This window comes from Puma concolor, chromosome E2 (assembly GCF_028749965.1).
Source record: "Puma concolor isolate L17-30 chromosome E2, mPumCon1.1.hap2, whole genome shotgun sequence".
Lineage (NCBI taxonomy): Eukaryota > Metazoa > Chordata > Mammalia > Carnivora > Felidae > Puma > Puma concolor.
This window is the reverse complement of record NC_141681.1, coordinates 55,484,486-55,550,963: the sequence shown is the minus strand read 5'-3', so window position 1 is coordinate 55,550,963 and position 66,478 is coordinate 55,484,486. Positions and strand designations below refer to the sequence as shown.

The following is a 66,478-nucleotide window of genomic DNA, read 5'->3' as shown; positions in this document are numbered from 1 at the left end:
CATCCGACTTCGGCTCAGGTCATGATCTCACAGTCTGTGAGTTCGAGCCCCGCGTCTGGCTCTGTGCTGACAGCTCGGAGCTTGGAGCCTGCTTCGGATTCTATGTCTCCCTCTCTCTCTGCCCCTCCCCTGCTCATGTTCTGTCTCTCTCTGTCTCAAAAAAAAAAATACACACACATTAAAACAAAACAAAACAAAAAGAACCCAGGAGTCTGGGTTCCTTCCCCACTCAAACCCAAGATTTTTGATCTCTAACCACACCACCTCAGGATCCTGAGCCTTGCCCTCATCCCCAATTTGACAGTGTGCTGCAAAAAGCACAGTGTGGGGAAAGCATCTCAGTTCAAGTGTCTGTGTTTGCATGTGGCCAGACCAATCTCTGACATGTTCAGGAACTAGATGGGAGATGAGAGAACCAGGTTAGGCAGGGGGAACCAGCGAGTGGTAGATAGTGTTTACCAATGGAATGATGTGGCTGTCCTGAGGCTGACCAGTGTTGACAGACAATTCTCTGTGGGCCTTTCAGGGCCTTTCAGGTGTTTGCACATCTTCTTGGCAAAGGTATTCACACTTTTTTTTTTTTCTGGACTGTCTTTTCAAGGATGTTTGGATAGAGGCAGGCTTGTGAGATAGTATCTCCTTGAGAGCAGGTTGTCTTATTGTCCTAGATAATGAAGATAAGGTCTCCCTTACAACAGATTTGTTTGCTGTCAGAATAGCAAATATGTTCCTCCAGAGCAAGTCTGTTTGTGGTCCAGGGTGATAAAAAGAATGTCTCTCTCCAGGGCAAAGGTCAGGCAGGTTTGCTGGCAATCCCTTATATTAGGTTTAAAAAAAAAAAAAAAAAAAAAAAAGCTCACATTCTGGAAATGGGTAAGCATATTATTTATTAACTATTCAGTTAAACATAAATCAGAAAAGGAATTTTGAAATTCCTAGAAACGAATGACAATAAAATAGGTAAAAATTTGTGGGAAACAGTGGAAGTAACAATTAGAAGGAAGTCTTAAAAGAAATGAGCTGAGGGGCGCCTGGGTGGCTCAGTCGGTTAAGCGTCCGACTTCGGCTCAGGTCATGATCTCACAGTCCGTGAGTTCGAGCCCCACGTCGGGCTCTGTGCTGACAGCTCAGAGCCTGGAGCCTGCTTCAGATTCTGTGTCTCCCTCTCTCTCTGCCCCTCCCCGCATTCATGCTCTGTCTCTCTCTGTCTCAAAAATAAATAAACATTAAAAAAAATTAAAAAAAAAAAAGAAATGAGCTGAGTGTTCATAAGACAGCATAGAAAAAAACCCAAAGAACCAATAGGTTAGCAAATAATCGAAAGAGGGGTGGAAATCAAGGAGGATACGGAGAACAACAGCAAAAATGTTGAGATAATTCTCTCAACCAAATATTAGCTCTCTTAAAAAGATTAATGAAAGGCAAATAATAAAGACAAAGACACAAAAACATTAATTTTAAAAGGCAGAAACAGGGCGCCTGCGTGGCTAGTCGGTTAAGCATCAGACTCCTGATTTCAGCTCATGATTGCAGCTCAGGTCATGATCTCACGGTTCGCAAGTTCAAGCTCTACTTGATCAGAATGTATCATTTTGTTTTTTATTTATTTTTTTAAGCTTATTCATTCATTTTGAGAGAGAGAGAAAGAGACAGAACTAGCAGGGGAGGGACAGAGAGAAGGGGGTCAGAGGATCCTAAGCAGGCTCTGTGCTGGGAGCAGAGAGCTCGATGTGGGGCTTGAACCCACAAACCTCGAGATCATGACCTGAGCAGAAGTTGGGCACTTAACCAACTGAGCCACCCACGCGCCCCAGGATGTATCATTTTAAGACACACGGTTGGATTTGGTTAGCTTATATTTAATTTTTTTTCTCATCTATATGCAAATTGAAACCAGTCTATAGTTGTCATATTCTATCATTATCCAGACTTCAAAAAATAAATCGAACTTCAAAAATAAATTGCAGCTTCCTGCCTTTCTCCTTCTTTCTAGAAGAATTTGTATAAGCAAGAATTATCTGTTGCTTGAGAGTTTCGTCACAACATTTTTCAGATTCTTATTTAAGTATCTTTAATGATTGTAATCCATTCAAATTTTGTGTTTCATGTAGCGACCTTATGTATGTTTTCCCATTTATTGGATACATTTGTTTTACTATTTTTACGATTAAAAAGAATTCTATTATAGTTGTTTGCTCTTTTATTTCTGTATTTTTTTTAATTTTATTTTAATGTTTGTTTATTTTGAGAGAGGGAACATGTGCACATGAGAAGGAAGGGCAGAGGGAGAGGGAGAGAAGAATCCAAGCATGACTTTTTAGTCTTCCACGTCCCAAGCTCAGAATTCCAGACTTTAGATTCCAGACCCCATGATTACAGACTCAGATCTCTGACTCCAGGCCTCACAATTCTGCCTTGGGATTGCAGACACCAGGCTTCTGATCACAGGCTCTAGAAAGCAGAACCCAGAATAGATACACTCAGCTAGAGATAACAGAATTCAGACCAGACCACAGACTCCAGATTCCAGACCCTTTGAGGCCAGATTCCAGAACTCCAGGCACACAGCAAGCCTCAAAGCACAGACCCAGCATGTCAGATCTGTGTTCCAGAATCCAGCCCCACAGCACTGAAGCCAAGCCTCACAGCTTAACTCCAAATCCCAGATTCTGGACTCCAGAATCCAAGCTTTGGGTCTAGAACTCTCACACTCTAGGCTTCAGGTGAGGTTTGCAAACATGTTCATCTTAGAACACCTTAACACACTTAAAATTTTTGTTTATGTGGATTGTATGTACCAATATTTATCATATTAGGAATTAAAATGGAGACATCTTTAAAATATTTATTCATTTAGAAAAATTTTTCAATGTTTATTTATTTTTGAGAGACAGAGCATGAGTGGGGGAGGGGCAGAGAGAGAGGGAGACACAGAATCCGAAGCAGGCTCCGGGCTCTGAGCTGTCAGCACAGAGCCCGACGCAGGGCTCGAACTCACGGACCGTGAGATCATGACCTGAGCCGAACCAGGTCAGACGCTTAACCGACTGAGCCACCCAAATGCCCTTCACTGATTCATTTTAAAACAATAACAGGGGCGCCTGCGTGGCTCAGTCGGTTAAGCGTCTGACTTCCGCTCAGGTCATGATCTCACGGTCGGTGAGTTCGAGCCCCGCGTCAGGCTCTGTGCTGACAGCTCAGAGCCCGGAGCCTGCTTCGATTCTGTGTCTCCCTCTCTCTCTGCCCCTCCCTGCATTCATGCTCTGTCTCTCTCTGTCTCAAAAATAAATAAACATTAAAAATTTTTTTAATAAAAATTAAAAAATAACACAATAACAAATATATGTCAATATAAATAATGTATCTTAATGGAAAATAACTCTATTTTCTGAGACAAAAAAACTATTGAGAAGATAACAATGTTTTTACATTTTTGCAAGTTTCTTTAAAATGTGGCAACAGAAGACAGCTGGGTTGATTCTATCTGCTTCTGCATTTAATTTGCTGTGCTATTACTTGTCATGTAGGCTCCAGAAAATTTCACTATACACTCATGAAAGTCAGAGCAAGAAAGGTAAATAGTGCATTAGGATTAACAGGAAACTACTTTTTGACCTCACAAGACCCCCTATAACAGTCTCAGGAACCCCTTCAAGTTTCCACTAACTACACTTTGAGAACCACTACTCTGGAATACAGATTTCAGGCCCAAGACTCATACCTTAGCCTCTGGAGAACACAGTCCATTTCCACAGCCCTATTTTCTTTTCTTTTTTAAAGTTTTATCTATTTAAGTAATCTCTACGCCTACTGTGAGGCTCGAACTCAGGACCCCGCGATCAAGAGTCGCATGCTCTTCTGACTGAGCCAGCCAGAGCCAGGCACCCCCTTTGTCCTATTTTCTGAGTTCAGATTCCAATAGCAAATTCCAGAATCCACTTCCCACACTCAGACCCCAGGCCCAGATCCTGGACTCCAGACTTGATGTTACAAACTCCAGAATCCAGGTTACAAACCCAAGATTGTTGGTCCCAAGTTTCTGGCTCCAGACTTCAGTGGCAAGCGCCCAGCTGCTGTTTCTGGATGTTGGTCACTCTGACCCATCCACCGTGATTCCCAACTTCTTCCTTCGGAACTCTGCCTCTCTCAATACTGCCTTTTGACTTCCAGGTGTGCAAAACAGCAGGATGTCGGGGCCTGGCCCCTCATCACCACCAAGTCCTTGGGCTCTTTGTCAGCCTCTCCTGTTGGTGCCAGGGCACGAGGGAGGGGGTGGGTAAGGCAGGTCTGTTAATATGCAAAGGGGTGGAGACATGGGTGGAAAATCAAACAGAGAGATGGACAAAGGAAGAGTCAGAAAGGAAGTGGAACCAGAAAGACAGAGAGAGAGATCTAACTGAAACAGAGCTGGGCAGAGGGAGGAAGACCGAGGAAAGAAAGGAACAGACATAGAAAGGCAGAGGGGCAACTGGGTGACTCAGCCAGTTAAGCATCCGACTTTGGCCAAGGGCATGATCTCACTGCTCATGAGTTCAAGCCCCGCTTTGGGTGAGCTCAAGCCCCACTCCAGGCTCCGAACTCTCTTTCTCCCTCTCTGTCTCTCTGCACCTCATGGGATTCTCTCTCTCTGTCTCTGTCTCTCTCTGCCTCTCTCTCACTTATGCTCTCTCTCAAAAAATAAATAAAATAAAGTTATTAAAAGAAAAAAAAAAAGAGACAGAGAGGAACCCAGAGAAAGGAGGAGGGAGGAGGAGGGAGGGGAGGAAGGGATGGAGGCAGAGAGGAGGGAGGGAGGGACGGAGTCTGAAATGGCCAGAGAGCACCCCCTCCGACTCCCTGCGGGACAGGTGGACAAGATTTTGTAGGTCTTCAGCTTCTAAGGAATACAAAAATACAAGATTACCAGTGTAAACTTATATATGAACTTGATTATTCTAATGAGAAAAGAAATAAAAAATATAAATAGCAAATCTATGGGATAAAAAGAGTAACAGCAAGTGACATGTTTCAAATCATCTCGAGGCGCCTGAGTGGCTCAGCCGGTTAGACGTCCGACTTCCGCTCAGGTCATGATCTGGAGGTTCATGGGTTCGAGCCCCGCATCCGGGTATGTGCTGACAGCTCGGAGCTGGATTCTGTGTCTCCCTCTCTCTCTCTGCCCCTCCCCCGCTCGTGCTCTCAAAAATAAATAAACGTTAAAATTTTTAAATACAAAACAATAAATTAAAAAATCATTTAAAAAATTTTTAAACTATTCCTAGTAAAAGAAAATAGTGTATCAGGAAGCTATTATGAACCCAGGCACGAACTGTGCGCTTCCCTCATTTGCCCACAGGGGCGCTGCCTGCGGCCCACTGCCGTTACGGTATAAAAGGCTCCCGCGTCCCAAGGCGGTAGGGCTAGGACGCCAAAACGCTCGGACCGGGGACCTGAGGGAATGGGGGGCTGGAGGGTTTGCCCTCTTGGATCTCGTGGGAAGTGACGGACGGGGTTCTGGATTCCTGGTCGGAGAGGGGAAGAAAACGGCGGGTCTGACTGCCGCTCGAGCCATCGTGAGCGGTTTGGGACTTTTAGGTAGCTGAGAGGCAGAGTCAGGGATGGCGCCCCGGGGTCTGGGGAGAGGTAATGGGATCTCCAGATTCCCGAAGGGTCAGAGGGCCCCAGGTCGCCCCCTGGTTGATCGTTCTGTCCTCTCTCCTCACTCGGTGTGCGGGTAACCACGCGGGCGCACGCCTCCATGCCGGTGCCCCTGGACAAGCATCATCAGCGCAAAGGCAATACTGAAAGCACCAGTGGGGGGCTCCAGGCGTCGGCCACAACCGCGCTGAGGTGCGCGCACGGCGTCCCTCGCAGCCACTAGCCTGACCGCGCTGCTCCTTCTTTGGTGCCCTCCGGCGTGCTGCTCACGCCTGCCCCCTTGTGGACGCCCGCCGCGTGGCAGCTGGCTGAGCCCTGGTGTCTGACGAAGAGCCCGGGGCCACAGGGAACCCTGAGTTGGAAGACGTGGAGAAGAGCCAGATGCCCACAGTGTATGAAGCCTAGACTCCTCGGCTTCTGGGCGGAGGGACCCGAACTTAATGGGTCCACTGCAAGTCCACCGGCCTCCCCAGCGACTCTCTTCCGTGGTGCATTGTGCCAACCCGTATCACGGGCTGGGGGCATCATCGACCCAAATGATACATGCCAGGGCGACCTCGCCGACTGCATCCAGGACACCTGAGTCTGAAGGAGGAGGAGGCTGGAAACTGACGCCTCTCGGTCCTCGGGAGGAGGGGCTGAGGAGCCAGATGATGTCGCCCGCACCCCTGTCCCTCCATTGCCCGTAGCCAGAAAGCCAAATGATCTCCACTGTGTGGACCTTAAACCTGTCTAACGACTTGTGTGCCAGATACCTCGCCCAGAGGGTGACAGACTTCATGCCGTGTGGCGGGGAGTAAGAGGATAGTAAGGACACCTGCCTGGAAAAATGGTTAAAATAAAAGGAGTCAAGATGGCGGAGAAGTCGGGGGGCGCGAATTTCCCTCCTCCCTCAAACTCGGCAGTATTGAGGTCAGAGCACTTGGAATTCCAGGAATCCGGGCTACAGAGTGACAGAAACGTCTCCAGGGGTCCACGGAGACAGCTTGGCGGGACAGAGGATTTCTTCAATGAACAAATCAAAGCACACCTAGTGGAAGGTCCAAACCACCACTCTGAGTAGTGACATAAAGCAACCAGAGACACAACAACAGAGAGCACACAACACTGCAAAGACACCTGCCTGCTGGCCACCTGGGCTGGGGGAGGGGACCAGATTCAGAGCTGGGGTGGAGGGTTCACCAGGCCCAGCTGTAGCCCCGCCCCCCAGGGCCTCCGCGCCTGCCCTACCCTATCCCACGCCCCATCCGGCACTACCCGCACCTCCGTCCACACCACAGTCCACCCCCTTCTCCGTGCAGCACGTATCAGCTCAGCATCCATCACGTGCCCAACACCAACCTAGCCCCTGAGAAGCCCGCAGTGACCAGACAGAGAGCAGCGCCCCTCCTGGGGCCCCACTGTGCCAGGGGGCACAGGCAGAAACAGTGAACCTGACCCAGAAGGGATAGTGCATGTCAGGAGGTGACCCAGTGGAGCTGGGGGAGACAGCAGGTGTGAGGGGGAGGAGAAGGCGTGCAGAAGGGGAGACAAGGAGGAAACACCTGCAGCAGGTGAGGGTGAGCCGTGCGGAACGTGGGGGAAGAGGAGGCCGGGAAGGCGAGCCTGGTGTGTGTGAGGGTGTCGGCGGGGCCAGTGTGGATGGAGCCCAGGGAGCAAGGGGAGGGGGGAAGGTGACGCCAGAGGGAAGAAAGGGGCCTCACCTGGCACCACGGGGAGGACGCGGCCGTTCCTCTGAGGGACTCAGGGGCCGTGGGCGATGTTGAGCAGAAGCAGGACAGGGCCTCACCTCACGGGTCCCTCGGGCATCTGTGCGGGGGTCAGACCACAGGGCTGAGGAGAGGCGGAGTGAGGACTGGGCTAGCGGGGGTGCAGGCAGGGAGGGAGAAGGGGTCCACTCCTGATACCTCTAAAGGGAGCCCTCAGGGTGTGCTGAGCGAGTGCGAGTGAGGAGAGGGGCAGACGGGACTCAGGATGCTCTGAGCTCTGGCCCCAGTCTCTTAGCTGAGCAGCTCCAAGGACACATCTACACTCACGACGTCCCCCCCTCACAACACGCAGGTGGGAGCCCAGCCTCTCACCTCCTCAAGCCCCACTTGAGCCCAGCATTTTCCACCAAGAGCCCTGCTTTTCCTCTTCCACCCCCTGGGTCTGTGAGTCCCCCAGTCTCTGGGGCACACCCCTAACTTCCCCTCCCTCGACCCATCCCTCCCCAAGCCTGGTCCCTCCTGCCTCCCGGCTCTCACTGACTGTCCCCTTCTCTGTTCCTACGCCCCAGCCCAGATCAGGCCTTTTAGCACCTCCAGACTTCTTCACCCGCCTCTGTCCCTCATTCTCCCCCTCTATCCCATCCCCATCCTGTCCCAGTAGGTCATTCTAAACTCAGAACTGACCTTGCCCTTGCGTGCTCACTTCAGGGCAGTGCTACAAGCAGTGAGCCCCTTGCTCTAGGAACTTGAGCTCACTCTAGGAGCTGCCCTCCAAGAGTTGGACACGGCCAGGATTTGGGGCGTGGTCTCCCTGCTCCTTGGGGGGGCGGGGGAGGGAACTGGATGGGGGCGTGGCCTCACCTCCGGGGGGCGGGGCGGGGCCTAGGCCGGATGTTATCTGGGCAGGCCTAGGAGAGGGCCGTGAAATTAAGTTAAAATCTCTATTCGGGAGAGGGCTGGTCGCCCGGCTATGGAGACTTAGCATGGAGGGATGATTAGAAGCTGGACAAGAGGACCTAAAGGGTACGGCAGAGAGTGGAGTCTGTTGTGATGGGAGATTCCTTCAGCTCTGGATCCGAATCCCAAATCAGCCTCTCAGGCAGTGCGTGAGATCGGGAAGGTTGTCTTTGAGCCCGGGTCCTCATCCTGGGGGTCCAGGATGGAGAGGCAATTGAAGGTGAGTCTGGGATTGAGGGCGGAGCCAGATTAGCAATGGGGACGGACGGACGTGATGAAGCAGTTGCCCAGAAGCTGACCTGCCCACTGGTCCTTCTTTGTGCCACACCAGAGAAAGCCGTTCCAGCAGTAACAGCCTCACGCTACTCAAGCTGAAAGCACCAGCCAGCAACTCCGACGCCACCAGCTCCACCGGCAGCGCCCCAAGTGTGCCAGCCCAGGTAACCCTGCCTCATCTCCAGCTGGGTCTGGAGGAGGCAAAATGAGCCGTATCTTTAAGTGTCGCTGTGTCTCCATCCTTGACTGTCTCTGCTCTCGTCGTGTGTCCCAAGCCAGTCCTCCAGTGCTGTGGCGTGGCAATGTGCAGGAGGTGACGGAGGAGGTCAGCAAAGCCACCTGCTGGTTGCCGTACCCTCCCCGCACGCACATTCTGTTCCAGTGGGGCCCGAGGCGCAAAGAGAACAAGATGGGAGCCAGCGGGCCATGCAGAAAGGAGGGAAGGTGACAGAAAAGGAGGAAGGAGATGCCCAAATTGAGACGAAGACGGGGGAGGAAGGGAAGCACTCAGAAAGGCAAGAAAAAGAGTAAAGAAAACAAAGAAATAGAGGGAACCAGAGGGGAAGAGAGAGGAAGAGGGATAGATGGAGAGACAGGCAGGCTGGGGGACACCCAGAAGGGCAAAAATTAGGGAGGAGCAAGGACAAGCACAAAGAGGGTGGAACAGCACCAGGGATGTGGCAAGGAAAGGCAGCAAGGGGCGCCCGGGTGACTCAATCGATTGAGCCGAGCATCTGACTTGGGCTCAGGTCATGATCTCACAGTTTGGTTCGTGAGTTCGAGTCCTGCGTCGGGCTCTGTGCTGACAGCTCCGAGCCTGGAGCCTGCTTCAGATTCTGTGTCTCCCTCTCTCTCTGCCCCTATCCCGTTTGCGCTCTGTCTCTCTCTCTCTCTCTCAACAGTGAATAAACGTTAAAGAAAAGAAAGAAAGAAAGAAAGAAAGAAAGAAAGAAAGAAAGAAAGAAAGAAAGAAAGAAAGAAAGAGGGGCACCTAAGTGCCTCAGGCAGTTAAGCATCTGACTTTGGGTCAGGTCACAATCTTGCAGTTCATGAATTCGAGCCCCATGTCAGGCTCTATGCCGACAGCTCAGAGCCTGGAGCCTTCTTCCAATTCTGTGTCTCCTTCTCTGTCTACCCCTCCCTTGCTCTCACTCTGTCCTTCTCTCCCTCTCAGGAAAGGAATAAATATGGAAGAAATAAACAAACATTTTTAAAAAGTGAAAAGACAAGGCAGCAGGGCGGGGGGGGGGTGGGGGGCAAAGCTCTGACACAGGTGTTGCTGGGGGCAGATGGGAAGGAGGTGGGTTTGGGGAAAAGGTCTGTCCCGCCTTCCTTTGTCTTTTGTCCTGTTCTCTCTCTCTCTCTCTCCCTTCTTCTCCCTGCCATATTCTCTCTCTCCCCCACCATCCCCACCACCTTTGATGTTCTGCTGGACTGGATGTTGGTCCCTCCCCCTCTGTCCATGAAGGACGGTGGGAGCTCTCTGGTCTGGGTGGAGGGACACGGCCTTGCGTCCACCGACCACGGCAGTCCACCCCTGTGGGAAACCAAATGCCTACACAAACCCGTCCCATCACTGATTGGATCCCAAAACTCCTGTAGACCAATTAGGGACAAATCCCGGGACAGGTCTCCACCCCCCACCCACCTCCATACCTGCCCCTGCAGCCGCCAAGATTCACCTCGTTCTTCAGTCAGAGTTCCAAGATTCTGGGTCCTTCACCCAAACCCTCCTCCCTCAGACCCAAGAGCAAACCCTCCGGCGGACAAGTGCACATTGGCGCCACCTAGCGGCGGGAGCCTCCCAGGACAAGAAGAAAAGAGGCAACGTTTTCAAAAGTCGCCAGGCACGGGTTTCAGGCATTCATGCCTCAAAACACTCCTGTGAGGCAGAAGCAATTATTCTCGTCTTACAGATAAGGAAACCGAGGCACAGAGAGGCCAAGCGACTTTCCCAAGGATGTGTTATGTGTTCGAGGCAAGATTCCAACCCAGGCCCCCTGGTTCTGGAGTCCACATCTGAATCACACCCTGTGTTAACCAGTCTTTCAAACGCCAACTTAATTTTGTGATTTCACACCTGCTGCATGCGTATTCCTCCAACCCAGAGACCATCCCATCCCTTTTCTACTCCTACCCCACACTAAGACCCTGATAACCAGAGAAGTGACGCTTTGCACCCAAGAGGTAACAGGGTCCCTTGGACCATTCTCTGGCCCCCCTCCCAACTTCTACAGCCTGGGTGATCTTGAACCAGTGGGCCCCCCCCTTCCCCCTATCTGTTCCTGTGTGAAATGGGGCGAAATGAACAGTCATGGTTTGCTATGTGCTCTTAGCTCCTCACATGCACTAGCTCTTAGATACTCCTTGGAAAACTCTATGATGGGGTCCTCTGATGACCTGATTTTAAGGATGAGACTCAGAAGCACAAAGAAGCGAAAATACGTAACAGGATCTCCCAGATTAGCAAATGGGGGAGCAGGGGCCTGAGCCCAGGCTGTCTGACTTTAGGGCCAGCACCCTGAAACACCACCTTCGAGTGGTCCCATAATGAAGGGGAAGGGGGAGCTTCCAGCACCAGGAATCCAGGCTTATTCCAGGGTGGTCAGCACACAGGGACTGTCTCCCGAGGGGAGGGATTCAAGGTGAGTCTTGTTCAGACAAGGGGGTCCCAGCCTCGAACGTCCCACTGAGGGCAGGAACCTTGTCCAGCGGGATGCGGAGTCACCACAGAAGGGCTTGTGAGCAGGAGGAGAAAGGGGTCAACTCTGAGTGTTAAAGAGACCTTCAGTGTAGTGAGACCTTCTGAGGCCACCTGGAGATGGATGGGAGGGAGGCTGGAGGCAAGGATCTAGAAGCTGCACCCAGGCCAAGGAAATAGAGAGAAGGGGTGGGGCTGGGGACCGCGGAGCTGCCGGGCCTAAGGGAGAGGGAGGGGCTGGGACAGTGCCTGGGGGGTACTGGGTGGTGGGTGGAGGTGTCCCTGAGATGGGAAACAAGGGAGGAGGAGTTTGGGGAGAGAAAGGAGTTAGGACGCGAGTGAGAAGGGCCTGGGGACACTGGGGGGGGGGGGGGGGGGGGAAGGAAGCCCAGGAGCATGTGCCTCCAGAGGCTGGAGTTCAGGGTCAGATGAAAGAGACCTGGATGGTTGGCGGTTGATCCACAGGAGTCGAGGAAAGAAAGGCTCCGGGGAGTGTTCGCAGGAGGAGGAGGAGGAGGAGCAAGGCAGAGGGCGGGACTCGGCCTGCCTTTGGAGGTGAAGGACAACTGGAAAGATGCCCAGGAGGACTACGATCGATAGCCCAGGTCTGCCGCGGTCAGAGTGGGCGGGAGGAGGGGCGCAGACGTCACCGCGTCGGAGGCGGAGCCAGGCGCCCTCCCAGTGAGCCCGCGAGCACGGGCTGAGCTAGGTGTCAGTTCCCTCGGGGTCCCCATCTGTGTCACACGCCTGCGTGACTTAGTGGGAGGAACACATGCGATCACGATGGAGAGCGCTTAGCCTGGCACCAGGGAAGTTCTCATGATGATTAAAATCCCCAGGGGTTCGCCTTCTTTCCCTCGCCACCACCCACTCAGGTTCCACCAAGGAAGGTGGCTCAAGGCCTCAAGTCTTAGATTCCAAACACCAAATTCCAGATTCCTAGTCTGGACTCCAGATTCAAAGGCTTCTAGGATCCAAGACTAAGACCTGTCACTCAAAGACCAGACTCTAGGATCCAGATTCCAGACCCAAACTCCAGAATGCAGACTCTAAAATCCACACTCTATACTTCAAGTCATAAATGCCTGACTCTAGACCTCCAAACTCAGAGTCCAGAGTTGGAGAGCCACAGCAAAAACTGCAAAACCCAAGATGCAGAATCTAATATCCAGAATCCAGAGTTAGGAGGCCCAGGCACCAAGGTCCAGAATCAGAGATCTGACTCCAGAATTCAAGATCAGGAAGTGGGGATCCAGATCCAGAATCCACTGGCCAGAATCAGAGATCCCAGGTTCAGAATCCAAAACCAGGGATCCAGATCAACATCCAGAATCCAAGATCCAGAACCCAACTCCAGGCACAAGAAGCATGACTCTAGAATCCAGTTTCCACACTCTAGACCCCAAATTCCAGGTTGCAGACTCCTGGTCCTATGTGTTGATCTCTGATTTGGGGCTCTTGCCCTCCTACTTCCTCTCCCTTGAGGAACTGTCCCTGGCAGGGAATTCTTCCTTACAGACTCAGACAAAAACTTCAATCTAATAAATGCTCATTAGGCCTTGTCCCCCACCCCACTAGCCACCTAGGCATCCCGGCCTGTAAACCTGAATCTCAACCACCTCCCACCCCACCCTACCCCCTAGACCCGGGTGGGGCTGGGGACTTAGAAATTCAAGTATTCAGATGCCTGCTCCCCTTCCTCCGGCATCCAAGCTGCCCCAGATGAAGCTGGGGGATCTGGAGGGGGTGAGCTCTTTTGAGACAAAAGTCAGGGTTGGGGGGAGGTGAGAGACACTAGAGGAGACACAGGTCTGCCCTGATCTAGAAGAGACACTGGGTGCCCTATCCCCGGGAACAGACATGGACTGCCCTGAGGGAGCTGAGTTTCAAGGGCACCTGTGTAATTTCATGTGTCCTTTACTGAGGCTCCAAGTTGAACCTGAACCAAGAAAATGTCCCGGAGATGAAAGAAGGAGCTGCGGGGGGGGGGGGGGGGGGGGGACGGAGAAGGGGTGGGGGTGGAGTGAATCAGGAGGATGTCCCCCAAAACACTTGTATCAGAGCCAAGAACAAAGTCAGGAGTCATCAGGGGTTCAGGTCACCTCAGCTCAACCTCCCCAAGGTGTCCCGTGTGACAGGCTCCAGGCTGGGCAGTGCTGGGGACACAGAGAAGACCTTGCCTGAGCATGTCTGGGGATCTGTGATGTGATGGAGGCAGAACCAGGGCTGAGCGGCCCAGAAAGGACACCTGTTAGGTCCCAGGGCCTCCCGGAAGAGGTGGGGGCTGAGCCTTGGGGGCGGAATATGAATTTGGAAGATGAGAGGAAGGCTTTCCTCCACTCCCTAAGCTTGCTGGGGCCTCCCATGGACTAGACCCTTCACTGGGCAGTGCTGGGGATCCAGAGTCCAGTCAGGCCAGGCCTGCCCTCAGTAAGTTCCCAGTCTGGGGGGTAAGGTAGACACCATGGACCAGAGAAGGTCAGAAAAGGCCTCAGGGAGGAAGTGGACCTTGAAGGGAATGGCATACCTGCCAGGAGGAACAGCCTGAGCAAAGGCAGGGAGGCATGAAATCGCAGCAAGGAAAATGGGAGAAAGGCAAGGTCATGAGACACCTGGTCAGAGGGGCTGGAGAGGGAGAAACCCCCATGTCCTCAAAAGTGAGGCTGGGGAGCGAGGACTTGATCCTGAGGGCGCTGGGGAACCTATGAGGGCTATAGGCAGGAGTCGGACAGGGTCAACTCTGGGCATGGAAAGACCCTGAGGGGGCATGTAGGGGAACGAGCTAGGGGAGTGGGAACTTGACTGGAGGGACAAATGGGGGGAAGACACACCCCCAGGAGGCCAGACAGGAGGCTGGGATTAGGGTCTGGGGGAGAATGTATCCTGAACCAGAGCCTCAGGGTTGGAGAGAGATCCAGGGGCAAGTGGGATGGTGCTGGGGGCTGACGGGCTGTGGGGCACCTGAGGGCCTGTTCTGGTGCCTGGAGAAACAACAGGAACCCTCAGAGATGGAGAACCCGGGCGGGGCGGGGGGGAAGAACAGTCTGGGGTGGGGGTAGGGGGGACCAAGATGGTGAAAGAAGTTTCTCAAGCAGCAGGTGGGATGGATGTGTTTGTGTCTGGAGGGATTCAGGGGAGGGCGGAAGTGTCCAGGCTCAACTCCATTCACTCTCTCCCCTCCCCAGACTTCAGCAGAACCCTCATCCCTTCCCCATAATGTGGCTTCTCACCTTCTCCTTCCTGCTGACGCCTGCAGGTGAGGTGGGCCCAGGTCAGGTCTGGGTCTCTGGGGGTGCGGTACCTCTCCGCTCCATCAGGAGCAAAGCCAGGGCCTACGATCTGCCAGCACCCCCAGCCCTGCTCCACCCCACCCCACCCAGCCACCCGATGCTCCTGAGTGCTCACCCTACCCCAAGAACTTTCAGAAGCCTGGGGCTGCTCTGGAGTCCCCAAGCCAACTGGGTCTCTCGCTGCTCCCGACAGCAAATCAGCTCTGGGGATGACACAGACCTGAGTTCAAGGTCTGGGGCTGCCCCTTCCTTGCTGTGTGACCTTGAGGAAATGACTTCACCTCTCTCCACCTAGAGTGCCTTCTCTAGAAGACAGCACCTACCCATGACCACCACGGTGAGGTTTCAATAGCACAATGTAGATAAAGCTCATAATAAGCATTCAACAAGTGTTAGCAAGGTCAAGAGCACAGACTCCAGGTTTGAATTCCAGCTCACCATTTTGCAGTTACTGAACATCTCTGCGACTCGAGATCCCCAACTGTACCGTGGACATAGGAACCGATGCCCCCAGGGCAGGATTGAATGTGGTCCTGTGTGTAGGGCACGAGAAGGGACTTAGCCCAGGGCAGTACCCCGTGAGGGTGTTGTTAGCACTGCTGAGTCCTGGGTACATGCTACAGCTCATCTAATTCTCAAAACATCTCTGTAGGGTGGGCTCTACCGGCCTCACTTGACAGGGAAGAGGGCTGAGGCTGGAGAGGGGTGGCCACAATGTCAAGGTGACCCTGGGTAGCAGGAAAACTCCAAACCATGTTCAGCTACCACCCATGGAGAACTTACCTGTAACCTGACGCCTCTACCTGGAGAAGTTGAGGGTGGACTTTCATTATGTCCCCACGTGACCCTCGCCTCTGGGGGCCCCTTGAAGCTCCCCCCTGCTGCCAGCCTCCCCTCAGGCTTTCTCTGTGCTCTCTCCTCCCTGCCTCTCGCCTGCCGCTGCACCCAGCCAGGGCCTCCACCCTCCTCCGGCTTGGACTGGCCAGATGCAGCCTCGATGCCCAGCTGTTCAGCCCGCACCCTCTGTCCTTCTTTGCAGGACAACCCCACCCTTCCCTTGTTAAGCCCCCTGTCTACCACATCCGCATTCCCCCAACCTTGCCAGGGCCCTTGGCCCAGTTCTTGACCCTGGCAGGCAGAATGTGGGTATTTTGTCTAGCTGTGCAAATTCCTGCCCCAGTGTGGGTGTCTGTGTGTTTGGCTGTGATCTTGAGGGATCATATCCCCATTGCCCAGTAGCGGGTCACGGTTTTGTGACTTTGAAACATCGCTGTTTATGTCCTTGTGCATGGTACAATGCTGCAGTGTCCTGCGTGTGTGTGTGGTGGGTTTGCAAGGCCCTGTGTGTCCACATCCTGCCCACATGTGTGAACCAGGTCCCCTATGTGAAACACAATGAGTGACCTTGAACACCAAGTGACTGACAGGCAACAGGTCTAGAGATGGGAAAACATGTCCTGTCTTGTGTCTCTGGCTATGTCTTTGACCTTGGATGCCTAGCCCTGTGTCCTTTGTTTCCCTGGGGTGTGATCTAGTGGGGCCACATCTAAGTGTTGGCCCTCTGGGTCAGTGTCTATTACTCTGAATCCCCACAAAGTGACTTGAGGATGAATCATAGTTTTGACCTTGATTATCTTCATTTGAGCCTGGTCATATGGCTGACTTACTTTGGCTAAATTTCTGTCCACAACCTGAACATCCACATGCATATCTGCATAAATAAGTCTACGTGTCCTTTGTTTAAAATAAGTAGTATTTATTAAGCAGCTATAATAAGCCAGACATCTCTCTCTCTCTCTCCCTCTCTCTCTGTCTCTGTCTCTTATTCATTCCTTACAACAATCCCATCTTACAGATGAGGAAATGTAGGCTCAGAAAGGTCAAATAATTTGCTCAAAGGCTCACAGATAACAAGGACACAGGGGTTTTACTCTAACATTCCGATATAACCACTATACTCAGACTCACGTCTGTGCACAAGTCTTTGGGGGACCGAGTGCATATCCATGTTTCTCCCCATGTACCCTTATTAAGGACCCCACCTTGTTGTCCAGCCCCTGGGTGCTAGTGTGCAAGTCTGTGACCTAGTACGTTCAGACCCACACAGGACACTGTAAATTTAGATGTGAGCTTGTATGTCCAAATCAGTGTCTGTGCATGTGCGTGCGTGTGTGTGTGTGTGTGTGTGTGTGTGTGTATCCACATGCACACCCACACTGGAACTGTCCAGACTCATATATACCTATGAATCTCTGTGCTGTGATCCTTGAAGCTGCAGCTGCAGCTGTATGTTTGCCCATGACCTTGTGTGGCCACATCTGCATTTGGCTGAGATGTCCGGACTCTGGAGCCAAGACTGGGTGTCATACACTGAGTGGCCACATCCCATCCATCTGATGCCTGTGGCAGCGTGGCGACCTCGAATGGCTGGTCCCAAGTGACCGTCTTTCTGGATCTTTATCCAGTGTCCCTGTCTCCACTTCTAATCTCAGAGGACTTCTTGCCTTCTGGTCCTTCCCCACATACCCGCTCTCCCAGAATCCTGTAATAAACGGGTGAGGGCGAAGGGCAAGGGGCCAGTCCTGGAGAAAACAAGCAGCAGTTGTCGAAGCCTGAGAGAAGACAGTACTTGAAATTCAAGGACGGGGACGTCCTAAGACATTGGGGGGAAAGCACAGGTGAAAAATACATACTATGGGCAGGGTGTAGGCAAGGTGCGACAAGGGAAAAGACTGTGTTGTGAGGGATCCTCCTCTGCTTCCTCTCCCAGCGGCCCAGCACCACTCCGCCAAGAGGCTGAAAGGTGAGGCGTGTGAGCCCCACTCCCAGCCGAGGCAAGCGGCCCTCTTGGAGCGTGGACGCTTTAACTGCGGTGTTTCCCTCACTCTGCACGCCGGATGCTGTCTGCTGCCCACAGCCACACCGGGTATGAAGGCAGGGCTCAGGGTCCTGAGGGGCAGGATGCCAAGGGCCTAAGGGTCTGAGAATCTTGGATTCTGAGGAGGAGAGAGCTGGAGCCTGGGGGCTGAGTTCCAAGTGTGCGCACCTCCGTGGCCCCGGAGGGGCAGGGGCTAGAACTATTGGCTTCAGCGCCTCGGACACAGAGGGTAATGGCATCTCCAGATTCCCCGCGTGGTGAAGGACCCCAGCTAGCCGGCTCTTTGGTCTTTCTGTCCGCTCCTCACTGCCCTTGCGGATAATCACCCGCGCACGCGCACAGCTTCATGAGCGTGCACCTAGGCGAGCACAATCTGCGCAAGCGCGATGGCCCGGAAGTGCTGTGGACTTGTGGCTCGCCTCGTCCCACACCCGTGCCACGAAGCGCGCAGCCATCGCCACGACGTCATGTTGCCACGTCTAACCCGGCCCACGTGCCTCTCCCCGCAAGTGCGTCCCGTGGCGCTGCCCACGCGTTGTCCCCAACCAGGCGAGGCCTGCGTGGTGTCCGGCTGGGGCGTGGTGGCTGATGACAAGCCTGGGACCAAAGGGAGCGCAAGGTCACAAGGTGCGTGAAAGGATGGCGCTGGGTGTCAGGCCTCCAGGGACCCTATTCTCCAGGGTTCGTGGGCGAAGGACACAAGGGCCTGAAAGTATGGATTCACTCCAAGCCCACTGTCCTCCCCAGTGAGTCTCCCAGATCCGCTGCATTGTGCCAACATCAGTGTTATCCCGGCCACATCTTGTAGCAAGGACTACCCAGGGCGCCTTATGAGCACTACGGTGTGTGCAGGAGTAGAAGGCGGAGGCACGGACTCCTGTGAGGTCAGAGCCATGGGTTTAGGGGAACAGGCTTGGGTGTTGGGATGGGGTCGGGTTGTGCTTGCTTTGGGCCAGAGAAGATGCTAGGGATAGATGGGGGGGTGGAGAAGGAAGAGCAGTTAGAACGGGGGTGGAGTTGGAGATGGGGTTGGAGATGCGGGTAGGGGTGCGTTGTATTTGGGGCGGATGATGTGGTGGTTGGTGTGGAATGGCCTGGCTTTGATTTGAGAATAGGAATGGGCTTGGTTTGCTTTTAGAAGGAAAATACGTTGGGTTGAAATGCGGATGGGGTAAGTTTTGTCTGGGATGTGAAAGCCGTAACAGCTGGGGTTGGCTGTGTTGGCAGTAAGGATGGACATAGATAGGCCTGGTTTGGGTTTGAATGGGGACGACGTGGGGGTTGGGTTGGGTTGGCGCTACATGGAGGGGATTGAACTTGGATTGGCTGAGTTGTATTGACTTGTGTTAGGTTGCGGTTGAGTTGGATTAGATTGGGTTAAACTGGGTTGTATTGAGTTGAGTTGGAGAGGGATTGCATGGGGTGGGGTCGGATTGGGTTTTGACTGAGATCGTGCCCGGTGATTAGGCTAAGGATGGGCGCACTGGATCCAGAAGTTTCCCATTCAAACTTTCTCTTCCCCACACAGGGTGACTCTGGGGAACCCCACACAGCGTGGCTGGTCTGTGGGGGAGTCCTGCAGGGAATCGTGTCCTGGGGTGACGTCCCCTGTGACACTACGAACAAGCCTGGTGTTTATACCAAAGTCTGCAGCTACTTGGGGTGGATCAGGGACACCATGAAGAGGAACTGACTGTTTTGGTCTACCACCTGTGTCTCTGACTGAGCAGAAACTCCTGTAGCTGGCCAGCCACCCCACCCTGACCTGGGACAGAACTGAGCCATCCCTTAACACCCCATCTGTCCAAGACGCACATGTTGGCCAAGGATTTGTCCCATGTCAAGCCAGAGCTGGTGCTCAAGGTCACCTGTTTAAACACTGAGATAACAGTGCTGATGCAAGTTTCTCTGTAGGAGTTGCTGTGACTTTCTTCTGGGGATGAAGGGAAGTGGGAGACAGAGACTGGGTGGGGAACCCAAGGCCACTGTACGTTGCTCCATTTCACTCGCTGCCCCGATGCCTAGGTGAAAAGAAATAGCTTGAAGCAGGGCTCTTCATTCACATACACACAGGATTAGCTGTGCAGTCTTGAGGAAAAGACTCGATGCCACTCAGCTTCGGTTCCCCCAGGTGTGAAACAGAGATCTTCATGTTGCTTACCTCACAGCGTTGTAAGGATTAAATGAGGAAGGTTATATGAACTCATTCCAATAGTGCCTGGCACAGGGCAAATATATCTCTGGACCCCAGCGGAAAAGACCCCCAGCACACGCTAGATGATCAAGAATGACTTCATTTTCTTCGAGATTCAGTTGTGGGCCTCCTGGCAGCCAGGCAAAAAGGCAAATGCTCTCCTTTTCCTTAGGCAGTCTCCCGACATGCAGCAGAGGCTGGGCTACCCTGTGGCCTACTTTGATTTTGCTGAAGAGCTCAGAGAATGTGCCAGAAGCCCATGAGTTTACCATTGAGGTTGCGGAAATCTCGTTCCTGATTCTCAACAGAGATTCCTCCCAAAATGTGGTCTTCAAGGTCACTGAATGTTGAACCACATAAACCTGGCTCTTGAGATCTAAATATCCTACCGGGGGAAGGGGAATTACAGTTTGTAGAGAGGCCTCTCTTGACCTTGGGAGGCAGATAATCTGGAATTCCTGGGACTTTAAAGGACCTAAACTTGAGCGTCCAGGCTTGGACGCTCAAGGAGTAGTGGTGGGGTGTGATGAGATCCCAATGTTGTTCTGGGGGGGGGGGGGGACATTGGATTTTGGAATGCTAGGGGACTTATTTAGGGAGACCACTGACACCTCGTTTCTGGATCTGGGGGCACTAGGCTGGTGGTGGTAGGTACCCTGAGATTTTATTCGGAGAGAAACAATAAATGGATTTGGACCTAGATCCTGAGTCTGGGAGTGCAAGAATCAGGGTGTTCTGAAAGCCTTACATTTCGGAGGCAACTGAAGCTGGGAAACTGGCGTGTTGGCTCCAAGTGGTGCGGGGAGAAGGGAATCGGAGCCCCTCAGCTGGTGTTTGAGGATACCCTGGGTCTTCAGGTGTGTGACCTTCCTTGGGGTTCAGGTATATATCGGACTTTGTATTGGAGGTCATTGATTCCTCCGTGCTCCTGTTTCTTCTCACCCCCCCCCCAACTCCCCTCACCGGCTCTGTCTCCAAGAGCAGGGGCCCAGGAGCTCCAGGCCCTGCCCTGTCTGGCCTCAGGCCCCAGGAATGCTTCCAGCACAATCAGGGCCCGCAGAACAACAGGTGCTTGCTCTCCCGCCCCTTCCACAGCTCTGGGGTGGGAGGAGGTGTCCAGCCCCCAGGAGGCAGCGGGGGCAGGGCCTTGGCCAGCATCTGGATGCCAGCAGGGCAGGGGCGGGTCCTCAGGGTGGGGAGGGGGTGGATGAAGGCTTTAAAATGCTCCTTGGGGAGGCTCCTGAGCTCCAAGCTCACCACCTGCCTGCCTGTGGTCACCATGTGGTTCCTGGTTCTGTGCCTTGCCCTGTCCCTGGCGGGGGCTGGTGAGACAGAGGGATGGGAGGGGGAGGGGGAGAGTGGACCCCACTTTCATGCTGCCCTCACCCCCAATAACTTCTTCCTCTCCCACAGTCCATCCCAGGCCGGGTCCCAGGCTCTCTCCCAGCCCCTCTTCTGTGGTCACAGTTCCCACTATTGTGCTAGGTCCTGCTCCCTCCCAGGAACCCCCCAAATTTTCTCCTCCTCCCCACTCCGACCCCTGCCCTGAGCCACTTTACCAAAAGGGCAGAGGCTGGGCCATCTGTCTCTCTCTTTGGGGGACTCCTGCTCTTGCAAGGAGTGCCCCCAGTCCCAGCAGATCCTGGGACCCCGACAGCCCCCTTCTAGTCCTTAGTGGTTCTCTGTCTGTAGCTCCTGAGTCCCCACATCCTTCCATACCCTGGTGACTTTTCCCTTCCAGCTGTCAGTTCTCAGCTAGGTCCTCCAGTCCCTAGCATCTGGTTTCCCTCAAATCTTCCCGAGACTCCCTAAATTCCATCAGACACCTGTACTTCTCCCCAAACAGACTCCATGACTCCAGGTGGACCCGCTTCCCCTCCTGGTGTGAGGATTCTACAGATGTCTCTTCCTTCCCCACCTCTTTGCCGCTGAACCCCGGTCCAGCACCCCCAGCCTTCTCCCTGAGGAAGAACACCCAGAACCCCCAACCACACACTCCTTTCCTTGTGGAATTTCCTTCCCCCGCCCACGCTCCAGCCCTCCCCAAATGCACCCCTCCTGTGAAGCTCTGTTTTTCTAGACTTCCCTCCAGAATCCCAAGTACCTTCAGAGCCCAGCTGTCTTCCCCGACCTCCTGCAGGACCCCAACATGTGATTCTAAAACCCCACACCAAGTGGGAACGCAGGGAGGACCCACAGCTGCTTGGCCCCAACACATCTCCACCTTCCTTCCTCTCCGACACCACCCCCAGAAGAACCCCAGATCCCTCCAACACCCTCAGACCGTGACCCTAATCTCCATGAGAATCACCCAATCCCAGAAGAACTATCATCTGGCTCTCCCTCCTCCTGAGCCCCATCCCAGTCCTGACCCCAACCCTAGTCCAGGACCCCAGACCCCCAGAGGACCCTCTCCCAGTCCCAGTCAAGAGGCACCAAATCACCCCTGAATCACCTGACCCCCACACCACATGCTGCCCCAGACGCTGCCTTCTTGTCTCCTGCCTTATCCCTGTGGTTGGCTCTGCCCTCAGCAGTCTCCCCCGCCAGGACCCGCCACCAACCCACAATCCCAGGGCAGGCTCCAGACTTCCAGGCCCTTCCCATACCCCTTGCCCGTCTCCCCAGACCTCCAGCCCTGCTCCTCTGGACCCATGTCCCCCCAACCCCACCGCACAGCCCTCTCTCCTAGCCCAGGCCTTCCTGGTGCCACCTCCCCACCTGCTCTGACCTGGCACCCTCTCTACAGGTGCTGCGCCCCCCATCCAGTCCCGGATCATAGGAGGCTGGGACTGTAAGAAGAATTCCCAGCCCTGGCAGGCAGCTCTGTACCATTATAGCAAATTCCAGTGCGGGGGCGTCCTGGTGCACCCCCAGTGGGTGCTCACAGCTGCCCACTGCATAAATGAGTGAGTGGGGGCAGGGGGTCTGGGGGGGGGCGGTCTGTGCTCCCACAGGAATAAACAGTGGGCACTGTCCCGGGTTAACCTCAGGGGAGGCTGGAGGACTGAGAGAAAGAAAGACATTCCTGGTCTAGGTCATGGAGAGTGGCAGGGACAACCCCAAGAAAGCCCTCCACTGGTACCTGTGTCTTTTCATCTCTCCTTGTAAATGTCTTCCTGTGTCTCCCCCTCCTGCCTCCCTGTGTCTCTCCATAACTGGCTCTGTTGTGTGTCTGTCTGTATGACTAAGATTCTTCTCGGTCTCCTTCTCTTTGGTCTCAGCGCCTCCGTGTCTCTCCAGGTCTCTGTCCATCTCTGGGTCCCTCTGCTGCATCCCTGTCACTGTATGTCTCACTCTCCACCTCTGCCCCTGGGTCTCTGCCTCACTCCCAGTGCTGCTGAGCACCCCCCAGGATGGGACCCCAGAAAAAGGAAGGGATTATCCCCATATGTCTCTGTGTGAGGGGTCTTCTCACGTGCTCAGCCCCTCCCTCCAGGACAATGATCCACTCCAGGGGGACACGGGGAAGGGCTGGTTTCAGCTAGAGCCTAATGGGAGCCCTGGAGGAAGGAGGAGGAGAAAGAGGAGGAGGAGGGGGAGGAGGAGGAGGAAAGGGTGGGAAGGTCTGGGGAGGGAGGGGGACGCCGTCCTTGGGCTGGGGGCCAGGCCACCCGCTCCTGGGGAGCCAGCCCCACAGCCCCTGCTGCAGCTGAGCAGGTCCCAGGCCCTCCCCGCCCCCATGCTCCCTTCCTGTTCTCTCTCGTTCCCGCCCCCCCCTCCACTGCCTGTGTTCCTCACTCTCTCCCTTTGCTTCCTCTTCCCTCAGTCACGTTGCGTGCTGCCCCGGCTCCTTCCAAGTCTGTTCCTTCACTTCTTCTTCTTCCCCAGGACCCTTCCTTCTGTCTCTGTCTCCTTTGGGCTCTGTTTCTGTCTTCCCTCTGCCTCTCATTCCCTCTCTCCTTTTCTGCTCTCTCCTTTTCACTCTGTCTTTGTCTCTGGCTTTGATCTTGTCACATCCTTCTGTCTTTCACTCACTGTCTTTTCTTCAAAGCTCTTTACCTTCCCAACTGTCTCTCTCTCTCCATGGTTACTCCTTGTTTCTCTCTCTCTCTCCCCGCGACACACACCCCCAGGCTCCCCATCGCCCTTTCCCCCTCCTCTCTCCTCATTCCCTGGGGCCCCCTCTGTCCCCAGCAATTATCAGCTGTGGCTGGGTCGCTACAACCTGTTTGAGCACGAAGACACAGCCCAGTTTGTCCAGGTCAGTGGTAGCTTCCCACACCCTGGATTCAACCTGAGTCTCCTGGAGAACCACACCCGCCTCCCGGGAGAGGACTACAGCCACGACCTCATGCTGCTCCGCCTGGCAGAGCCCGCCCAGATAACCGATGCTGTCAGGGTCCTGGACCTGCCCACCCAGGAACCCCAAGTGGGGAGCACCTGCTACGCCTCCGGCTGGGGCAGCATCGAACCAGATAAGTGTATGCCGGGGCCAGACCCTGCAGCCTGGAGCCCAGACCCTTGGGTGTAGGGAGGAGGGGCTGGGGGCCCGGACTCCAGGGTCTGAGGGAGGAGGGGCCAAGGAGCCACTTGGGGTCTTTTCGTCTCTGTTCTGTAGTCACATACCCAGACGATCTCCAGTGCGTGGACCTCAAACTCCTGTCCAACGATGTGTGTGCCAAAGCCCACTCCCAGAAGGTGACAGAGTTCATGCTGTGTGCTGGATACTTGGAGGGCGGCAAGGACACCTGTGTGGTGAGCCAGTCTGTCCCCCCTTCCCCTCCCTCCTGGGCCTCAAGGTGCTGGGGGAGGGGACTCGGGCTCTGGACTGCTGCTGAGAGCTAACTGGGCATCTGTCTCTGCGGCTTCCAGACTGTATCTCCCCCCAACCAAGCCTCAGCGCCCTCTCCCTGCCCCCTTTCCTTCCCACACCCCCATCCTAGTATCACGGGCACCTCCCTCCACCACATCAGAGTTCACCTGTCCCTCCCTCATATTTACTGTCTAGTCAGAGATAGCTGTTTGGGAGAGGTGACATCAGAGGGGAGTCCTGAAGGCAGAAGGGTCCGGTAGATGGATTCCGCTCCTCTCCCACTGACCTGTCGGCTGGGACGGTTCTGGACCCTGCACCCTGTGCAGAAACTGAACCCTGAAGTCCCATCCCCGCTGGCCATGACTCCAGCCGCTGTCTTCTCTGTTGGAATCCCGCCGGCCCTCTGGCAGTGGACTGTGGAGAGAACCGTGTCCTCTCCCGGGGCTGGGGAGTCACCGTCTCGAGCTCTGTGAGCCCAGGTGTGAGAGCTGGGGCTCCACAGGCAGAACCCCGCCGCCATGGCTGACCTTTGTCATTCTCTCCCCCTTGTGCTGCAGGGGGACTCCGGGGGGCCACTGATCTGCAATGGCATGTTTCAAGGAATCACGTCCTGGGGCCACATCCCATGTGGCAGCCCCAATATGCCTGCTGTCTTCACCAAAGTGATTTCGCACCTGGAGTGGATCAGAGAAACCATGACAGCCAACCCTTGAATGCCCCCATCGTGTTTCCTACCCCAGTAAACTCAATACGCATCAGATTCACCTCACGTTTGCTGTCCTCTGGCCTTCCAGGCCCTGCGCACCTGGAAGCTGGGGACCCACCCCGCCCAGTCTAGAGCCCGGTCCTCTCAGTCTCTCGCCAGGAAGCTTATGAGCTGGGGGAAAGGAAGGAGTAAAGACAGGTGTAGACAAACCGGCACAGAGAGAGGCTCAGACCCTAAAGGGCCAGGCAGGGACTCAAGACCGGTTCGCACGCCGGTTCACACACGCTGGGCCCGACCCTGCCCCGGGGAGAGAGGACGCCACGGAGGGTCACACGTGGAGGTTGTGAGGCACCCAGGTTTTATTGTGGCAGAGAAGTCCGGAAGTGGGGGGGGGGGGGGGGAAATGTGTTTGCAGGCCACGCCTTTCTGGGGAGGGGCCAGTTCCGCAGAAGGGCGGAGCTACATCCAGAGGCGGTGAGCGTTGTGACCGGCCCGGGGTCCCGACCGCGTATCCAGGGGCGGGGCTCCCCCTCTAAGGGGTAGGTGTCGAGACCGTGGAGTGCAACTTCGGGGCGTGGCCTAAGAGGGCCAACCATCCGGGGGCGGGCCCTAGCTAGGCCCAGGGGCGGGGCCACACCAGCCGGTTGCGCTGCACGCAGCGCACAGAACTGGAGGGGGCGGTGTCGCGCTGTAGGAGGGAAGGCAGGTTGAGGACTCCGTGGGCGGGAACAGAGCCGAAAAGGGAAACCCCAAGCTCGAGGGGTGGGGGTTTGTCGCCTGTGCTCAGAAGGCACGGCCTGTTCTTTGGCAGCGGGGCCACGACGGAAGGGACGGGCCCGGTATGTTGGCTGCGGTTACCGGTCAGTTTCCTGCGAAGCTCGGGTGCAACTGTTTAGAGAGGCTCGAGGGGGCGCCCCTCGGGGGTGAGTGCACTGGACAGGTCCCGGCTGAGCTTGCGGTCCGCGTCGGACTGCAGTTCGGACGCGCGTCTCCGAGCTTTCTGCTGCGAGACCCACCGACGGCAGCTCAGACGCCGCTCCATGAAGGGCGAACTTCTGCCCCACATGCCCAAGTGGTTTAAGTAGTTCAGCACTCCTGGGGGCCGGGGGCTGGTGAGCGGCTGAACTCCGAGCCCCGCCGCAGGCCCCGCGCCACCCCTCGAGGCGGCCTCCCCTCCGGTCCGCCCCTATCCGGCCCCAGGCCCTGCCCCGAGTCCTCTCCCGGGCCCCGCCCCCTGCCCTACCGAGGCACCGCCCCTTTCTCCCGAGGTCCCGCCCTCACCGGCCAACAGCATCAAGGCGCCGGCGCCCCAGCACAGGTAGGTGGTCACCAGGTAGGATACCTGTGGCGTCGGGTGTAGCGTCTCACAGTTGACTACAAAGAGCGTCAGACTGAGAACGATCAGGAACCCTGCACTGGGGTGGGGCCGGAGAGACGGACACAAAGGCTGGACAGGAACCCCAGGATACCCCCATAAAGAGAAGAGAGACAGAGACAGCCTCTCCCCTCCCACCCTCCGTGACAAGCAGGTGTGTGTGCATACACAGGCACACAAACTCCTGTGCAGACACAAAGACACCCGGAGAGAAGCAGAAAGAAAAAGAGGGAAGCAGGAAGGGGAGACAGATGCCCCCGACACTCACCCCGACTGAGAAATTTAAAAATAGAGCTGAAAGAGTGGGGCAGAGATCCCAAGAGACGTTCAAAGACAGAGTCAGCAGGACAGAAATCTTGAGATACACCTCCCCAAAGCCAAAAAGAGAGTCCTGGGGCAAGACACTGGGGGTATCTTCCCTTCCCCCAGGCCAACACTTACCAGTGCTGAAGCTGAGAAAACTGAAGACAAGGTCGATCTTAGTAAGGCGTCGGAAGACTGGCCGGAAGGAGAGGCACATGAAGGGGAGGAGGATGAGACACAGGGTCAGGGCCAGCATCATGAAGCCCATGCTCATATGGATGAGAACTGGAGGGAGAGGAAATGCTGCAGTCATCCCCAGATGCTCTCCAAGGTCACCCTCCAAACTCACCCTACCGACAGCCCATGGGCAGCCCAACAGACACCCCCAAAGTTTGGCTGCAGACAACCTCAACATCACCCCACTTCCACCACCAAAGTCCCTTCTAAGAAATCCTAAAATCTCTCTCTCTCAGAGTCACCCCCAGGCACCTGTAAAGTCAAAATCATCCCTAATGGTACCCTCAAAGTTGTCCCAATCACCCCCACCTACTCCAAAGTCCACCCTCGTAATCAACCCCACCCATACTTCCAAGGTGACCCCACAGATGACCCTTAAGCCATCCCCACTCACATCCTCAAAGTCACCCCACAGAATCATCTCAATCTTTTCTAGAGTCATCCCCACAGACACCTCCAAAGTCATCCCACTCATACTCCCAGAAGGCATCCCACAGCATCTCACAGTAATGCCCTCAGTATCACACCCAGACACCCCCAATGGCACCCTCAAAATTGTCCAAGACACTTTAGTTCCCCTAGTCTCCAAAGACACCCTGCTTCTGCTCAGGCGTCTCCCATTCACATCCCAAGGTCCTCTAGTGATCCCATTTTTACACCCAGAACCTCCCCCCATTATCACCCCCATTCACACCGCAGAGCCCTCCCACAGACATTCTCCAAATCACCCACCTCGATCCCCAGAGCGTACACACTCTGATGTACACACAAGAAAAACTTCCAGATACTTGAAAACCACAGAACCACACTCAGTTTCAGTGAATATTTATCCAATGTACATTTCAGAACAAGAGTTTTGGCCCCTTCTGAGAATTACATCTCTTTTTAGCCCTTCTCTACATTGCCTACTTTTGAACAGTGCAAGACTGTCTCAGCCAAATGAGCTAAGACTCCATCCGCTTTGTTTCTGGCAAACTGCGTATCTCTAACACATAATCAGAAAGCAAAAGCTGGGACATATATACAGAATAGCAATAGTGCTCTGGGGATCAATCAATCACATAATCCTGGTTGAGGGATTCTCATGACATACCCTGCTTTCTGGGGGCCACCAAAATAGTCATATGACTCCACCTGAGTCAATCACAGTGCCCCATACCCCAGACCACGGTGATTGGCCCAAAGATGGGCATATGACCAAAATCAACCAGTCAAGCTCTGCCCTGGGACTTTCTCTGACTGAAGCTGCCAAGAGCTCTCGTTCCTCTAGTCAGGAGGTTTATGAGCTTGGAGCTTCCTGGCCTTGGACCTAGCCTCATGGGGGATAGGAGATCTGATAGGGTAAAACTAAGAAAGGAAAGCAGACGAGAGGAGAAAGAGAGTTGAGATGACATGCAAGTCCCTGGCTCTTGTCAACCCAGAGATGAGCCCACTTTGTGGTTTGGTCAGAAGTAGACATTTGTGGCTTACCTCTCCGACTCACCCTCCTGCCTGTTCCCCACTCTCAGCCCCAGTTATAAGCTAATCAGTGCATTGCATCGCTCTGGCCGCTATACTTGGTTTGAGGTGCTCATGTGACCCAGCCACACAAGACTTTTGCAGGAACGTTTTGTGTTCTTTTTCCTGCCGGGCTTGAGCCCACATTGTTAGCGGTTCTGCCAGCTGCTTGTCTTCTCTCAGATCCATTGCCCATGCCTCCCTATTCTGTGTTGCAAAGACTACATTTCCCAACCTCCTTTGATCACTGGCTTATCAGTACGTTTGGCTAATGGGAGGCATTGGCAGAAGACTGGCTCTGGAAGACGAGAACAACCCAGTGTATTTATTTCCCTCCCCCCAACCCCCACCTCAGCTGGTGTCTTTAGCAGTAGGTTCATTTTTTTTTTTTTTTCTGTGATTCTAGCCACCTCTAAGCAAATAGCACTACGAGTCTATGCCTTCCCGATGGCTCCAGCTTCCAGGCTCTGGTAATACTACCTCTCTTCTTTGTTCTTCTGGGCTAAAGGGTGTAGCAGCTTCTTGAGTTGCTAATCTCTGCTTTGCCTCACCATTACCTAGTCAGCTTCTCAGCTATTCTGTTACCCATGAAATCAATCCCCTATATTTACTACCCTCTAAAGCACCTAGAATGATTTATTTTCCTAACTAGATCCTGACCTGCCACTAGGGGGAGCCTTGAGAATGAAGCCAATCCAAGTAGCCAAGAAACAGACAGATAGTAATGTGTCTGATACTATCACTTGGACTCTTGAATTCAGCCATGCCTGAAAGCATTCCTACTCCCACTCCTTTTCATTTGGGTGAGACCATAAGTTCCTTCACTCAAGCTACTTCACGTTAGAGCTTCTGTTACTTGTGATCCAAAGACTCCTGACTAATTCAAATCCCTTCCATAAGTTGGCAAGGAGTGCAGGATTCAATGCTGCCTACATACCACCCACTAAAATCACAAACTCTAACACACACACACACACACACACACACACACACACACACAACCAGAATTGAATGTTCATCAACAATCTAGAGGGAGAAGGACTCCTCAAGCTGAGAAGCAATTGGTAAAGTCACAGAGGCAAAGCTGGATAAATAAGAACATAAAAATTCTAAATTTCTACACCTTAACAAAAGACCCTCATAACCTGTATGTTGTGTCTTTATGCCAACCATAAAGGATTGTACATTCTGAGAATTCAGTAAATGCTGTTTTACTTTAAAAAAGAGAACTATAATACTGCCTTGTGTGCTTTTAAAGTGATAAACATACACAGTATATACAGAGACATGCTTCTGTGTGTGTGTATATGTATGTGTTTGTATATGTTTATATGGTCATACCATTTAAGAATAGCCATTTTCTCATATGTGTAGAAAATATAACTGGAGGAACACATAAGAGCTTAAAAATTGCTTAGTAGCAGGGCCCTGGGTGGCTCAGTAGATTAAGTGACCGACTTTGTCTCAGATCATGACCTCGAGGTTCCTCTGTTCAAGCTCTGTGTCAGGGTCTGTGCTGACAGCTTGGAGCCTGGAGCCTGCTTGGGATTATGTGTCTCCCTCTCTCTCTCATCCCCTCCCCTGCTCACACTCTGTCATTCTCTCTAAATAAGCGTTTAAAAAAATTTTTTTTTAATGGCTTAGTAGCATCAGTCACCCCCCAGGAAGGGGAATGGGTGGGATGGGAGACAGAAATGTAAGGGAGACTCTTGCACTTGTTAAAGTGCTGAACCATATAAATATATTCCTCGTTCAAATAAAATAAAAGTAACTTAAATCTTAAAATAAAGAAAAAATTTTAAATCACACGAAGTTAACATTTAGGAACAAATGGGAAATGTAATGAACGTTCACCTCTCTTTTTTGTCTTCCCAGCACCTTTGGAAACCAGTCCACGTTTGGGGAATTTCCCCCAATGTATGCATCCACACTTTCCAGTAAGGAAACCAGCCTCCCTTAAGGCGAAGACCTCGGCACGTGACCAGGATCCACCAATAAAGAAGAGCCACGCTAGGCTTGGCATTCACAGCCAGAGGTAGGCATGGACTCTCTTCTGGTAGGTGTGGCCACTGCTACCTCCAGAGTCCCAGGGAACCTCCAGAGGTTCCCCAGTGGAGTCCAGATCTAGAGAGCAAGCTGTAGTATGAATGCCCAGCCAGCCAGTCCTCCAGGGAATTTTTGGGGCATGCTCCCGATCCCTTGGCCCCTGGAGCCCAATTCTCTGGCCACACAGAGATTCTTCAAACTCCCGCAACATTGTTTGTAAATCCATTTCCTGCTTACACCAGGTTTAATTGGCTTCTGTTGCTTGTCATGAGAATCCTGACATATCAAAGCCTTACAAAGTCTCCTCAGCCCTTCAGAAACCCTGCTATTCCAGTCTTGGGCGTCTACCCCAGGATAAGTTTGCTCCATTGATGTATCATAAATATGGAAGAAAGTTGTCCACCCGGCATCCATTCCCATTCTGTCAACAGCAACTTGACTTTCCTCAGAGGAACTCTGTGCCCACCCTCTGTCGTTGTGCTTTCGGACAGAAATGACCCCTCCATTGACTCTGAAGAAAAGTGTGTGATCCAGACCCAGCCAATCGCAGCATGACATCTTCCTGTTCAGTGCGGGTGGGTGCAGGAGGAGGGAGAATCCCAGGGAAGTAAATCTGATCCCATCAGAGCTCATCCTGAGATCTTTGCTTGAGGGCTACAGAAGACAACTTGCTCTCCTTTTCCCATGGTCGTTCACAGAAAGGACAGAATCTGGGTGCTGCTGATGCCCCATCACCACAGCTTGCCTGAGGGCCCCACACAGAGGAAGCCTTCATAGACAGATTCCCTATTGACAGGCTTTGAGCACCTGGATCCAGCAGTACCTGAACTCGATAGATCTATGCCTCTGGACTTTACCATAACTTGAAACCATATTTGTCTTGCTTACACCGACTTGAGTTTGGGAGGTATACAAGAAAGAGATATTGAAAATAAATAAATAAGATTAATACCACACAGTGTTCTGGAAGTTTCATAAACTTATTTGAGATCTGAAGCGAAGATAGGTGCATTGGCTGAAAAACGAATTCCCTAGGAGAATAATAGCCCACCCTGGTGTAGCACTTAATATGTGCCAGGCGCTGTTCTAATTCCCCTACATGTTTTAACTTGCTAATTCTCCCAACAGCCCGTGAATAGGGATTACTACCACTACCATTTTATTTTATTTTTTTAATTTTTTTAACGTTTATTTATTTTTGAGACAGAGAGAGACAGAGCATGAACAGGGGAGGGGCAGGGAGAGAGGGAGACACAGAATCTGAAACGGGCTTCAGGCTCTGAGCTGTCAGCACAGAGCCCGACGCGGGGCTCAAACCCACGAACCGTGAGACCATGACCTGAGCTGAAGTCGGACGCTTAACCAACTGAGCCACCCAGGTACCCCACCACTACCATTTTAGAAATGAGGAAACTGAGGCACAGAGAGGTGAGAGAATGTGCCTAAGATCACCCAGCAACCAAAGGGTTGAGCCAGGATCCAAACCCAGGCATTCTGGCTCCAGGTTCTGGACTGCCTCCTGTTGCAATGCTCAAAAGCACTGGAAACACACACAGAGACATAAGATAAAGCAAAATGTTTCCGAAGGAGCTGGAAATTTCCTTTTTTTAAAAAAATCATCTTTTTGGGGCAGCTGGGTGGCTCAGTCGGTTAAGCGTCTGACTTCGGCTCAGGTCATGATCTCGCAGTTCGTGAGTTCGAGTCCCACGTCGGGCTCTGCGCTGACCGCTCAGAGCCTGGAGCCTGTTTCCGATTCTGTGTCTCCCTCTCTCTCTGCCCCTCCCCCGTTCATGCTCTGTCTCTCTCTGTCTCAAAAATAAATAAATGTTAAAAAAAAATTTTTTTTTAAATCATCTTTTTAAAGGAACTATTTTCGGGGCATCTGGGTGGCTCAGTGGTTGAGTGTCTGACTTCAGCTCAGGTCATGTTCTCGTGGTTTGTGAGTTCGAGCCCCACATCAGGTTCACTGCTGTTAGCACGGAGCCCACTTCGGATCCTCTGTCCCCCACGCTCTCTCTGCCCCTCCCCCACTTGCGCTCCCTCTCTCAAAAGTTAACAATACATTTTAAAAAACCTATTTTAGGGGCGCCAGGGTGGCGCAGTCGGTTAAGCGTCCGACTTCAGCCAGGTCACGATCTCGCGGTCCGTGAGTTTGAGCCCCGCGTCAGGCTCTGGGCTGATGGCTCAGAGCCTGGAGCCTGTTTCCGATTCTGTGTCTCCCTCTCTCTCTGCCCCTCCCCTGTTCATGCTCTGTCTCTCTCTGTCCCAAAAATAAATAAACGTTGAAAAAAAAATTAAAAAAAAAAACAAACCTATTTTAAAAAGCGAGGGAGAAAATGATGGTGACTTTAACATCTAATCGTGAGGCAGATTGGTTTCCGGTGAATTGTAATGCTCTTCTCATGAGCTGTGACAGTCCTGTTTCCCTGTCTCCTCAAAAGCCATGTATAACTCCAGGAGACTTCTCCACAAGTCCCTTCAGAGAATCTCCAGAGACCCTCCTGAGAATTCTAAACATTTATCCCCAAGAACATGCAAAGAACTTCCCCCAGAGATTCCCACCCCTGATAATTTCCCAAGATGCCCCACTTCGAGTGCCCCATAGTCTGTCCAGCCTCCTACTGACCGGTGACTTGGCCCAGGCTGACACACTTGTACTTCTTGCAGTCTGTCCAGAAGCCCAGGTAGCCAGTGTAAGAGCCCTGCAAGTACGCCAAACGTCCATCCACCACGCTGAGCATCATCAGGGCTGCGAGGATGCTGAAGACCAGAGACCAGCCCCGCAGGATGAACTTGCGGTCCTCCTCCCAGGAAGAGACCATGTCCGCTGGGAAAGAGTAGAGTTCTCGGGTCCACATCCACCTGCACCACACTGCAGCCAGCCACAGCCACGTCTCCACCTCCACCCAGACCCCAGTCCCAACCCCGTCCCCATCTCTGATCCCAAATGCACCCTCACTCCCATCTCTAACCCTGACGTCCAGCCCAGCCTTCGCCCACAACCCCATTCGGAGCCCAAACCTACTTGTTTTGTCTCCACCCCCATCCTCCAGTCCCTGTTCCCCAAACCCCAGCTCCATCTCTGCCCTCGACCTCAACTGCTTCTCTAGACCCCTGTCACAAATCCCCACCCGGGACACGGACAGCTGCGACGTGGGTTCCACAGTGTGCTCATGAGGCCAAGACCCATGGTGCCAGCAGAACGAAATGCCAGTGGCGTGCCCTGCGTTCACCAAGCCCCCTGTGATCCTACCAGACTTCCCAACTGGCAGGGAAATCCTGTCCCTCCCACTACTCACCTCCAGCCACACGAGACTTCACAGGGTTCCTCTCACACCGCGAGCTTTCCTACCTCAGCAATTCAAGAAGCAGCCCAGGCTGCTCCTTCTGCCTGGGGCACCCTTCTCCCACCTGTGCCCAGACTGCCTTGGCCACCCTTTAGATCTCACCTCCCACGTCACTCCACCCACATCTCCCATCCTGAGCCTCCCAGCCCAGCCCAACTTCAGTTCTTGGCAAGGTCGCCCACCAAGTGCTCCCTTATCAGTGCAACACGCAAGTCTCCTTCACTGGCATCCCTTATCTCACTACTTTTTCCCTACCCATCTTACCGAACAGACCCCCTTGAGGGTAGAGAACAGATCTCTTCTTTTTCCCACTGCACCTCCATCACCTGGTACAGAGCCTTTGCTGGTTGTTAAAGTAAAAAGGTAACAATTGAGGGGCACCTGGGTGACTCGGTTGGTTAAGCGTCCCACTCGTTTTTTTTTTTTTAATTTTTTATTTGAACGTTTATTATTTTTGAAGGAGACAGAGAGACAGAGCATGAGCAGGGGAGGAGCACAAAGGGAGACACAGAATCCAAAGTGGGTTCCAGGCTCTGAGCTGTAAGCACAGAGCCTGACGCGGGACTCAAACTCACAAAGCAGGAGATCGTGACCTGAACCGAAGTCGGACGCTTAACCGACCGAACCACCCAGGTGCCCCAAGCATCCCACTCTTGATTTCAGCTCAGGTCATGATCACTGTTCGTGGGTTCAAGCCCCGCATCAGGCTCAGCGCTGCTGGTGCGGAGCCTGCTTGGGATTCTCTCTCTCTCCCTCTCTCTCTGCCCCTCCCCCTCCTCAAAAATGAAAATAAATCAACATTTTTTAAAATGGTAATGATTGAATGCATGGGTGTATGAACTGGTAGACACATCCATGGTTATCTATGTATAGTAATTCCTTCCTGTCCTGTGGCATGTCTCAATTTGGGTTTCAGAGAAGGTTGGGTCTAGGACTCAGGCACGAGCTTTGGAGGATGAAGAAAGTGTCTTTGAGAGTCAAAACCAGTATCTGTGAAGTGCAAAAAATTCAACAGCTTTCTATTACAATGGGTTCTCGATGCTTTTACACTTCGTCTTTATGACAATCCTGTGAATTATCATTATCTCCTTTGACAGTTGAGGAGTTAGATGGATATTTGTGGAATTAAAGACATAAAAGTTTGCTGGTTTCCTTTTTTCTTTTTTCTTTTCTTTTCCTTTCTTTCTTTTTTATTTGTTTGCTTGTTTGTTTGTTTCTCAAAAGTCTACCACACGAGCCAAAAGAAAGGATGGAGAGAACGCAAGCCTGGATTGGAGGTCTTTGAGGTCAGAGAAGAGGTCCCTGAGGTCTCAGGAAAAGGTGAAGAAAGACAGAGACAGTGGAGAGAGATACTGAACTTGAAAAGGGAATAAAAGGAGGAAATCAATTCAGGAAAGGCCCTGGGAGTGGGGTGGGGTAGGGGCAGGTAGAAGGAGGGAATTATAAATTCAGATCTCAGGCCTTCCAGAAACTGTAAGAACTGATCTCAGAAATGCTGGTGCCCCAGTGCTGGTTCAGCCCCGCCCAACCCTGGCCCTATTCTGGCCCCTCTCTGACCCTGCGCTTTCTCTACCCTTATCATTCTCTCCCCCTCTCCCCCACCTTTGCCCAGTCCTGACATCTCTCAGACCCAGCCATGACCTCTTCTTGACCCAATCCTGACCCTGCCCATACCTCACATGGAACCCACTCTGACCCAGCCCCAGCCCCCATGTCACTCACACAGGGTAGAGCATGAGTCCATGGGCAATGTCCCAACCGCCTGGAATCTCTCCAACTGTCATGGAACCTCCGCCCCAACCCCAGATGCAGGCCAGACTGAAGCCCTGAGGCCTGCCTGTGGACAGCAGGAGAGACCAGAGAACACAGAAGAAGGGTCAGAGAGACCCAAACCGCCAAGGGCCAAGCCTGAACCTGGGAGGGAGACCAACAGACTTCTAGGTGGCCATGGAGGTGCCTGGAAAGAGGGGCTAAAAGCAGTTGGTGACTGTTTAGTGCATCTGGGGACTGGTCTTACGCTGCATCCCCACATGTCCCAGAGGCCCCAGTCTGGACCCCAGAGCACCCAGCCAGGTTTCCTTCCAGGAGCTCCCAGTAATACTCGAAATGAGACCGAAGTCTCTCCACCAATTACTTACAGGCCCCAGGTCAGAATCCAAGACTCTCAGCCCATTATCAACAGTGGCCGGGTCAGCATCCAAGAGCCCCCGCCCATTATCCATAATCGCCGGGTCAGCATCCAAGAGCCCCCGCTCATTATCCATAATCGCCGGGCCAGCATCCAAGGGCCCCCACCCATTATCAACAGTCACCGGGTCAGCATCCAAGAACCCTTGTCCATTATCCACAATCGCCGGGTCAGCATCCAAGACCCTCCAGTAGTCCACAGTCGCTGGGCCAGTATCCAAGATGCGCCACCCATTATCAACAGTTGCTGGGTCAGTACTGAGGACACGCCATCCACTGTGAGCGGTCATCGGCTCAGCATCCAAGATACACCGTCAGTTACCTACAGTCACCGTTTGAAGACCCAAGATGTTCCACCAATTTTCCAAACTCGCCACTTCAGCATCCAAAACTCTCTATTACTTCCTCACGTCTCCCTGAACAATGTAGAGTCCCTTAACTACAATAGTAGTCAAGTCCGTAGCCAAGACCACCTTCCAACAAGTCAGAGTCCTTGTTTGAGTACTCAATGCCTCACATTGCCAATCCGGGCCAAAGTCGATGTCCCCCCTTCAATTACTCACAGCCCCACGGCCAGTGTCAAAAGCACTGATTCAATCATCTGGACCACCCAGGAGAGTTCCAAAGACTCTATGGACAGCTCCCTATACAACCTAAGTGCTCTAGACAACAATATCCAGAGCATACGATCAAGCAGATCTGCTGAGATGGATTCTGGCGGGTGAGAGGCAGGGGTCCAGGCAGTGGGCCAGGTTCTGGGCTAGGATTCTGGGGGAGGGGCAGTAGTCAAAGGTCAGCGACCAGAAGCAAAGCCAGTCTACTGGAAACTAGAGGTTGGACCCAAGTGAGGCTGACCCTGGGTAGGGCATAACATAAAGACTGCACCTATAATTCAACCTAAGAACTGAACTTGGGGGTGGCAGGGTCTGGAAGTTAGATCTGGAGGCAAGGGAGCCTAGAGGCTAAACATCTAGAGGCAGGACCTGAAGGAAACAGGCCAGGGAGAATGGACGTAGAGAAGATAGTCTGAAAGCTACACTGGGTGGGTCATGGTCTGGTCTGGCAGTTGGACTGGGGTGGCTGGGCTGGGTGGCTGGACTCAGTGCTGACCCTGGTGGTGGGTGATCTGCTACAGGTGTCAGAGAAGGAGTAAATGCAGCTATTCACAGCTGCCCATGGGCTGGCGGCTGCTGCATGGAGCCAAGAAGATCAGCCGTCAGGTGAGCCTGGCACTGAGCCTGGCTGGCATGGTGATCATCGGTCTCATCACCCTGGGCCAGCCCTGGATCCACTTCCAGGTTCCATTGACACCCCCTGGGGATCCTGATGGCCCCTCGACCATCCCCATCAACACCATCTTCTTTGTGCAGTGCCCTGACATCTCCTGCCTTCATGAGTACGACCAGAATGCTTGTAAGGCCTGCCCTATACTCACCCTTCCTGGGACTCATCTCTCTTCTTTGTCCCTGGGACCCTTCTCTGCCTTCTCTAGGATGGTCTTCACTGCCCAGGGTTAGTCTTCCCTTCTCTGGGATAGTTCTCACTACCCCCAGATAGTCATCCCTTCCTCCAGATGGTCCTCATTGCCCCAGGATCATCCCCACTGCCCTATGCTCACCTTCAATTACATGATACCCATCCCCAGAGTCCTCTTAACCCTAGGATCTTACACATTATCCTGAGACTTTTTCACCCCAAGGAATCTTTCCTCATCACACAGAACTGGTTCCTCAATTCCCACCCTCCTTCTCACTGCCCAAGACACTGTTCTCACTGACCCAGAGGTGTGCCCTCAATGCTAAAGGCATCTGCCTTAATATCCCTTCTCTACAGCCCAATTTCAATTTTCTTAAAATGAGAAAGAAAAATTTGCAAGGGAGAGGGTTCAGGAATACTCCCAGCCTCATGGGGGACCCTGTCCCCCATGCTCAGTCGGAAGGCCTCTTGGTGCTCTGATTTTCTTCCTTCCCCAGACTTGTTGGACTTTGCCTGGGCCTTTCTCATCCTTGCCAGTATTGCCGGCTTCTGCCTCTGCATCATGCTCATAAACATCATCTTCTTCACCAGCTCCAACTTACCTGTGCTGGACTTCTCCAACGTCATCATCAGCATCCTGACAGGCATGGCAGAGAGATTTATCCCTCAGGAACCAAGGCGAGGAGTACCTTGCCCAGTGCCCATGATGATTTCCAACCCCCTCCCCACCACATTCCAACACCATCCTCATCCTCACGTACATTGCCCATCCCAGCTCTATCTCCCTCCAAATCTCTGATCAATCCCAATAAAAAATATGAACTTCCAACAACACAACCTCATCTCCAGCCCCAATACCAGCCTCCAGTTCACCTGTCACCTCTCCACATCCCCACCCCCCGTTCCCATTTTATCTCTTTCCCATCTCCAAACCATCCCCACTACCATCCCCAACCCCTTTCCAAATCTCAGCACTCATTCCAAATCCAACCCAACTCTATCACCTGTGAACCTCACTTTCAAACTCAACCAAAACCCGTCCCCCACCTCACCTTCTGTCCTCACCACTCAAACTTCAACCTCTACCCAATACCCATTTCCAGTTCTGACCCAGCCCAAATCCTTTCTCCCCCCCCCACCCCCTGCCCCCTGTCCCCGGCTCTGTGATTTTGTTCAAGTTACTTAATCTTTCTGAGCCTACAGTTTTCTGTAGGGTGGGGGTGAAATTTCCTATCACGTGGAGATGTAGTGAGGGTTGGATTAGAAAATGTTGGCACCTGATGGAGCTATTTAACCTTGCACAATTCCTTACCACGATAATCCTTCCACTTGACCCAAATGTCTCAAAATTGATATGCTAATTCTAATTGATTAGAATTAGTCTAGTTTTCAATTTGCATTGCCAAATCACACTTTTTAGAAAAGGAGCTGGGTTGGCACATTAATTTGGAAATGAAGGATATTACGTTCCTATCATTTGTAATGATTGACCACAGCTTTTAGTTTTATCAGGAAAACATTTTTGGACAATGATAGCAAAGTCAAGAGTAGGAAACATTCAACTTCCTATTTCCTTGTTTGCAAATAGTATTTATCCAATTTGTCTGGTAGCTCTTCCCAATTGTTTACATATAAGGTACAAAGGGTAGAAAACACCTCAGTTTTATGTCATCTAATATAAGACATTTTTCTACAAAAAAAAAATCTGCTCAGTCTTTTTAATTAAATGAGAAACACCTCTTATATTATTTTTCAACCACATAAAGAAAAAATGACCCAGGTCTTCACTACCTGAATTTTTTTTAGGTTGAAATATGCAGAATGAGTGGGTTCCTAGTCTACTTCTTCAGAAGCCCAAAATTAAAGACCCAATACAATAATAATCATCATCATCATCTCAATTCTTGTGGGCTCACTGTGTGCCAGGAATTGTGCCAATCTCAACAACTCCTCAGGACAGCCCAAGGAGATGAGGGATAATCATAAGATTATGCCCATTCTACATATGAAGGAAGTGAGGCTCAGAGAGATGAGTAGTTACCCTAAGGTGGGAGGGAGAGGCAGGACAAGAGCTCTGTTCTGGTTGGCCGCAAAGCCTATGGTTTTAGACACAACCCAATGGTCCCAACGTGCTCTACCATGACATTATCAAGAGCCTGTTTTCGTGCCTGCACACAGAGGTACAGGGTGGCAAAAGAAACTGGGAGAATATTGAGCAAGAGCCAGGCAGCCATACAACTACGGGCAGGGGTCTGCACACACCTGATGCCCAGCTTCCTAACACCTGTACTCATGCAGGGGCCAGCATGATACTGGGCATCCTGTTCTACCTGATGCAGGCCCATGAGTACCTGCAGGAAGGCATGACCTACACTCTGGGGCTCAGCTTCTACCTGGCGTGGACCGGCATCTTTCTCTTCCTGATGAGTGGTCTGGGCTGGGCTGGGGTTGGGCTTGGGCATGGGTCTTCAGGGATATGGCTAGGGACTGAGTGGGACAGAGTTTGGGATGAGGATGGGTTGTGGACAGGGCTGGACAAGCTGGGATTGAGGTGGGAGAGGAGGGTGGGGTTGGGCATAGGGCTGGATGAGGGGATGGGGTTGGGTTTGGGTTGGGAAACGGATTGGGGACAGGGCAGGGGTGTGATTGGGCTTGGGAAAAGAATCAGGATCTGGAGTAGGCTATGAATGCTGCACCTCACCCCCTCTGCTCTCTTCCTTCCTTCTTCAGGTTTCCTTTCCTATCTGAACTACATGAAATTCTGGTCCATCCTGGCGCTCCAGGCCATCTGGACTTGATGGCGCTCCAGGACGCAGGAATGACCCCACCGCTGGCCTGCTCCCACAGCTCCCTGCCAAGCACTTGACAACCCTACTCTCTGGTCCCCCACCCCCACTGAGAGTCTTGCCCTTTTCGGTCCCCTCTTAATCCCCCCCACTCAGATTAATAATTTAAATAATCTGTACCTTTTGCCCAGAATATTCTCTTAGCTCAGTACCTTCTAAGTGTTCTGTGGAAATGCCAACTCTCACGGGGGCCATCCCTTGGGCCCTCTGGGGTAGAGGGACAGGTGAGGGAAGCGATTCAGAGGAAAGAGAGGCAAGGCACAAGGTCAACAAAGAGGCTGTGCCAACGGTTCCTGGCATACATACAAATGGTGTCAATCAATATTTGTTGAATAGCTGATTCTCTCCAAGCCCTTAGGGCTTCATCTTTTACTTCCCAGACCCCCAATAATGTGCCCCTCCTGAGGTAAATTCTCCCTGCACCCACACCTCACCTCCTGCCCTTACCAGCAGCCCGTCATCACTTCCTCTTTCTTCTCGCCAAACTCCTCCAACACAGGGCTGTTCTTTTTAAAAATTGTCTGTCTGTCTATCTATCCATCCATTTTTAAGGCTGTTCCATGTAGCATATTTTTGCTATCAGAGTCATTTGTTGAACAGGGCACGGTTGAAACTCAAGTACAAATTTATCTCACTACCTGGGTCCCCCTACAGGCCCTTGACCTGGGGGGTCCCCTCTACCTCCCTTTCACACAGTGGTTAAGCTGGAAGGATTGAGTCTAGGCTCTGCCACCTACTAGCTCCGTGACCTGTGTCCAGGCATTGACCCGTCTGGGTCTCAGTTTCCTCATCTGTAAAATGGGGGTAATGATAGTACTTCAATCTAGATAGAGCTTAACATAACACCTAGTTTGTGCTCTTGAAGGGTTGCTAAAATAATCCGCTTCTCTCCCACAAAAGGCTCTCAAATTTGTTCCTCTTTAATGAAAATAAGCTGCAACTATATGCCAGAGACTGGATCTATAGCAGTGATCAAACTAGACACACATCCTTGTTTTTATGGCTTCACATTTCCGCAGGGAGGCAAAACAGATATGTTAGGGGTAAGTGCCATGAGGAAAAACAAAGGAGGGGAATAGAGATGGGTCTGGGAAGGGGCAGGGGCTCTATGCCAAGGTAATATCTGAGCAGAGACATGATTGAAGAGAGGAGAGCCATGGGGATAGGTTGGGGGAAAGGATTCCCGGCAGAGGGAACAGCAAAAGTTCTGAGGTACAAACGTCTTTGGCAGGTTCCAGAAAGATTAGGGAAGCCAATTACTAGTGTACCCTGAGCAAGGGAGAGGGAGACAGGGACAGAGGGGGAACAGTGGCGAGGTCCCTCTGGGCCTTGTGGGCCACAGTGAAGACTTTGCTTTTTACTCTGGGTGAGGCAAAAGCCAGTGAAGAAAGGTCTCCTTTTCTTAATATAAGGATATGTTCCTTTTACATCAGACTATAAGCTTCGTGGGAGGTGTCTCCTCACCGGAAGAAGACAACCCAATGTTGTGTTGTCTTCTAAACAATGTGTGTTCCACTCACAGAAGGGAATATTTGGCCCCCGTTTAAGGAATGAGGTCACTCTGTACTGATCCGGGGGAGACTATTTAGGGGACAAACTGGAATGAAAAAAAAAAAAAATCGCTACCCATAACATGTGTGCGTATACAGCCATAAAATAAAAAGTCCACACCACACTGTTCATAGTGGCGACTCTGGTGAGTAGGTTTGAAGTAGAGGAGTTTCCTTTTTTATCTCTGAAAAGAATGTTTCCAATCAAGTCAGCTGAAAGACACTCCTTAGAGCTTGAACCCTCCCTACCAAGGATCCAAGCCCCCAGGTCTTAAACCATCTAAACTGGGGGGTGGAGGGAGCACTTCCGGCCCTCACACAGCCCAGGAGTCCTGGCCCCCATCCTCCTCCTCCCTTAGATCCAGAAGCCCAGCCTTTCGCCCGGGCGTCCAGGCACCGACCCCTCCTCTTGCTGCGCGGAACGAGCCTCTCATTCTGCGCCACGCTAGCGCTACCCCAGAACGTCCCCCGTCGATCTCGGCACCGGCCCCGCCTCCCATTCCTGCCTGCGGACTCAGTCTGGGTCGGCCCCGCCCCTTCCAGCCAAAGCTCGCGCCACTGCCGCGCTGGCAATTCCAGGGGCCTCCCTTTCTGGCTCTGTCCCGGCTCGGGGTCCTTCCCCTTTGCCGCCCGCCTTTGGTGCTGTCCTCAGAGTTGCCTGACGCTCATGAGAGGACAACGGGCCCTGATATTCCCCTGCTTTTTTTCTCCGCCTCTAGGGACAACATTGTATCGTCTGTTTAGGAAGATTTTTGGAGGGAACAGGCATTATTCGCTTCCCCAAGCACCAAAGCTGGATTTCCGGCCCCGGCGCGTGTGTTGGACGCCTCGGGGCGGAGCCCGGGCAGGGGCTTGTGGCGGGCCTTGCGAGCGGCGCGCACTATAAAGCGGGACGCGAGGTCGCCCGCGCACGCTTTGAAGAGAGTGAGGGTCGGGTGAGCTGTTTTTGCCTTATGGCTCTTTTCCGTCTGCGCGGCCGGGCGTTGGGGTCTGGGTCGCTCCTGTCGTGAGGTGCCCGGGGCTGCGGCGGGGCGGCCACGTCGTCGCGTGGAAGGGGTCAGGCCCTTGTGAGACCCCAGCGCGCGCTCCGAGGCGAGCCTGGGGATCTTGGCGGGGTGGGCAGTGGCGTCCGAAGAGGCTGGCGGCCCTTTAGGGGTCCTCAGGGTGGGGAGGACTCCTGCCCCCGGAGCGAATGAGGGTTTTCAAGGCCAGCGCTCCTTGGCCCCGCAGCCGGGCTGCGCCATTTCTGTTTCCCACGTCGCAGAATTCCGCCATTTTGTCCGTTTTTCTTGGGGGCGGGAGGGGGGGGAGCGCGTGTGACCCTGAGTTTTTCTTGCTGAGGTTTTCCACTTCTGTGCTGGCTACATGAGCTTCCCTTAGGAAGTCGCTGTTTTTTTCCATTCCACGTGGCTGGCATTTTATGCAACCTGCAATAAAGATATGGGGGAGGTAGAGGCAGGATCTCAGGGTTTACCAAGAGCTAAAGGGAGTGTGGAGTCTCTAGATGAATTACGGGGTTTCTGAGAGCCACATGGGTGCGGTCTTAGGAGACAGCAAGTGGGGCCTTTAGCCTCAGGAATCATTCGGACACTGTCCCTCCAAATACCAGAGTTTTGTGTTCACCCCATGCACGAGTTTCGGGAAACGTTACTTCTGAGCTAATTGGTCCTTAATTCAGGTCTTGGACTTCCGTTTCCCCATCGCCGAGGAAGCCCGGCCCCGGGGCAGCTAGCTGATTTTCTATGTCCCTATCGAGACCCAGCAAAAATCCTCCCTGAGTTTCCCACTTCAGGCAGCCACCTGAAAATCTGTCGAACTTCATCCCAAGTGTTGCCCTGTCACAAGTGGAAGGATTTTTTTTTTTTCCTCCATCACTGGCGCGCCCTCTTTGTGCCATTTTCCAATGTATTCCTTTCTCATTCCCCTTTTTTTTTTTACTTGTTAAAATCCTCACACGTGCGGGGAAATACACATAAGTTTAGCATTTTGCCATGCTTGCTTTATTTCTGCCTGGTGTTCTGAAAGCACGTTTTTAATTTCATCAGAAATAATGGGGTCTCCTGTGTGCTTTGTGTCTGTGGTTCCTGAGCCCTCTCCAAAATGTCTTCCTCTGGTCTGTTCCAAAATGGTTGCAGAAAAGGGTCTCTGCTCATCGAGAGTGCTGCTTCTATGTTAGGGTTGGGTTTTTTTCCCCCTAGGAGAGCTCCCTCCTGCCACCCCGGTAGGTTCTTCAAGGGATTTGCACCTTAGCAGCTTTCACTGTCAAGGGTTAGTAGCAGGTGTAGCCAGTGCCAAAAGTCTGTAAAATTAGGCAAGAGGAGGTAGACACTGGGTTTTCTCCATGTAGGGGGTTTGACGACGGTCCCCTTGTGGACCGGTGACACTGGGGAGGTGGGGTCGCCTGGGGTCTGCACAGGAAGAATTGTGGACTTCGATACCCTCCTGGTGGATTTTGTGCTTCCCAGGCTCTAAGTGCAGTTAGTTGGGCCTCTCTGTTCCTGAAGGTGAGTGGCCTTGGGGACCTGGGCTCCTGTGATGTCCGGCACTGGGCTCTGATCACCCCTGAGGATTCAGTGCGCCACAGGACCTTTGACACCTGGGGATCTGAGGAGCCCTGGTTTTGATGTCTCTGGACCCTCCCAGACTGTCTGTTCAAGTCCTTCCTGTGTTACAGGTGCGTCTTCAAGCAGGGGGACCGGCCACTAACATCCCCTCTCAGTGACAACTCTTGCTTCCGCCCGCCCCCCCCTCATCTAAAATAACCTTACCCTCTTTGGGATGACTTCACATCAGATAGCTCTGGGACCTAATTTATGTGCCAGCATTTGTGCTGGAGATTTACATGCAAATCCCTGTTCATTTATAGCAGTGGAAATCCAGCCAGAATGGGGCCGGGTCCAAATCCCAGCTCTGCTGTTCATGGGCTCAGAGAGCTGGTCTCCTGAGCCTCAGTTTCTATATCCGTAGAGCAGGCACAGCACAGCCAGCAGCATATGGGCCCGAATCCTCTGCACGGTTGGGGGTGGGTGGTGGTGATACTTCCTACCTAAAGGTAAGGGTTGGACAAGATGGAGAATACACGGATTGTGGCAGGAAAAACTGAACATGTATTTGGGTTTCAAGGAAACGGACCAATTAAAGCTGATTTTCAAAGTCAGCAGAAGAAAAGAAACAAGCTGTCAGCACTTCTCACTGTTCACACTGAGGGGTTTGTAGATTGAACTTGGACTGCCCTCCTTGGATGGATACACTGATACAGTTAGTAAAGTTACCCTCCACTTTACACACTAACCATTGTTTAAAGTGACCCTTTATCTAGAGAATGTTGCACAAATGTTGCAAAGAGCCCAGTCATAAAATGGGCACGGGACCTGTTGTCTGAAGAGAAGCCAGTGTTCTCTGGTCTGGGGCGATTTGTCCCTGGTCCTTGGATGTCGGGAGTGGACAGAACGATGGCCGTGGTGCAGTAGGATGCAGGCATGTTCTCTGGGAGAGCTCAGGGGTGTCCGCTCTCGCCGGCACTTTGGGGGGAGAAGCTCCTTTCCATGTTTGGTGGGGGGGGTGCTCAGTCTGAGGGCCTGTGCTCTTCTCCTGAGGCGTCCTCTGCGGAGCTCTGAATGTTTGCTGCAGCGGAGAGGGCGTTTCCGGGAAGATGGGGTAGGAAGTTGCCGTTTGTGGAGGGACGTGTGAGGGGAGAGCAGAGCTGGAGGCTCTGGGAGGCAGCTAGGGAAGACAGACCTGGGGTGCAGGCTGAGCAGGTGTGGGGGTGTCTTCAGTGGAGCACTGCTTTGAGCTGGGCGGGGTGGGGGTTGGTGGTGCCGAAGTCAGTTGTGGCGGATCATTACGAGGTGACGGCCAAGGATAAGCCACAGTGAGGCTTGGTCAAGGGGCATCAAAAGACACGTGATCAGGGCTTCTTGGCACCCCAGTGGCCGGGTATTGTGGTCATTTGTCCTGCCTGGGTGAGCTCTCGTCTGTCCTCCCCCTTAGAACTGGAGCCAAGTGGCTCTGTGACCTGAGTGAGGAGGGCAAGGGCACCAGGGCCCCCATGATGTCCAGCACTGGGCTCTGACCTCCCTTGAGGACATGGTGCCCCCCCCCCCCCCCCGGGACCTTTGACACCCAGGGGGTCTGAGGGGCCCCACTCTGGGGACAGAGGGCTGGGGGCCGTGGTTGCCTGTGTCCTGCTGACCAGCTCTTCCCCTCCGGCTCCTTCCTGTCTGCAGGTGGTTCCTCCAGAGTCAAACAGTGCCGCTGTCCCTGTCCTTGGTAAGAACAGAAGAGGCTCCTTACTGGCCGTACCATAGCAATAAATCTATCGTGAAATATGTAGATTATGGTAATAATACAAAAGCAAATGCCGAGTGGTTGCCCAGAGCTGGGCCCCGTGCTAAGCACTGGATGAAGTGTGGGGCGGTAAGGGGGAGGACACAGGAGAGATTGCAGCGACCCTGTCAGCGCTCCTGAAGGGGCTGGCTTGGGACCCCCATGATGTCTAGCACTGGGCTCTGACCTCCCCTGAGGACATGGTGCCCCCCCGGGACCTTTGACACCCGGGGATCTGAGGGGTCCCGGTAGGGGGGAGGTGCTGGGGGGTGTGGCTCTTTCCCCACCTGACGGCCTCTCCCCTTCCCTGAAGCTCCTGCCCAGCAGCACCCCTCCTGGCTTCCTGCTGCTCCTTGCAGGGGACAGCCATCGTCATGGCCGAGCGAGCACTGGCCCCCACCCAGATGGGGCGGGGGGACCGTTACTACACGTACACCGAGCTCCTGGCCATCTCGCGGCGCTTCAAGCAGAACCCCAACGAGCTCATGATCACCTGGATCCTGCGAGTGTATGACCAGGGGGGCCCGGCCCTGTCCTTGAACTCTGGAGAGCTGGCGCTCCTGGGTGACCTGACCGGCGATGCCATCTTCAACTACCACTGCAAGACGCTGCGGGGTGGCTGCCAGACGCTGCTCACCTGGCTGCTGCTGGCCTGGCGCCAGCGCTGGGAGTCCTTCCTGCACTTTGAGGCCACCGAGCTCCCCTTCCGCCCCTGGACCACCATGGAGGAGGGCATCCAGCTGGTGCGTGAGCTGGGCATGCTCGAATGGATCTACCGCGAGCCGCCCTCACCCCCCGCGCCCGAGCAGGGGCCCTGGCCGGCGCCCGAGGACGTGCCCTTCACGCAGGGCCTCCAGCGGCGCCTGCTGACGGCCGCGCCCTCCGAGCTGCGGCTCTCGCTGGTCAGCCTGCTGGTCAAGGGCATGACGGTGCTGGAGGCGGTGATGGAGATCCAGACCATCGCCGACGTGGGCCTGCTGTGGCGCCAGAGCCAGCCGGGCCGCGCCAAGCTCATGTTGGGGCCCAACCCGACGCGCAAGGACCTCACGGGCTGGCTGCTGAGCCATGGCGTCCCCAAGGAGAGGGTGGACAAGCAGCCCACCAAGGTCCTCCTGGAGCTCTACATCAAGGAGGCCAAGCGCAGCCGCGGCCACCCTGCCTACGTGCTGGGGGACGAGCAGCCCCCGCCTCCCCCCTACTCAGACCAGGCCTGTGGGGAGGAGCCGCCTGCACCCGTGCGCCATGACTAGGCCCCCCCGGGCACAGTCTCCCCGCTGCTACTCTGTGGGGTGGGGTGGTGCTGGGTTCCAGGAGAGACAGAGTCCATGCCTCCTGAGCACCCCCAGGGGGGACTGAGGGGTGGTCCGTTTGCCCTTCTCCAGACTCGTGGGCCTCTCTGAGTGCTTGAGGTACCCTTGCCCCCTGGCACCCTATCGGCGTCACCAGCCAGAGTGGTGGAGGGGAGCGAGCCGGCCAGTAGCCCTTGGGTGCCTGTGCCCCCATCCGCAGGGGCACATCCCATTACATTTCAGTCTGTTACACTTCAGGCCCATTGGCATGGTGGGCGGGCACCCCCACCCTGCCCCACCGGCCCCCAAAGCACTACAGGCCAAGTGGGATCTCCGCACAGCCCACAACTTGAAAGCACCTTGAAGTTTGTACCCTTTTTCTTAAGCTATTTTTAAATGCAATGTTTTTACCTAATAATTTAAGCATGTACAACACTTTGGTTTTCCGGGTGCTTCTTTCTGACTTGGAATGATTTTCTCTTGAGTGTGTGTGCGTGTGCGCATGCAATGCCTGCCTTCTAAAGTGGACTTTTGCTGTTGGCTCACCTCTGCTTTCTAGTTGGATGTGTGGCATCTGGGCCGGGTCTGTCACACCTGGGTTGAAAGTGTTGGGGCCAAGAATCACAGCTCCATGGGGACAGACCACCCGGATGGTCAGCACTAGGCACAGGGCACTCATTGAATATGCGTGTCGCTGTGTCTGAGCTGTCCTAACGGACAGGGTTTGTGGTGTGGTCCTGGTGTGAGATTGCATCCGGAACCGTCTCGGGGCAAGGGCAGGGGTCACGCAGAGGAGCCCCCATCTTTCCACAGGCCATCTCAGTATGCTGAAGGCTGGGCTCCTGTCATCCTGCTGGAGCCACTTAAAGAACCTGTGAGTTCTTTGGGTCAATGTAAGCAAGAAAGTGCCCGCCTCTCCAGGGATACATGAAGACCTTCTGAGGTGTCCTTATGGATGGGTCTGTTGGTGGTCTCAACGTAAAGGACAGGGGGTTCTCCGGCTTTTCCAAGCTGTGCAGGCAGGGCTGCTGACCCCAGTCCAACCTTGCCCAGCCCTTTCTGCACCCTCCGCCCAAGGTCGAGGGGCTTGCACCTTATTCCCCCTGGGGGGGGGAGGTTTGGGGTCCCGTGGCTAGGAGTAGCTTCTTGCTATGAGCACCCGCCTCCCACCTGTAATCACCTGCATCCCAGGCTCCCCACTGGTGGTGCTGGTGGGTTCACACAGACCACCTGATGTAGGCATGCTCATCAGTGTGACACGTGGGTTATGGCCTTTGAGGGGATTGGTGTCTGGGCCCAGGCCACCCAGGGGGAGGCAGCCCCCAGATTTGGCCACCCAGTGCTTGCCACGTGGTGGAGAGAGTGATGTCTCCCCTCCCGGGTTGAGAGGTTCAAGTGCAGGGGCACCGGAACGGGCCTGGAACCAGGTGCCCCCACAGGGCCTGCTGTTTTATTAGTAGGTCTGCAGGAGCATTTTTTAGTCTTCAGTGCCATCCGGTGCTACATTTGCGAGGATGGAAACGGCCGTCTGCCCAGTACGGCAGCGGCCAGCCACGTGTGGCCGGTGCAGCTGGGACCTGAATTTTCCACTTTATTTAAATAGCCCCATGGGAGCCAGTGGGCACACAGGCAGGTCCCACCCCCTGCAAACTTGCAGTCCCCAGAATGAGAACGTCACCGGCCCTGCCTGCTCTGCTGGCCTCCAGTTTAATGGCAAGGGATGTGGGGTCTGAGTCTCACCTCTGCCAAAGGAGATGGGAGCACGGAGGCCAGTCACGTGCCGGGAGTCACAGAGCCTCAGGTTTGCCGGTGGCTTTGGCCCTTGCACCTCCTTGTGAGCTGTCCCTCTGCGCCCACGCTTGAACCCCCGCCCCCCCCCCCCCCCCGGCGGCGGTGGAGAAGACTAAAGGTGACAGGCCAAAGCCAGGTTGGGTGACTGCCGGGAACCAGTTCTCAAGGGAGTGTGTGACCCACGGAGGGGCTCACTGAGCAGGCGCGGCTCTGGTGCCCGCCAGGTGCGCGCATCACGTGCTGCACCTACAAATGCATGTTCCCGCAGGCACTCACCTACCGTCCGCTCCCATGCACCCGCATAAATACACCCGCACATGCAGGCACGCCCACACGCGTACAACATGCACAAATGGAGGCTGCGCACGCACCGCACGCACGCGCAGAGGCCTGTCACACGGACACGCGCATTCTTGTGCCAACACGTATATGCAGACCCCTCACAGGCACCCAAATAAGCGCAGAAACATTCGCACAAGTGTCTGTACGCACGTGCACGCACGTGCCATATACGTGTGCACAAGCCGCCCTTCACGCAGGCCCCCCCACACAGGTAACAGCACGCGCGTGCGTGCGCACGCAGACCCGCCCGTGCCTCCGGGAGCCCTCCCCTCGGTTCCCACGGGGCCGGGCGCACACAGTAAGTCACGGGAGCCAGAGCAGCGGGTGAGCAGACATGTTGGGATGCAATGGCAGCGCGGGAAAGGGGGCGCCCGGTTTCCCAGCTCACACGGGGCCCCCCCAGGCCCGCAGGCAGCCGGGTCTCCAGGCCAGCAGGCCCAGCCCCATGCTGAGCCCCGCCAGCACCGCCACGGCCCCGGCCAGCAGGGGCACCACCGTGGCTGCGGGGAGAACACGGGAGTGTGAGTCGTGGGACTCGGGCCCCCCCACGCTCCCAACCCAACGCCCGTGGCCGTCACCTGCAGGGGTGGCAGGCTCGCGGGAGCCGTGGCAGGGGACCCCGTGAGCCGGAGGCCGGGCGGGGGCGGTGAGCTGGCGGAAGCGGCCTAGTGGGCAGGAGCCCGGGCACCCGGGGAGGTTGAGGGGCAGGGGCAGGCCGGAGGAGTCGTTGCGGTAGAAAAGGGAGATGGTGACGTTCCTGGAGGGAGACAGGAGGTGGTGGCACCCGAGCCCCTCCCCACCGCCCCCCTGCCACTGACTTAAATCTGGAGAAGAGGAGCCGAATGGGGAGACTGGGCTCCTGACTCCCACCTGTCAACCTCCAAGTGCCATCCGGGGCAAATACCCCTCCGGGCCCGGGCCACGCCCACTGCCCGGGACCCCACGTCTCTTCCCGCGACAGTTCTGTCCTGCCCCTTCCTGGGCGCCACCCCCTCCTTACCCAGCATCCTCGTCCGGGTCCCCGAGGTGCCTGCGGAATTCAAAGCCGAGGCAGGCGGCATACGGCGGGGTGTGACCGTCATAGAGACCCAGGGCTCCCTGGAGGGCCAGCAGAGTGCTGTCGTGCTGCGGGTGGATCCCAGGGCTGAGACAGGGCTCCTCTCTCCACGTCTTGTCTCTCCTGAACTCTAGGCTGGTGCATCCAGCTGCCTCCCAGATGTCCCCCGGTTCCCTTTAGCGCCACCCCCCAAATCTGCTCACCTTGGAGGCAATCCCACTAATTGCAGGTAATCATTTAATAAAGATCGGTCAAGTAGACGCAAAAATATGATCGGGCAGTTCAGTTAAACAGCCTGTCCTTCCAGAAGAGCTAAACTCTCTTACAACACCATCACCTCCCTCCTTCCAGACTGTGTACCTCTAGTGAAACGGTCTGAGAGTATGGTTTGGAGATAAGCTACCCAAGGCAGCGAGTGGAGGTTCCATTGGGACCACCCCACCGGCTTTTCCTCCCTCATCCCTGTGCCCACATGGCACTGCCCCCCCTTCCCAAAGACTCACAGCTGAGTACATAACCATCTTGAGGGGCAGCCCTAGGCGCTGGACCCGAGAGAAGTTGGCAAGAATAGCATCCAGCAGGATCCCTGAGGGGGCAAGAACAGAGCGCTGGAGAAGCCCCCAGAGGAAGGCGCTTTGGCCTCCCGGCATCCCAGCCCCAACGGCCTCACCCCCTGTCAGCTGGGCCTTCTCGGCTGCCCGGGGTGGACCCACATGGGCCCCAATATCCAAAGCTGAGATCTGCGCTAGCGTCCGTAGGACATTCGGGGAGGCCCAGGATGGGAGGGGAAGACCGTGGGCTTGCTGGAGAGAGACAGGGAGAGGAGACAAAGTGACCAGGACATCCTGAGCTCTCCATGCTCCCCTCAGACCACCCCCCCCCCCCCCGCAGTGCCTGTGCTGTCCCGTTAGCTGCAGCCCTCTCCCCCACCTCCCTCATCGGAACCCCTCATGGGCCGGATCTGGTCAAAAAGCTATGGTGCGGCCGATAACAATCATGAATTAACAACGACCATCACCGTCCAGGAGCCCTCACCCACGGACCCAGAGGTGTCTCAAACTTCAGACGTCTGGGACTTTAGAAGGGTCCGATGGTGGCGTCACCATCTACACCAGAGCACCTCCAGTGCAACTATCCCCACCGTGCAACTAGGATGATTTTCACAGCATGTTGGTTTCGGGCGCTTCTCCCCTGGCAAGGAAACTAACAGGAGGAATGACAAACACACAGCCTCCGGCCTCCCTGCGGGCCTCACTGTACGCCCGGCACTGCTCTAAGCACATGGCATGGATCTCGATCGTTACAGAAACCCCAGGAGGTGTTGATATGTGCGTTGCTGTCCCCACTGTGCAGATGCGCAAACTGAGGCAGTCAGGTTAGGGGACTTGCCCGAGGGAACACAGGGAGTGAGCAGCAAAGCTGGGATTTGAATCCGGGTGTCCTTGCTGCCTTGGCTGGGTGGGTGGGGCGAGGGCTCACCTGGCACATCAGCGTGTCCAGAACCTTCCACGCCCTGCGGAGCGGCTCTCCGACCAACGAGAGCCCCGTGTAGTTCTCCAGGTGAGTTAGGAAGTCCTAGGTGCACCGGGCTGGGTGAGTCTAACGGACCTCCTCACCCCTCCCTGCCCCGCCCTCCCAGCCACACCCCTCCGGGCCCCGCCCCGCCGGCCCCGCTCACTGTCCAGCCCTCCAGGGCGGTCTGGTACTCCGCTGCCTCCGTGGCCTCCCTGAGCAGCTCATGGTATCGGGGACAGCTGCGCGTGGGGAACCTCAGCAGCTGGGGGAAACTGAGGCTCAGAGAGGACAGCTTGACTGGGACCCCAGTCACAGCAGAGGGCGCGGAGAATTGGGGCTGTGGAGGCCTTGTCTCTGGTCCAAATCTCTTTTCAAACTACGCGGTCCCTCCCAGATCTGGCCGCGCCACACGGGGATGGCAGGTCACCTCACCTAGACAGCTCTCCCCGGGGGAAGGGCTCACTGCCCCAAGACAGCACACGCCCCCAGGAGCCGCTCAGCTGGGCCAAACTGCCTCTCCCAGCCACTGGCTCCCTCCACACAGAAGTGTCTGTCTCTCTCCATCCCTCCCACCCCCCTGCACCTGCCCAGCCCCCTGACCTTGTCCTCGGTGACTGGCACTGTATGTACAGGGATGGGCCTCCAGGCAGCCTCTGGGCGCCCCGGAGCAGCCTCGGGGAACAGCCCTGCGAGGTTGGCCTGAGCGCTCTCCAACGTGCGGTCAAAGTCAGTGCTGCGAACATACACCTGGGGTGGCAGGGAGACAACAGGCAAGGGGACCAAGGTCGGGTCACAGGTCAGCTGCAGCAGCAAACCAAAAGCTTCAGATTCGGTTCGGGGTCAAAGATTAGGGGTTGGGAGTCAAAACCCAGGGCAAATTGGAGCGTCTGGTTGTCAGTGTTGGAAGTTGGGATCAAGGGTCAGAGGTCAGTGTCAGGAGCAGCCAGGTTGGAGGTCAGAGGTTGGGTGAACATGTGGGACCAGAGGGGTCAGTGGCCTCATTGAAAGAAAGGAAGATCAGAATTGCTGGTGGCTGGAAGTTGGAGTTCAAGGTTAGGGGGGGAGGTTGAAGGACATGGGACCAGAATTCAGTACATGTCTATCAGGGATCAGAGGTCAGAGGTCAGGAGGAATGCTCCTATTGGGGGGTGTCAAAAGACAGGGAGGAAGTTCAGATTTGCTGAAGGGCAGAGATCAAAGATGGGAAGTTGGGAGGGCAAATTGAACCTGTAAGGGTCAAAGTCACAACCAGCAAGTTTTGGCATCAGAAACCAGAGGTCAGAAAATCTGGACAGAGTTGGTGGGAGTCAGAAGAGAGAGGTGAGGGCAGGAAAATAAGGTCAGGGTTGGGGCGCCTGGGTGGCTCATTCGGTTAAATGCCAGACTCCTGGTTTCAGCTCAGGTCATGATCTCACGGCTCATGGGTTCGAGCCCCGTGTCAGGCTCCGTGCTGATGATGCGGAGTCTGCTTGGGATTCTCTCTCTCTCCCCCTCTCTCTGCCCCTGCCGCTCCCCTGATTGCGTGCGCTCTCTCCCAAAATAAATAAATAAACTTAAAAAAGAAAAAGTCAGGGTTGACGGAGGTCAGAGGTGAAGCATATTCATGCTGAGGTGGGGTCAGAGGTCAGTATGAGTAAGTCAATGGTTTGGAGGTGAGCGATCAGAACTGGGGTGCAGGTTGGGTTATGGGGGAGGTCAAAGGCCAGAGGCAGAGGCCCATGGTGAGTGTTGGGGTCAGTGGAGGTCAGAGGGTCAGGAGGCAGGTGAGGGTCATCGTGGGCAGTACCTCCTCCCGCCGGTACTCGGGGCTCAGAAAGGCCTCATAGCGGTTCCTCAGGAAGCGGCCCAGCTCCAGCTGCTGGCGGACCCCCTCCTGAGGACAGAGCAGGAGTCAGCAGACCCCTCCCTGCCCCGCCCACTCCTCCCCCCCCCCCCCCCCGCACCCCAGTCAGCCTCTCACCCCAGTCAGCTGGCCCAGGCCCCTGGGCCACAGGACAGTGATCGCCTCCTTGTGCGGGTCGGTGGGATAGGAGGCCAGCGGGGCCCGGTCGCCGTGCCGGAACACCTGGGGACAGGACCAGGTCAGGGCCGGCCTGGGAGAGGCGAGGGGCCAGGCCGGGGCGGGGGACACCTCACCACAGCCACAAACACCAGGGGTCCTTCCGGCAGGGCCTGGGGCAGGAGCAGAAGCAGGATAGGTCCAGCGGGGAGGCCCCAAAACCCTGGCCCGGCCATCTCCACACAGCCCAGACGCTGAGCTCAGCCCACTGTCTGTGCCGCAGCCCCACCCACTCATTACCCCTGCCTCAGCACCCCCAGAAACACAGGTCCCGGCATGCCTGTCCCGGGAGCCAAGGCGGGCTCCTGGGATCGACTCCCCCCCCCACCGCACCCCCAGGCCTTTGGATTAGCCAGTGGATTAACCCATTTAATCTCCTCTGCGACTCTAGCAGGGGGTGATATGGTTATCACCGTCCCCATTGTGCAGCTGGGGAAACTGAGGCACGGCGGGTTAAATCATTTGCCTGAGCGGGGCGCCTGGGTGGCTCAGTCGGTTGAGCTTCCGGCTTCGGTTCAGGTCACGATCTCGCGCTTCGTGAGTTCGAGCCCCACGTCAGGCTCCGTGCTGACAGCTCAGAGCCTGGAGCCTGCTTCTGATTCTGTGTCTCCCTCTCTCTCTGCTCTTCCTCCACTCGTGCTCTCTCTTTCTCTCTCAAAAATAAATAAACATTTAAAAAAATTAAAAAAAAAATCATTTGCCTGAGGGAACACAGGCAGTGAGTGGCAAAGCTGGGATTTGAACCGGGGGCCCTTAACCTGGGTGCAGAGGAAGGCAGAGAGACCCCCACCCAGCCCCACAGTCTAGACACATGCTCTGCCTTCTTCTCCCTCCCCACCACCACCAATCGGTTTTTTTCCTATTCTCACCCCTTAAATGTTGGAGCTCTTTGTAGCTCTCTCGGGCTTCTTGGAGATGTCACCTTCTTCCGGTGCTGCCCACAGCTGGCCCAAGCCAGCAGGGCTCAGTGGTTGAACACCCAGACCCCGGATTTGGACAGGCTGGGTTCCAACCCTAACCTCACCCACCATTTACAAGCTGTGCAACCATCAGCACGTTACTGCGCCTCTCTGTGCCTCAGTTTCCTCATTCATAAAATGGGAACAAGTACAATCTGTACCCCCAGAGAGTTGCTCTGAGGGTTAACGAGTTCAAATATATTAGCACTTAGAACAGGGGTTTGCGGACCAACTACTAAATAGTTATTTCTTGCTGTGTGACAAATTACCTGAAAACTTAGTGGCTTACGACAGTAGCCACTTATTTCTTGAAGTTTTGGTGGGTCATGAATTTGGGAGTGGCATAGCTGGGTGGTCTCGGCTTAGGGTCTTCACAAGATTGAAGTCAGGTTGTGGCTGGGGCTGCAGTCATTTGGAAACTTGGGCCACTTTTTTTTTTTTAATGTTTATTTGGTTTTGAGAGAGAGAGAGAGAGAGCCCAGCCTATAAGCGCAGGAGCAGGGGAGGGGCCAAGAGAGGGAAACAGAGCATCCAAAGGCTGTCAGCGCAGAGCCCAATGCGGGGCTTGAACTCACGAACCTCGAGACCATGACCTCAGCCGAAGTCGGACGCTTAACTGACCGAGTCACCCGGGCGCCCCTAACTCGAGTCGCTTCTGAGCTCACCAGGGCGGCTGCTGGCCAGAGGCCTCAACTCACCACCACATGGCCGTTGGTTCCTCCCACAGTGACTGACCAGGAGACAGCAGTGTCTCTTGCAGCCTAACCTCAGAAGTCTCCTCCACTATTCCCACCCTATTTTGTTGTTTTCGCAGAGCAGTCCTGTCCCCTAAGGGAGGAGCCCCCATGAGTGGGATCAGTGCCCTTGTAATAAAAGACACTCCAAGAGCTCCCTTGTCCATCCAGCACCAAAGGGCACATCCAGAAGCTGGCTGACTGTGAACCACCAAGCAGGCTCTCATTAGACACCAGATCTGTCAATGCCTGGACCTTGGCCCTCCAGCCTCCAGGAAAGTGTGAAATAAACGTGCGTTCTCGATAAGTCATCCCCTCTATGATACTCTGCTGTAGCAGAATGAATGGAATGACACCCTCTCCGTGTCAAGACCCCAACTTAAGCACCTCTGCAAAGTCACTTTAGCCATGTGAGAGAAGGTGTTCACAGGTTCTGGGGATTAAGGCATTTCAAGGCCATTATTCAGCCAACCACGCAAGTAAACATGGGGAAACACGCTGGTTCTTCACCCACTGGCCGACCCCAGCCCTTTGATCTACTTCAGGACCTTCTCTGTCCTATTCCGTGCCCTTGAGACAAGCCCCTGTCTTCAGCTCGGTCCTGGTTCCCTGTCCTCTGGATAACGATTGGCCTCAGCAGGAACTCCAAAGATGAGATGATAGATAGATAGATAGATAGATAGGAAGATAGATAGATAGATAGATCCTGGGAGGTCCTATTTTCTTTATTTTACAAACTAGAAAATTTGTCTAAGGTCACCCCACTCGCAAGTGCCAGAGTTGGGATTCAAACTCGTCCAGCGGGAGGTCCGTGCGCTGCACTGCCCGCGCCCGGCTCCCTCCTCTGGGCATCTCTCTGTCTGAGAGCTGAAACGGAAGGGTACAGTGTCACCTCTGCCACCTCGTCTGACCTTAGCTGGGAACATGGGCGCATCCAGCAACTGAAAATGTTACCGTTCTGCGCATGTCCATGGGTGGCCGCGAGAGGGCAGCGGGTCTGCGTTTGGGGGGATTACAGATAATGTAGCGAGTAGGCGAATTCGCAAAGATGGAATCCGCGGGTAACGACGGGCGACTGTACTTGTTTCTTTACTCTCCCTATTTCTGGTGACCTGGGAGTGAGTTCTAAAGGCGTCACGGACGAAGGGTTAGATGTCTACGATACTAGCGGGAAGGCTGGCGGAGTAAAACTCAGGGACCGCCAGGGGGCGGTGGGAGGCGCGGGGCCCGTGGCCCAGAGGTGGGCAAATCGCGGCGGCCGGCGCTCCCACCCCTAGAACTGGTGGTGACGAGGCTCTGGGATGCCCCGTCTGACTGCTGCTTCTCCCACCCTTGTGTCCGGCAGCCACTGCTGGAGGAAATTTTGTCTGGGCCGCCTCACGTCCTCTCCAGGCTCCCAGCCTCCTCCCTGCTCCAAGACACCGACACTCAGAGCTGACTGGGTGCCTCCCCTGTTCACAGCCTCCCGTGGCTCCCCAGCACCCCGGGGTGGGGGGTGGGGGAACAAACTCCTCAGTGTTGGAGGTCTGGGTTCTCCAGTCTCAAGTGTCCCGATCCCAAATTCAGACACTACAGGTCCTTTTCTGCGTCCGAGCCCCCCACCCTCAACCATCTGCCCAATGCACCCCCCACCCCCACCCAGAATGCCCTTCTCTCGTCACCACGGCCACCATTCTGGTCTCCCAGGCAACCCCTCTGAGGTTCTGGTGGCTGATCAGCTGCCTCTGGCTCAGAGTCCAGGAAAGGAAGAGGGAGGTCAAACAAGTGTGCAGCTCAAGGCCATGGCCATGAACTTTCAGGAAGTGAGGAGGGGGCTGGCAGGGGGTGGGGGGAGGCCTGGGGAGAGGGAAGGGAGGAGGGAGGCCCTGACTTCTGACCCCTCCCCCCCAGAACGTAACCCTGGCCATGGCCGTAATCACCATCCTTGCCTCCATCTACTTCTTCAACAAGGTGAGTGGGCAGAGGGCAGAGGCGGCCGACTGAATCTCTGACTCTGCGGCCCCTACTTTATTGTCTTAGCCTCTCCTCCTCTCCCGTGCCTCTGTATATCTCTGAGTCTTCCTCCCTCAGGCTCAGCGATGAGAAGACATGGGACGCCTAATCCAAGAGCATTCCACCCTGGATCATGACCCTGGCCTCTGAGACCAAATAAATGTGACTGCATCAGCATATCCTGTTCCATGGTACCACCCCGGCTGGTGCACAGCCTCCCGGGCTCCATTTGAGTCTCCGAGTCAGAGGGAGGAGGGGCCGAGGGTCCAGTCTCCTGGGTCTGAGGAAGGAGAGGGCCAGAGGGCTGGACTGTCCCATTTGAGGCCAGGAACCCAGAATCTGAGCCGGGTTTTGAGGGACGAATAGGAGTCTTTCGGGGAAAAAGGAGAGAAGAGGAAGGACATTTGAACTTTGGGTGCAAAAGCACAGAGAGGAGAGAGAGCAGGGCTCATTCACCTGGCATCAGCACAGACTGGCGTACTTCAGATATACTCCTCTCTGAACCCGGGTTTTCTTCTCAATCGGACAAAGGCAAAAATCTTTGTCCAGTGGGCCCAGGCCACAGCCAGAACAACTTGAGATCAAAGACATGAATTTGTCAGCTGCAAAAAGTCGGCAGGTATCATCTTCATTGCTGTATTGTATCGACACATCTTGCTCTTTTCTGAGAAAACTCCTATTCAACCTTCAGTACCCAATGCCAATGCCCCTTCCTATGGAAGTGTGCGGACCTCCAGGCCGAGAGTCTGTCCCCCGCTCCCTTACGACCCTCCTCCTCCCCACTCCCTGCCTCATCCCCAGTAGACGGAATGCCCTGGGTGACGCCCCAGCCTTTGATGGAGCTTCCTCCTCCTCCTCATCTGGTAAACCATTTCATTTCAACGCAACATCTGAAAAGGCAGCTTCTGAATAGGGTGGCCGAACATCCTGGGCTTCTTAGCAAAGGCCTAACAAATTTTGATTGGGAACGGATTTACAGCCTCGCTACCATTTGGGCTCGCCGACGGCAAACACTTTGGGCCCGTTGCAACGTTAAGTGGTAACAACGCCCTCTTCAATCCTCGGAAGCGGCCTGATAGTTTTACTTACAGGAGGCCCTGGTTGCAAAACCAGGAGTAACCACACGGAGGCGGTGTTGGACCACGTTCCCAGCCAGAAGCCAGTCCGCAGGGCTCCGTGAAGGAAAACCCGAATTTTGGAGACCTTCCTCCCCCTCCCGGCCCAGGGTTTCTCTCTCCCGGGATCTTCGCCTTGCTCCCTGTCTCCCTCTTCCAGCTCTTACAGGGATCCTGCTACACCCAGAGTTGACCCTGTCGCTCCCTGTTCACAGCCTTCCCGTGTCCCCCACGTTCCTCGAGGACAAGAGTCCCAGCCCCTCAGCCTGACATTGGAGGCTGTATTCCGACCTGACTCTTTCTACTTTTTTTTTCTTTTCCTTTCTTTGGCTTTGCTTTGCTTTCCCTTTCTTTTCTTGTCTCAATCTCACCTACCTCCTACACACCCCCGCCCCCCAGTATATCCTTAACCACATATAACTCAGAGATAGTAAAAAATGCCACTCCCCAGTGCCTTTGCACATGCTGTGCTCGCTATCCAAATTTGCATCAGCTTCCTCTGGAAGGCTTCCTAAAACCCCACGTGATCCAAGTGAGGCTGCCTGCTCTCCCCTCCCATCCTTCCTGGCTGTGACTGGGAGCTTGAGGGTGGGGTGCACAGAATAGGATCTGACGCCTACAGGACCCCCAGCGTGGGTCTGGGCTGTTAATGCTTGTGAAACAACCAAATATAGACAAAGAAGTCGGTCTTTGCATGTGCCCCCCCCCCCCCAATCCCGGGTTTTCAACCACTTAGTGCTGGGGTTCTCAGTCCCCTGGGAGCTATTAAGCTTCCATTTCCACAACCACAGGCACTTGGGATAGATGGGGCTCAGCCCGTGGCCACGTGGGGGTCCCTGGGGAGCTTTTGAAACTCCCAGAGCCCAGCTCCACCCCGGACCACTTAAACCACAACGCCCTGGGGTTGGGGCCTGGACATCGATTGGATTTTAAAAGCTCCCCCGGAGAGTCTAATGTGCAGCCAGGGTCAGAGACATCTCTGTAATGTGTTTTCTGAAGACGTAAAAGATAGATTTCCTCACACCCGCCCCCCCTCCCTGCCCCGCCTCTTGGAGCTTGGTGCATTTCTGAGGCAGCTCCCGAAAGACTCAGATCCCGGAGCAAAAATTAACCTTTAGTTTAGAAACATTTGGGAGTTTTGAAAACCAAAGAAAGCAAGCTATGTTGTTTCTGCCCGGACCAAGGGGCACTGGAAGTGTGGCTGTGATGAGGGAGCGTGGGGGAAACCGAGGAGGACAAAGTACAGGCTAACAGCACCCCGCCCCCAGGTGGGGTGTGTGTGATAGCCCTCGGACTCTCCTGGCTGTCCAAGGACATGGAAAGAAAGCAAGTGTCTGACTGATGGAGATCACAGTCATGCAGGACAGGCGTCTCCTTCAGTTTCCGGATGACCTAGTCACTGCAAGAAACAGTCAATCTTATCCAGAGCCTAATCTCCAGAAACCTATAGACTCTGTCTCCTGGAGCCCTAATATCACGCTTATCAAGATGGAGGGGGGTTTAAGTGCTTGCCGGGGTGATGTGGGAAACAAAGACCAGTGAAAGCTTCCCTTACCGCCTACAGCCGATCGACAAAGTCCTAGAAACAGGCAGAGTGACCTTCCTCTAGGAGCTCGGCCGCCTCAGTGATGACACTTTGCTAGGGGCAAAGGGCGATCTTGGCTTAATATTATCCTGACCACCACCCCCGCCCCCCCAACCGGGATCCTGTGAGTCTCTTTAAATACATAAAGATTCCTTTGCAAACCTCCTTGATCTTTAGCCCCCAAGTATTTGTTGGCAATTATACTCTAAGCATATGGTCCCTGATATACATCCGAGGGGTCTCATGACTGAGGTTTTACTAAACAGTAATAAATGACATTTTCCTAGTAACAGCTCGCCCCTCAAGGTCCTGGAAACCCGGCTTCCAAAATTCCTTAGAGACTTACGCTGTCCCTAAGGCCCTCCCAACCTGAGGGTATATAATCGGTCACTCTCCGCAACCCCAGTGCCCCTCTTTCTGCCCATGGGTCCTGTCCCCGTGCTTCAATAAAATCACCTTTTTGCACCAACGACGTCTTCAAGAATTCTTCCTTGGCCTTCAGCTCCGAACCCCACCATCACCCCAAAATCCCATCCGCCGGGAGGCACATTTCCCGGGGCAGCAAGAGAAGAAGAACCAGCACCCCAGTGAGCCAGAAAATCTGGTGGCTCAGTGCTGCCCTGCGGTGCTCTGATCCACCTGGGGGACCAAGGCGTCCTGCTTCGCGTGGGACTTCCCACTTTTAGCCCCCCAGAGCCCCATATGCCAGGAATCGCTCAGTCCCGGGATAATCGGGACGTCTGGTCACCCTCATTCCACATTCCTACGCCATGTCCACGGTCCTGCCTTTACATGCAGCCCATGGCCCTCTCTCCATGTCTGTCCCCCTGTCTCTCTGTCTCCCCACCCTCTCCCCAGGCTGAGGCCAGTGCTATTTTCATCTGTCTCTAGAGCTCTCCATGCTCCTGTGTCTCTCAGGGTCTCTGTCTCCACGTTCCCCCTGCCACCATCTCTGTTCCTCTCCCCCCACTTCTCTCTCAGGGTCTCTGTGTCTCCGCCCTGATCTCTGTCCGCTCCCATCTCTGTCCCTCTCGCTGTGTCTCTGTCCCTCTCTCTACACCTCTCTCTCTTTCTCTCCGCCTCCTCATTGTACTGAATCGCCACGTCTCATATTCTCCAGAGTCTGAGGAGACAGGACCCCCCCCCCATCCTCTACCCTCCCCCATACTGTCTCCAACCCCCAGGAATTTCCCTCCAGGTGCTCCCAGGACGGCTGGACCCCTCACTCGTGTCCTTCTCAGACTCTCCCCCTTGGCAGAACAAGAAAGCCTGGCTGGGACGCTGCCTGAAGGCCTGGTCCCTGCTTGCGCAAGGCAGAGGGTTGAGGCAGCCGCCGCCCCCCTCCCCAGGGTGAGCTCCAGCACTCTGAGCAGCACCCCACCCCCACCACGTCCAGCCTGGGCTCCCCCAGCCCCCCCAGACTCAGCAATAGCAGCAGGTGGAAGGGGAACCAGCAGAGAAACAACGTGCCCCCCTCCGGGGGCCCACAGCATCCCCAGTCTTGCCAGCTGCAGCCTGGTCCTCGTGAGACTGTGAAAGGGGCTCGGCACCCCCGGCGGCATCCCAAAGCCAAACGGAGGCTGCTTCGGTGCGGGGCTGGAGGGCGGCGGGGCCGGACCCCAGCTGGGGTCCTGTTACAAAGGTCTGCCCGGTCCGTGGCACCCGAGATGCGCAGGGCCGTCCAGGACCAGCACAAGGAGCCAGAACCCGCCGGCCCAGAAGACTGCCCCACCCAGGGGGGGGAGCACTGAGGGTAGCCGGGGGCAGCCTCGTGGGACAGCTGGCAGCCACTGGCGTAGAAAGTCAGAGAGGGGAGGCAGCCGTCAGACCCGGAGGCAGGCATCCGCCGGCCGCCTCCAGGAAGCAGGAGGTGAGGGTTGCCAGGGACTCCCCGAGGGGTCCTCTGTGAACTGGATGGTGCTGTTGGGACCCACAAACCTCCATGTTAGCAAGTCCCATCCCCCTCCACCCCCCCCCCCCCCCGCAGACTTCCCACGACCTTCATCTCAGGGCGGGACCCGCCTTCCACCCAGACCCCAAGTGGACTTGGGGCCCACCTTCCACCGAGACCCCAAGAGGACTCTCTCCCTCTCTCCCTCCCGGACTGGGGGGCCTTTGCTGTGCAAACCCTATGGGGCAGCTCCTATGTTATTTTTAAGTTTATTTATTTATTTTGAGAGAGAGAGAGAGAGGAGTGCTCAAGCAATGGAGAGGCAGAGAGAGAGAGAGAGAGAGAGACAGATGGAGAGGATCCCAAGCAGGCTCCAAGCTGTCAGCACAGAGCCCGATGTGAGGCTCCAACTCACAAACTGTGAGATCATGACCTGGCTAACACCGAGAGTCAGACGCTTAACCGACTGAGCCCCCCAGGTGCCCCCTATGGGGAGGGGGAGCTGCTATTAACAGGTCAACCTTTCAGGTGGGGAAACTGAGGCTCAGAGGGGGTGATTCCCTTGCTCAAAATCAAAGACCGAGCAGAGACCTAGTGAACTAAGGAGATCCACATTGAGGCCCTGGTCCATTCACAGGCTTGCTGCCCCACTCTGTTCCTTCATCGTCCTGAGCTCACCAGCAGCTGGGGGGCAGGTGTCTTTCAGGAACTCGTAGCCTGGTCTGCTCCCGAGGACTCAAAATGGGGTATGTGGGTGCTCACAAGTGGCTAGGAAAGGAAGTGGAATCCTGGGCCTGGCAGGAAATCAGAGGGGCTTCCAAGCAGCGTCTGAGTATGGGCCTTAGTTTCCCCATCTGTGAACTGAAGGATTAGCTTGTCAGCCTGGGCACTGCCTTCCTACGCCCCCCCCCAACCCCACCCCCACCCCAGGACCAGGTCTGAGCCCTCAGCCTAGCATTTGCATCCCTGCCTGTCGTGGCCCCGCCCACACGGCCAGCCGGGTAGCTCACCGCTTCCTTCTCCTCTGGAGTCCCTAGAACAACCTATGTGCTTTCATGCCCACATGGACACGCCCAGCCTTTGCCCTTATCTCCTCATCCTGGAGCACTTTGCTTCAACTTGTCACTTCAGCTGGCAAACTCCTGCTCATCCTTCAAAACCCAAGCAAGAGCCACTGTCTCCAGAAACCCTTCTCTGACTTCTGCTCACCCTGCCAGACTGGATCAGGCATCGCTTTCCTTGTATGCAGGGTCTCTGAGATGGAGTTCAAGCTGAGTCAAGGGCAGGAACTAAGCATCAACAATGTACGGAGCAGTGTGCTATGCCCTTCACATGCACCCTTTTAATTGATTCTAAGAACCCTGTGAGGACAATGCTGTTACTGTCCTCGTTTTATCCAGGGGAAAACTGAGGCACAGAGCACGGTTAAGTTACTTGGCCATCCAGTAAATAAAACACCTCAGAAAGAAGTCCAGGTTGACTGACTGACTCCAGGATCTGAAGTCTCACCCATTGGATTATCTTTTTGTCGTTGTCCCTTTTAAGTAGGCTCCAGACCCCGCACGGAGCCCAACGTGGGGCTCTAACTCACAAGCCTGAGATCCAGATCTGAGCTGAGGCCGGATGTTTAACCAACTGAGCCACCCAGGCGCCCACCTGTTGTATCTTGCCCAAACAAATACATAATGAATGAATGAATGAATGAATGAATGAATGAATGTCATCTTTGAACAACCAACCCAGCGGAGAACTCGGGACATGTATGTAAATGAATGTGCCAAGCCCATCTCCCCCTTGGCAAACTCCTACTCATATCTCAATTCCTAATGTGAATGCCCCCTCCTCTGGGAAGCCCTCCCTGACTTTTTCCAGAGTCCCCCTACAGCCCCTCTCCCTCCCTCTGATTCCCTTAAAACCCTCAGGCTAGAACCGTCTCCAGCACCAGGCTGGAAAACCTGTCCCCCCCTTCCCAAAGGGCTGATTCTTATCTTTGTCCCCAAAATCACCCAGTTTAGGACCAGGCCCACAGGAGGCCTCAGGACATATTCCCCCCCCACCCCCCGAAGCTAATGGCCTGGAGACAAACGAGGAAGAAGGAGCTAGAAGCCAACAACGAGAAAGACACCAACCCCTCCAGCTGGCTCTCCAGGAAAGAGGTGGCCAGGTCTGCAGGGCACGGGGCAGGCTGAAAGAGCACTATACGAGGAGTCCAGAGATGACCCACCTTCTCGCCCTCACCCCACTTCCCCTCCTTGAGTGGCGATCCCTCGCGCATCTCAGAGCCCCATTTTTCTGGATGGAGGACGCGGTGTCCCATCAACAATTCAGTGGGGAACGATAGGGCGCACCATCAACGTGGCCATGTTGGGGCCTCCTCAAGACCGTCCCCACGGTTGCTTAACCTCCCAGCTACCCCCACCTCTAGGCTGGGTCTCTACTCAGGGTCACCTCTTCCGAGTATGAAAGAGCGATGCTCGCGTGTTGTTTTAATTTCTGATTGTTTGTCTGCCTGCACCCTTCCCCTCCCCTCTGACTCGCGGCAACATTAGAAACTTGCAGCAGCCATTAGAAGCTAACACACCTATTTTATAGACCGACAAATGGACGGGCTCTGAAGGCCGCGCAGTCACTCAGTGAGTTTGCATCTGGAAGGGCAGGGGGGTAGGGAGTCGAGAGGAGTCTGGACCCAGGATGGGCAGGAGAGGCCTGCAGGGCGTGGCCAGGCTGTGGGAGACAGGGTGGGGGGGTTAGTGTTGGGGACAAGAGGAGCAAGCGGGAGCCACGCCCCGTCAGCCTGTGAGGAGGTGGGGAGTAGGGGCGGTCCTGGATGAGAGTCCACACGAGCCCTTCACTCTTGTCTTCTCCGTCCGTGGCCTGGCTCCTACCAGGCTCTCTCCTCTCCCCCAGGACCCCCACCTCCAGCTTGTCCTGGCCTCTCTGCATCCCCCCCCCATGGAACCCCAGAAGGACCTCTGTACACTCAGTGTTGATTCCACAACTTCCCCTGCTCACACACCTCCCATGGCTCCCCAGTGCCCCTCAGCCTGGTCTTTCCCCCACCCCCCACCCCCTCCGGGCCCCATCAAAGCCCTCCACCCCATCTCTACAGCCTCCCTCTTACACCGGGTCCCTGCTCGGTCGCTCACTGACGTGACGTAACCGCCTCGATTGCTCACTGACTGTGTCCGTCCTGTCTCTGTGGCCAGCCTGCCACCTCTTTGAGATCAGTGTCCTGGTCTGACTCCTCTGGGGTCCCCAGAATCACCCGCCACAGGGGGAGCACGCAGGAGGCCCCCATTTTCAAAGAAGTGCATCATGAACACTGCATAAACCCCGGCCTCGGGCAGCAGGCGACCGAAGGGGCAGGGCAGCATCTCATTCATGACAGGCACCGACCCAGGAGCCTGAGACACAAGCGAATGAACCCGACAAGGGTGGAAGGAAGACTGTCACAGGGACCCCTCTTCGTCTGATTCCACATGGACAAGAATGGGAACCAGGAGACCCGGGGCACAGACCTGGGGCACAGCTGGGCGTGTGTCTCCGGGGGGACTTGGGCTCTGGACTCTGGGCATCCTGCCCCGCACTGGGAGCCCCGGGCAAAGTGGGTCTGTACCCCAGCAGGGATGCACGAGGGCTAGGAAGCCTTTGGGCACTCAGTCAACAAGAACAGAACCTACGAGGGGGCGCCTGGGTGGCTCAGTCGGTGGGAGCGTCCGGCTCCGGCTCAGATCATGATCTCACGGTTTGTGAGTTCGAGCCCCACAGCGCAGCGTCTCTGCTGACAGCTCGGAGCCTGGAGTCTGCTTCGGATTCTGTGTCTCTCTCTGTCCCTCCCCCGCTCGCGCTCTGTTT

At 54.7% G+C, this 66,478-nt stretch overlaps 6 protein-coding genes, 1 long non-coding RNA gene, 3 other non-coding genes and 1 pseudogene across 15 annotated transcripts; 8 read left to right on the top strand and 3 right to left on the bottom strand.

Moving 5' to 3' along the window:
* The window catches only part of LOC112850833 (arginine esterase-like), a 12,015-nt pseudogene extending 6,276 nt beyond the window's left edge, over positions 1-5,739 (bottom strand).
* Positions 5,740-14,496: 8,757 nt separating this feature from the next.
* Positions 14,497-19,305, top strand: KLK15 (kallikrein related peptidase 15). Its single transcript, XM_086688660.1, is given in 8 exon segments — positions 14,497-14,536; positions 15,610-15,712; positions 17,315-17,451; positions 17,454-17,496; positions 17,791-17,857; positions 17,859-18,075; positions 18,196-18,332; positions 18,977-19,305. Coding segments are annotated over 8 exon segments (909 nt in total). The 3' UTR covers positions 19,142-19,305.
* Positions 19,306-20,849: 1,544 nt separating this feature from the next.
* Positions 20,850-25,158, top strand: LOC147573768 (kallikrein-1-like). The gene is made up of 5 exons (XM_086690556.1): positions 20,850-20,967; positions 22,392-22,551; positions 23,780-24,066; positions 24,204-24,340; positions 24,956-25,158. Exons 1-5 carry the CDS (start codon positions 20,850-20,852, stop codon positions 25,109-25,111), a joined length of 858 nt encoding a protein of 285 aa, XP_086546682.1. The 3' UTR covers positions 25,112-25,158.
* Positions 25,159-25,450: 292 nt separating this feature from the next.
* LOC147573767 (uncharacterized) lies at positions 25,451-34,308 on the bottom strand. Of its 2 annotated transcripts, none has more exons than XM_086690557.1 (5): positions 34,174-34,308; positions 33,189-33,389; positions 26,921-27,067; positions 26,386-26,514; positions 25,451-26,199 (listed from the first exon to the last, which is right to left on the bottom strand). In XM_086690557.1, the coding sequence occupies exons 2-5, from the start codon at positions 33,382-33,384 to the stop codon at positions 25,997-25,999; spliced, it is 675 nt and encodes a 224-aa protein (XP_086546683.1). In that variant the 5' UTR covers positions 33,385-33,389; positions 34,174-34,308; the 3' UTR covers positions 25,451-25,996. The 2 variants fall into 2 exon arrangements, with proteins under 2 accessions (XP_086546683.1, XP_086546684.1); XM_086690558.1 differs by having other exon boundaries at positions 25,451-26,107.
* A 1,385-nt stretch (positions 34,309-35,693) lies between these two features.
* Positions 35,694-40,508, top strand: LOC112850831 (uncharacterized). 4 transcript variants are annotated; one of them, XM_086690552.1, is made up of 5 exons: positions 35,694-36,817; positions 37,232-37,509; positions 38,070-38,216; positions 39,871-39,999; positions 40,303-40,508. In XM_086690552.1, the coding sequence occupies exons 1-5, from the start codon at positions 35,940-35,942 to the stop codon at positions 40,368-40,370; spliced, it is 1,500 nt and encodes a 499-aa protein (XP_086546678.1). In that variant the 5' UTR covers positions 35,694-35,939; the 3' UTR covers positions 40,371-40,508. The 4 variants fall into 4 exon arrangements, with proteins under 4 accessions (XP_086546678.1, XP_025770146.2, XP_086546681.1 ...); XM_025914361.2 differs by having other exon boundaries at positions 35,695-36,817; positions 39,871-40,002; positions 40,303-40,507; XM_086690555.1 differs by lacking the exon at positions 40,303-40,508 and having other exon boundaries at positions 35,696-36,817; positions 38,164-38,216; positions 39,871-39,982.
* A 2,283-nt stretch (positions 40,509-42,791) lies between these two features.
* On the top strand, positions 42,792-48,018 carry LOC112851199 (Friend virus susceptibility protein 1-like). Of its 2 annotated transcripts, none has more exons than XM_086690550.1 (3): positions 42,792-42,903; positions 46,195-46,237; positions 46,608-48,018. In XM_086690550.1, exon 3 carries the CDS (start codon positions 46,669-46,671, stop codon positions 47,542-47,544), a length of 876 nt encoding a protein of 291 aa, XP_086546676.1. In that variant the 5' UTR covers positions 42,792-42,903; positions 46,195-46,237; positions 46,608-46,668; the 3' UTR covers positions 47,545-48,018. The 2 variants fall into 2 exon arrangements, with proteins under 2 accessions (XP_086546676.1, XP_086546677.1); XM_086690551.1 differs by lacking the exon at positions 42,792-42,903 and adding an exon at positions 44,154-44,472.
* On the top strand, positions 44,493-44,583 carry LOC112851450 (small nucleolar RNA SNORD88). The gene has a single exon (XR_003222770.2). It is a non-coding gene; the product is annotated as a small nucleolar RNA SNORD88 (small nucleolar RNA).
* LOC147573766 (small nucleolar RNA SNORD88) lies at positions 46,009-46,110 on the top strand. The gene has a single exon (XR_015245182.1). It is a non-coding gene; the product is annotated as a small nucleolar RNA SNORD88 (small nucleolar RNA).
* Positions 46,449-46,540, top strand: LOC112851449 (small nucleolar RNA SNORD88). The gene has a single exon (XR_003222769.1). It is a non-coding gene; the product is annotated as a small nucleolar RNA SNORD88 (small nucleolar RNA).
* A 2,017-nt stretch (positions 48,019-50,035) lies between the features above and the next one.
* Positions 50,036-54,523, bottom strand: ACP4 (acid phosphatase 4). Its single transcript, XM_086690549.1, has 10 exons — positions 54,425-54,523; positions 54,249-54,353; positions 54,075-54,161; positions 52,889-53,035; positions 52,452-52,550; positions 52,253-52,348; positions 51,444-51,576; positions 51,277-51,359; positions 50,717-50,841; positions 50,036-50,473 (listed from the first exon to the last, which is right to left on the bottom strand). Exons 1-10 carry the CDS (start codon positions 54,521-54,523, stop codon positions 50,101-50,103), a joined length of 1,347 nt encoding a protein of 448 aa, XP_086546675.1. The 3' UTR covers positions 50,036-50,100.
* Positions 54,524-57,719: 3,196 nt separating this feature from the next.
* LOC147573765 (uncharacterized) lies at positions 57,720-58,209 on the top strand. Its single transcript, XR_015245028.1, has 3 exons — positions 57,720-57,842; positions 57,931-57,990; positions 58,111-58,209. It is a non-coding gene; the product is annotated as an uncharacterized LOC147573765 (long non-coding RNA).
* The last annotated feature ends 8,269 nt before the right edge of the window (positions 58,210-66,478 follow it).

What these genes read in the sequence shown, in the direction of transcription:
- LOC147573768 (XM_086690556.1), top strand. Translation starts at nt 20,850, where the DNA reads ATGAAGGCTTTAAAATGCTCCTTGGGGAGGCTCCTGAGCTCCAAGCTC. An exon ending in CAGCATCGAACCAGATAAGT is followed by an intron (nt 24,067 to 24,203) that starts GTATGCCGGGGC and finishes TCTGTTCTGTAG; the next exon opens with TCACATACCCAGACGATCTC. An exon ending in GCGGCAAGGACACCTGTGTG is followed by an intron (nt 24,341 to 24,955) that starts GTGAGCCAGTCT and finishes CTTGTGCTGCAG; the next exon opens with GGGGACTCCGGGGGGCCACT.
- LOC147573767 (XM_086690557.1), bottom strand. Translation starts at nt 33,384, where the DNA reads ATGGTCTCTTCCTGGGAGGAGGACCGCAAGTTCATCCTGCGGGGCTGG. An exon ending in TTTTCTCAGCTTCAGCACTG is followed by an intron (nt 26,515 to 26,920) that starts GTAAGTGTTGGC and finishes ACCCCAGTGCAG; the next exon opens with GGTTCCTGATCGTTCTCAGT. An exon ending in CGCCTTGATGCTGTTGGCCG is followed by an intron (nt 26,200 to 26,385) that starts GTGAGGGCGGGA and finishes CCCGGCCCCCAG; the next exon opens with GAGTGCTGAACTACTTAAAC.
- LOC112850831 (XM_025914361.2), top strand. Translation starts at nt 35,940, where the DNA reads ATGTCCCAGAGGCCCCAGTCTGGACCCCAGAGCACCCAGCCAGGTTTC. An exon ending in GCTGAGATGGATTCTGGCGG is followed by an intron (nt 36,818 to 37,231) that starts GTGAGAGGCAGG and finishes GATCTGCTACAG; the next exon opens with GTGTCAGAGAAGGAGTAAAT. An exon ending in CATCATCAGCATCCTGACAG is followed by an intron (nt 38,217 to 39,870) that starts GCATGGCAGAGA and finishes GTACTCATGCAG; the next exon opens with GGGCCAGCATGATACTGGGC.
- LOC112851199 (XM_086690550.1), top strand. Translation starts at nt 46,669, where the DNA reads ATGGCCGAGCGAGCACTGGCCCCCACCCAGATGGGGCGGGGGGACCGT.
- ACP4 (XM_086690549.1), bottom strand. Translation starts at nt 54,523, where the DNA reads ATGGCCGGGCCAGGGTTTTGGGGCCTCCCCGCTGGACCTATCCTGCTT. An exon ending in CCGAGTACCGGCGGGAGGAG is followed by an intron (nt 53,036 to 54,074) that starts GTACTGCCCACG and finishes CTGCCACCCCAG; the next exon opens with GTGTATGTTCGCAGCACTGA. An exon ending in CCGCCCTGGAGGGCTGGACA is followed by an intron (nt 52,349 to 52,451) that starts GTGAGCGGGGCC and finishes CGGTGCACCTAG; the next exon opens with GACTTCCTAACTCACCTGGA.